At 44.6% G+C, this 58,752-nt stretch overlaps 2 protein-coding genes across 3 annotated transcripts; one reads left to right on the top strand and one right to left on the bottom strand.

The window, feature by feature from the left end:
• The first annotated feature begins 2,160 nt into the window (after positions 1 to 2,160).
• Positions 2,161 to 41,232, top strand: LOC121008415 (cytoplasmic phosphatidylinositol transfer protein 1-like). Its single transcript, XM_040440950.1, has 10 exons — positions 2,161 to 2,282; positions 6,802 to 6,886; positions 22,342 to 22,490; positions 27,022 to 27,110; positions 27,442 to 27,449; positions 27,637 to 27,708; positions 27,791 to 27,886; positions 34,390 to 34,545; positions 37,977 to 38,040; positions 40,258 to 41,232. Exons 2-10 carry the CDS (start codon positions 6,839 to 6,841, stop codon positions 40,545 to 40,547), a joined length of 972 nt encoding a protein of 323 aa, XP_040296884.1. The 5' UTR covers positions 2,161 to 2,282; positions 6,802 to 6,838; the 3' UTR covers positions 40,548 to 41,232.
• A 7,788-nt stretch (positions 41,233 to 49,020) lies between these two features.
• MSS51 (MSS51 mitochondrial translational activator) lies at positions 49,021 to 58,254 on the bottom strand. 2 transcript variants are annotated; one of them, XM_040440120.1, is made up of 7 exons: positions 58,108 to 58,254; positions 55,948 to 56,148; positions 55,677 to 55,832; positions 54,837 to 54,961; positions 54,028 to 54,591; positions 49,590 to 49,683; positions 49,021 to 49,485 (listed from the first exon to the last, which is right to left on the bottom strand). In XM_040440120.1, the coding sequence occupies exons 2-7, from the start codon at positions 56,127 to 56,129 to the stop codon at positions 49,269 to 49,271; spliced, it is 1,338 nt and encodes a 445-aa protein (XP_040296054.1). In that variant the 5' UTR covers positions 56,130 to 56,148; positions 58,108 to 58,254; the 3' UTR covers positions 49,021 to 49,268. The 2 variants fall into 2 exon arrangements, with proteins under 2 accessions (XP_040296054.1, XP_040296055.1); XM_040440121.1 differs by lacking the exon at positions 58,108 to 58,254 and adding an exon at positions 58,076 to 58,085.
• Positions 58,255 to 58,752: the final 498 nt, after the last annotated feature.

Below are 58,752 nucleotides of genomic sequence, written 5' to 3'. Positions count from 1 at the left end.
GAATTGTGCAGCTCTGGGTGTGACTGGAGACATGAAACTGAACGCGTGGAGGTGACTGGAAAATAAGGATGTGCTCCTAAGCCTACTGTGTGTGATACTGTCTGCTGAGCTGCTGTATCTAAGCCTACTGTGTGTGATACTGTCTGCTGAGCTGCTGTATCTAAGCCTGTAATGTGTGTGATACTGTCTGCCGAGCTGCTGTATCTAAACCTACTGTGTTTGATACTGTCTGCTGAGCTGCTGTATCTAAGCCTGTAATGTGTGTGATCCTGTCTGCTGAGCTGCTGTATCTAAGCCTGTAATGTGTGATACTGTCTGCTGAGCTGCTGTATCTAAGCCTATAATGTGTGTGATACTGTCTGCTGAGCTGCTGTATCTAAGCCTGTAATGTGTGATACTGTCTGCTGAGCTGCTGTATCTAAGCCTATAATGTGTGTGATACTGTCTGCCGAGCTGCTGTATCTAAACCTACTGTGTGTGATCCTGTCTGCTGAGCTGCTGTATCTAAGCCTGTAATGTGTGATACTGTCTGCTGAGCTGCTGTATCTAAGCCTATAATGTGTGTGATACTGTCTGCTGAGCTGCTGTATCTAAGCCTGTAATGTGTGATACTGTCTGCTGAGCTGCTGTATCTAAGCCTGTAATGTGTGTGATCCTGTCTGCTGAGCTGCTGTATCTAAGCCTGTAATGTGTGATACTGTCTGCTGAGCTGCTGTATCTAAGCCTATAATGTGTGTGATACTGTCTGCTGAGCTGCTGTATCTAAGCCTGTAATGTGTGATACTGTCTGCTGAGCTGCTGTATCTAAGCCTATAATGTGTGTGATACTGTCTGCTGAGCTGCTGTATCTAAGCCTGTAATATGTGTGATACTGTCTGCTGAGCTGCTGTATCTAAGCCTGTAATGTGTGTGATACTGTCTGCTGAGCTGCTGTATCTAAGCCTGTAATGTGTGTGATACTGTCTGCTGAGCTGCTGTATCTAAGCCTATAATGTGTGTGATACTGTCTGCTGAGCTGCTGTATCTAAGCCTACTGTGTGTGATCCAGTCTGCTGAGCTGCTGTATCTAAGCCTGTAATGTGTGTGATACTGTCTGCTGAGCTGCTGTATCTAAGCCTGTAATGTGTGTGATACTGTCTGCTGAGCTGCTGTATCTAAGCCTGTAATGTGTGTGATACTGTCTGCTGAGCTGCTGTATCTAAGCCTGTAATGTGTGTGATAGTGTCTGCTGAGCTGCTGTATCTAAGCCTGTAATGTGTGTGATACTGTCTGCTGAGCTGCTGTATCTAAGCCTATAATGTGTGTGATACTGTCTGCTGAGCTGCTGTATCTAAACCTATAATGTGTGTGATCCAGTCTGCTGAGCTGCTGTATCTAATCCTAGCATGTGTGTGATACAGTCTGCTGAGCTGCTGTATCTAATCCTAGCATGTGTGTGATACAGTCTGCTGAGCTGCTGTATCTAAGGTGGACTGTATCTGGAATTTCTTGGCTGCCACAAACCATATGATGTCCAGATTATACCGCCATACTATGTCCCAATCATACTGCCATGTGGTGCGTGCATGAAACTGCCATTATGTGTCCCAATCCTACTGCCATAGAACCTACATAAAACTGCCATACAATGTCTAGATAGTACTGCCACAGCAGATGGAATATTGCAGTGCCGTTTTCAGATCATACTACCATGTAGTGCATACATAATACTGCTATACTCTGTCCAGATGATACTGCCATATAGTGCACCTAATACTGCCATACTGTATCCAAATCCCACTGCCATACATCATACATAAAACTGCCACATGCCCAGATCATACTGCTACATGTCATACAGAATACTGTAATATGCCATATAACATACATAATACTGCATACGGTGTACAGATCACACTGCCATATAACATACATAATACTGCATACGGTGTACAGATCACACTGCCATATAGCATACATAGCAGTATCCTTGTCCATGAGGCTGCGAGTCCCCGGCGCACGCAGGGTTAACCCTCGCCGCCTTCATTAACGCTCCTGAGCAGCAACTAAGGAGAAAGTGTGAGAAATGGTGATGAGCTGCTGCTGGACACACCCTGCCGGGGAGCGGAGGAAGGACTACGACTCCCAGCATCACACGGGGGTACGGAGAGTGTCACAGCCGAATCAGCAGCCGCAGCAGCATCACCTCCTCCTCCTACAAAGAGCGGGCGGAGGACCGTGCGACACCAGGGAGACGGGGGAAAAGTCGCACATGTAAGGAGAGGAGGCAGCAGGAGCAGCAGGTAAGTGCTCCGCATCCTGAAGACGCCCCGGTATAATGCCGCAGGGTGTAGCCTGATACCGCCGGCAAACTTTATGTAGGAGAGGGGCACATACCAGAAGTCTTCACCCCCCGAGGCCACAGACACCGGGCAAGATGCCTCCATACCATCCAATTCACTTAACTGCCTTATTAGGTAGGAATCTTCCATTCCGCTCATCCTGCTATTCCCAGTTCATGAATACAATTCTAGAACTGCAGTGAAGACTGACACATGGAGCATGCAGTAGAAAAGGGGTATCCATATTCTTGTACATAGGAGCAGTATTATAGCAGTTATATTCTTGTACATAGGAGCAGTATTATAGCAGTTATATTCTTGTACATAGGAGCAGTATTATAGCAGTTATATTCTTGTACATAGGAGCAGTATTATAGTAGTTATATTCTTGTACATAGGAGGCAGTATTATAGTAGTTATAGCCTTGTACATAGGAGCAGTATTATAGCAGTTATATTCTTGTACATAGGAGGCAGTATTATAGCAGTTATATTCTTGTACATAGGAGGCAGTATTATAGTAGTTATATTCTTGTACGTAGGAGCAGTATTATAGTAGTTATATTCTTGTACATAGGAGCAGTATTATAGTAGTTATATTCTTGTACATAGGAGCAGTATTATAGTAGTTATATTCTTGTACATAGGAAGCAGTATTATAGTAGTTATATTCTTGTACATAGGAGGCAGTATTATAGTAGTTATATTCTTGTACATAGGAGGCCGTATTATAGTAGTTATATTCTTGTACATAGGAGGCAGTATTATAGTAGTTATATTCTTGTACACAGGAGCAGTAATATAGTAGTTATATTCTTGTACATAGGAGGCAGTATTATAGTAGTTATATTCTTGTACACAGGAGGCAGTATTATAGTAGTTATATTCTTGTACACAGGAGGCAGTATTATAGTAGTTATATTCTTGTACACAGGAGGCAGTATTATAGTAGTTATATTCTTGTACACAGGAGGCAGTATTATAGTAGTTATATTCTTGTACATAGGAGGCAGTATTATAGTAGTTATATTCCTGTACATAGGAATAGTATTATAGTAGTTATATTATTGTACATAGGAGCAGTATTATAGTAGTTATATTCTTGTACATAGTAGCAGTATGATAGTAGTTATATTCTTGTACATAGGAGCAGTATTATAGTAGTTATATTCCTGTACATAGGAGCAGTATTATAGTAGTTATATTCTTGTACATAGGAGCAGTATTATAGTAGTTATATTCTAGTACATAGGAGGTAGTATTATAGTAGTTATATTCTTGTACATAGGAGCAGTATTATAGTAGTTATATTCTTGTACATAGGAGGCAGTATTATAGTAGTTATATTCTTGTACATAGGAGCAGTATTATAGTAGTTATATTCTTGTACATAGGAGGCAGTATTATAGTAGTTATATTCTTGTACATAGGAGGCAGTATTATAGTGGTTATATTCTTGTACATAGGAGCAGTATTATAGTAGTTATATTCTTATACATAGGAGCAGTATTATAGTAGTTATATTCTTGTACATAGGAGGCAGTATTATAGTAGTTATATTCTTGTACATAGGAGCAGTATTATAGTAGTTATATTCTTGTACATAGGAGCAGTATTATAGTAGTTATATTCTTGTACATAGGAGCAGTATTATAGTAGTTATATTCTTGTACATAGGAGCAGTATTATAGTAGTTATATTCTTGTACATAGGAGCAGTATTATAGTAGTTATATTCTTGTACATAGGAGGCAGTATTATAGTAGTTATATTCTTGTACAAAGGAGGCAGTATTATAGTGGTTATATTCTTGTACATAGGAGCAGTATTATAGTAGTTATATTCTTATACATAGGAGCAGTATTATAGTAGTTATATTCTTGTACATAGGAGGCAGTATTATAGTAGTTATATTCTTGTACATAGGAGCAGTATTATAGTAGTTATATTCTTGTACATAGGAGCAGTATTATAGTAGTTATATTCTTGTACATAGGAGCAGTATTATAGTAGTTATATTCTTGTACATAGGAGCAGTATTATAGTAGTTATATTCTTGTACATAGGAGGCAGTATTATAGTAGTTATATTTTTAGACATTTATGGCAGTTTTAGAGTAGGTCATGGTTACATTACATGGTTATTATACTATGTAACATGTTTATTACATGCTGCTGATCCCTGATCCTGTGCACTTATAACTCACACATCTCTGCTCCTCCTGGGTTGATATCCTGCAGGGATTTATATGGGGTCCTGTATTTGCTGAGTTTTTACATTATTATTCACCCTCTTACCTATGTGATGTAGGTCAGCATCTTTGGAATTTTGCAGTTTATTATAATCACTGCAGTCCAGCTTAGAGGTGAACTAATTGGCCATCAGATCAGATTGTGCCGGAGAAACTACAACTTCTCAGTTATCATCTGCATTTAATGAGCTGCTCCAAAGAATTAATACAGAGGATTTCTTTAATCCTATATTAACAGAGTCTGATTGATGACGGATTATTAAACTCATTTTAAGATGAAATAGATTTTGTTAAATATTACATGTCACAGAGAGCTCATAACACTGCCATACAGTGCCTACATAATAGTACCGTATAGTGACTACATAACACTGCCATACAGTGCCTACATAATAGTACCGTATAGTGACTACATAACACTGCCATACAGTGCCTACATAATAGTACCGTATAGTGACTACATAACACTGCCATACAGTGCCTACATAATAGTACCGTATAGTGACTACATAACACTGCCATACAGTTCCTAGGTAAATACTGAACAGTGAGCACATAAAACTAGGTATTGATATCTAATACATTTGCTTTGATCCTAATTATGAGATTTTTCGTGGGGGGTGAGACCTGATTGACTGGAGGGGGTCACATAGTAATCTGGTACACGGGATCATAATCACGTTCTTCCTACAGTGAGTCAACACATGAGTCACCCGCTGCTGGGACCTCGTTGTTCGGTCCTCTACTGACGTTACACCAGAGATCATGACATAGGGCGAGAGCAAATCCCTAAAGAAAGCCAGCAGGACCAGTCCCCAGTGACATCAGCGGTGTGGTGCCCCATGTGACAGTATTATACAAAGTGTACCGCCACAAACATCACTGCCTATGTGCGTAGCACATGATAGGCTTAGATACAGTGGTTCAGCAGACATTACCACACTTTTTGGGCTTAGATACACTTTTCAGCAGACAGTAGGGAACGTGATAGGCTTAGATGCAGCACCTCAGCAGACAGTATCAAACATCAAAGGCTTAGATACGGGGGCTCAGCAGAAAATATCACTCACAACCAGCTCACCAGGAGTTTGATACTTGATTGGCTTAGATTCACCACTCAGAAGACAGTATCACACATGATCGGCTCAGATACACCACTTAGCAGACGGTATCATACAGGGTAGGATTAGATACACCACTCAGCAGTCTGTATCACACATGAGAGGCTCAGATACACCACTCAGCAGGCTGTATCACACATGAGAGGCTCAGATACACCACTCAGCAGGCTGTATCACACATAAGAAGCTCAGATACACCACTCAGCAGGCTGTATCACACATAAGAGGCTCAGATACACCACTCAGCAGGCTGTATCACACATACAAGGCTCAGATACACCACTCAGCAGGCTGTATCACACATAAGAGGCTCAGATACACCACTCAGCAGGCTGTATCACACATAAGAGGCTCAGATACACCACTCAGCAGGCTGTATCACACATACAAGGCTCGGATACACCACTCAGCAGGCTGTATCACACATAAGAGGCTCAGATACACCACTCAGCAGGCTGTATCACACATACAAGGCTCGGATACACCGCTCAGCAGGCTGTATCACACATAAGAAGCTCAGATACACCACTTAGTGGCTGTATCACACATAACAGGCTCGGATACACCACTCAGCAGGCTGTATCACACATAACAGGCTCGGATACACCACTCAGCAGGCTGTATCACACATAACAGGCTCGGATACACCACTCAGCAGGCTGTATCACACATACAAGGCTCGGATACACCGCTCAGCAGGCTGTATCACACATAAGAAGCTCAGATACACCACTTAGTGGCTGTATCACACATAACAGGCTCGGATACACCACTCAGCAGGCTGTATCACACATAACAGGCTCGGATACACCACTCAGCAGGCTGTATCACACATAACAGGCTCGGATACACCACTCAGCAGGCTGTATCACACATAACAGGCTCGGATACACCACTCAGCAGGCTGTATCACACATACAAGGCTCGGATACACCGCTCAGCAGGCTGTATCACACATAAGAAGCTCAGATACACCACTCAGCGGCTGTATCACACATAACAGGCTCGGATACACCACTCAGCAGGCTGTATCACACATAACAGGCTCGGATACACTGGTCTCCTGTTTCTCGGTGCTTGTGGACATGTTGTCGTTCTTCTGTTTCTTAGGTTTCTCTCGGAGGTGACTCCAGGCGGTGACGTCAGTATGCTGGTGAAGGAGTACCGGATCTGCATGCCTCTCACCACAGAAGAGGTGAGCCCCAGTTTTATGTCCACATATCAGGAACACGTTCTGAGTAATGAGGTTCACGGTCTTGGTCTCATAATCTCCTCATGGTTCCGGATGATCCAAGAAGGACACTGGAGCTCCTCCAGCAAATCCCACATCTCCCAGACCGTGACTGTGCGGTAGTGGGATCAGTGGACGTGTGATATAGAAAACAAGAATGCATATGAACTATTTACTGAAGTGCTTATGGCAGAATACCGCCATACAATGCAAATAATACTGCCATACAGTACACAAACAATAATGTCATACAGCGCACATATAATATCAGCATATACTACACATATAATACCACCATACACTACACAAATAATACTGCCATACGGTACAAAAATAAAATGCCATACAGTATATAAATAATACCGCCATACAGTAGACATATATCTTTATACAGTTATAGGGCTCATGCACACGAACGTACTTTTTGTCCGATTTTTTTTTTATGGCCCATATGCGGAACCATTCATTTCAATGGGGCCGCAAAAAAAACTGAAATTACTCTGTGTACATTCTGTATCCATATGTCCGCAAAAAAAAAAAAAATCGAACATGTCCTATTCTTGACCGTTTTGCGGACAAGGACAGGCATTGTTACAATAGATCTGCAAAAGTACAGATGTAACACGGACGTCATCCGGTTATGTGCATGAGCCCATATATTGTATACTACCTTCATACAGTACACCAATAATAACGCCATACAGTATACATATAATACCTCCATCCAGTTATATATAATACCTTCATACAGTGCACAAATAATACGTCCATGCAGTACACAAATAGTACCACCATACAATATACATATAATACCTTCATACAGTGCACAAATAATACTGTCATAGAGTGCACATATTTTACCGCCATACAGTACTCAAATGATACTATCATATATTGCCTACATAATAATGCTTACAGTAGAATATTTTACCACTCCTCTCTCGGATTGATCCTGAGAGTCCAGTCCTTGGGATGACCGCCAAGTAAATGGAGGCCACTTACTGCACACTTAATACTGCCATATAGCCCCTTTATAGGAATCTCGTCTTCTGGTTCCTGATTTACAGTGGTCTTGTCAGCCCCAGTTTTTCCAGGAACATATATAATGTACATAGGAGAGAAGACGGTCTGGAGCCCGCTATACACATACCGCCATATCACACTACACCTACTCATAGGGCAGCAGTGCAGCCTGGGGTGAGTAGGCCCTGATTTCTCACACTTACATTCCCAGTTACTAATTCCAGCGCAGATGATACTAATAGGCAGGCGTCAGCCATTTTGCTAGGAGACAACACGTGCGCGGTTGCTGGCACTCTGCAAACGGAACGATTAGACCCCCAAATCCGAGGGCAGTTTATATAGCATGAAGTGCGAATGCCAAGATGGGGGCAAGCATGAAACGTAGGACCTATCGAAAAACGTAACTGAGATGTGTTTTAGGATATCCATAGTTGATCTGTTTCTGGGAAAGCTGGGGAGTTGCAGTGGCGGCCATATTATTTGCCTCTTCGGTTTCCCAGAGGCAGATACCAGACGCCTCCAGGACAAATATTTACAGCAGATTTCTTAGATTTTAAGGGGAAATACACATTTCAGTGTTCAAGTTAACCCTTCAGGAAACTTCTGCTCCCGCAGGGATGGCGTTAAATTATTTTCTTTTTTATGGGGGGAGGGGGGGGGGTTGAAAGACACGACTTTAGGTATGACTCTAAGGTTGGTGTCAACACAACATGACAGTTGCCGTGTGTTACCGTAGTAACACTGACAGGCCTTCATAGTCTAAGTGGGAATTACCATTAGCAGGTGAATTATTCCAGGATATAAGTGGATGGAATGGCGGTGGCGTGCGCAGGGGACGGAGAAGGGGCGGGGGACCTATTGCCTTACGTAAAAAGAATGCTAAAAGTTAATTTCATTCTGATATTACACCGCAAGCCCTCCGACTCAGAGTTATTTAATTTGAGCGGACAGGCAGCGGGCAGGTCAGACGAGGGGTGCGCCAAAGTTTGACATTCTCCAAATCTCAGACGGCTGAGTCTTTCCGAGAAGGTCAGACCTAGAAATTCAGGACGACTTTAAAAGGGTAGGATGTAACCGGCGCCGGCACCATAAAATGAGCCAATGCGAAGAATAGGACGCTGTCCCCTTTAAATTAGAGTTGTCTCCGGGCAGGTCTGCTATGAATAAGGACATTATCAATAAAGTTTATTGAAGAGCATAATGACTGTTGAGCCGTTGCCCATAGCAACCAAGTGTTGAAAGTGGAATGCTTGACTGGTTGCATAGTGGAGCTAGATTCCCATAGCAACCAATCAGATTCCACATTACATTTTCCCTGAGCCGATTTGAAAATGAAAGCAGGATTCTAATTGGTTGCTGAGATCCTGGCCACCATAAAGCTTTATTGCTCAGGCCACGACGACACAGTGACATTACAGTCCCTGGTGCGTCACGTGATTTGACTCGCCCGCCTACCGCCTGTCGTGTAAATTGGCCGTGACCGGCGTTATGGGCTCAGTTAGTGGCAATTTTTCGAGTACAGCTCCTTCAGATGTCACATATCGGCGCTTGTCGGAAGCTGCCATGTAACATCTACTCCTTTCTGTGGCTTCTAAAGGATGATGAGAGTTATTGTTTGGTGGCCATTCTTAAAGGGTTTGTCCAGTTTTATGTCAAAAGTTGTGCAACTTTTGAATTGACTTTGTACATCAGTTCTTCATCTCTGCTTGCTGTCAGTGAACAACAACATTCTTGACCAGGGATCAGCACATTCCAGCTGTGGTGAAACTACAACTCCCAGCATGCATACTTGCTTGGCTGTTCTCAGAACTTCTATAGTAGTAAATAGAGCATGCTGGGAGTTGTAGTTTGACAACAGCTGGAGTGCTGGAGGTTGCTGACCCCAGATCTAGATGCTGAAATAACCTGACCTGGTCATTTCCAGCCTGTACCGGCGCTATGATACACTGTAACGGGCTCTGCAGCTGTGCCACTCGGATATGATCAGAATAGCAGATGTAAGCACTGAGGGCTGCCATTCACTGACTGCAAGGAGAGATCTTATAATGAAAGCAAATGAGGAGTCACGTAGCACCAGAAAGTAACATAATGTAATGGCGGACGGCGGTTTCCGTCACAGGTGTCACAGACTTTCCATCCCTGTCTTATCATCACTTTGCAGCAAATCAATGCGTCCCCTCGCAGCGCTCAGCAAACATTTACCCAGCGCGGCCGCCTCCAGCTGGAATACATCACGGACTTGACCTGTTTATTATTTTCCCATCATTCACTACTGCACTCATCATCCAGGCGTAGAAACTGGGGCCGCGAGGGCATCGTGCCGCCCCCCCCCCCCCCCCCCCCATTAAAATGCTAAAATCCCAGCATATATTAAACTCTAAGCGGATTTTTGGTCAAATTTGCCTAGAAACTCTGAGTGACAACCCCCAGGGAAGGTGAAGTGGTGCCTCATGGAGGTAGTCACTCAGCTGCCTGCTCATCTGTTGCTAAGCAACCTTGCAAATTTCATTCCTTTTCAATGGAGTTACAGAAATCATGAAATATCCTTATAATAATTTGCCCTTTCGCCCCCGGGGAACCTATTTTTAGGCTGTCGGGCCTATAAATAATCCAGCATGTCCAATCAGGGCGATGCGATAATGGAGCTGACAGGAGAGAAGTGGCTGGTCTTTAGTCTTTGTATTGTACGCCCCTTTAAATGTAAGCTGGGGGAACCGGAAGCAGGCCATGGTCTAGGGGTCAGCAACCTCCGACACTCCAGCTGTTGTGAAACTACAACTCCCAGCATGCTCCATTAATTTCTATAAGGCCTATTGCACACAACCGTATGGCTTTTTCAGTGTTTTGCGGTCCGTTTTTCATGGATCCGTTGTTCCGTTTTTTGTTTCCGTTGTGTTTCTGTTTTTCCTTTCCGTTTTTCCGTATGCCATATACAGTATACAGTAATTACATAGATAAAATTGGGCTGGGCATAACATTTTCAATAGATGGTTCAGCAAAAAACGGAACGGAAACGGAAGACATACGGATGCATTTCCGTATGTGTTCCGTTTTTTTTGCAGACCCATTGACTTGAATGTAGCCACGGAACGTGATTTGTGGACAATAATAGGACATGTTCTATGTTAAAACGGAACGGAAATACGGAAACGGAATGCATACGGAGTACATTCTGTTTTTTTTGGGGAACCATTGAAATGAATGGTTCCGTATACGGAACGCAAAAAACGGCCAGTAAAACGGGAAGAAAAACGGCTGTGTGCAGGAGGCCTAAGGCTAAGTTCATACGAACGTGTGTGATCTGTGGCCGTATTGCGGCCCGCAAATCGCGGGCCGCAATACATGGCCACAGTTCCGTGTGAATTCCGCATCATGGATGCGGACCCATTCACTTCAATGGGTCCGCAAATCCGGAATCGCGGAACGGCCGCACGGGACGGGACCCCTCGGAAGCACTACGGAGTGCCTCCGTGGGGTTACGTCCCGTACTTCCGTTCCGCAAAAAGATAGAACAAGTCCTATCTTTTAGCGGAACGGCCGGATCGCGGACCCATTAAAGTGAATGGGTCCGCGATGCGATGCGGCTGACCTACGGCCGGCGATCGTGCATTGCGGCCCGCTATTTGCGGGCCGCAGCACAGGCACGGGTCACACACGTTCGTGTGAACTCGGCCTAAGAGTTCTGCGAACAGTAGAGGAAGTATGCATGCTGGGAGTTGTAGTTTCACAAAAGCTGGAGTGCCCAAGGTTGCCTACCCCTGTTCTAGGGGAACCACAAGTCCCAGCATGTTGAGCTAGTTGTCCACTCAATACGAAGCGTCATCCAGGAGTTTTAGTATAATCTTGTTGAATACGGTCACATCCAGAGCTGCATCGACCAGGTTCCTGCTCTTGGAGAAAAGTGCATTGTGGGAGCTCAGACTATAGTGATGCTGTACGTTGCCAGCCCGTCTATTTCACTGTTGCGTGCACTTTTGAAAGCAGCTTTGGATGTGATTAGAGTATAAGACATTAGAGTTCTGAAATGGCGACCCTTTTTAAGGCCTCATGCTCACAAACGTATTTTCTCTCCATGTCTGTTAGTTTATTTATTTTTTGCGGACCATATACGGAACCATTCATTTCAATGGGTCCGCAAAAAAAACGGAAGTTACTCCGTGTGCATTCCGTTTCCGTTCCGCAAAAAAATAGAACATGTCCTATTATTGACAAGGGTAGGACTGTTCTATTAGGGGCCAGCTGTTCTGTTCCGCAAAATATGTAATGCACGCGGACGTCATCCGTATTTTATGCGGACCGCAAAATACATACCGTCGTGTGCATGAGGCCTAAAGGTCTGACAAGATGGCAGCTTTTGTCACATGGCTGATATGGTGGCACTTTGTGCAGACAGGTGGCCCCCGGTCCGGCAGGCAGCAGATGGCCATTCATGGAGTAAATTAGTCACTTCTTCAGTTTTCTCCTGTCACCATTTTAATAGCTAATTAGCATTCTTTGCCTAATTGAGATTTCAGAGGCGCACATTGTTCACAGCGGACGCCCAAAAGCCGCAGCATATTGACTGCCATCTGGCAGCAGCGCTGTCGCCTCAGCACTTCTCCTATTAACCCTCGTTATTCCTGCGGCCCCCTGTGAATGGCCCCCGCTCAGGTTGCACCTTGTATTGTGCAGGACCAGAGCAGCCGTCAGCTACAACCCCCCTCCTGCCAGCTGTCCATCCAGATCTACCTGATACCGAGCACTGGGAGGGGGATATACATTATTAGTATTATAGACATTTATATAGCACCAGCATATTCCGCAGCGATGTACAGAGACTGACGTCATCAATGGGGAGCGCAGTCTGACTCCCACAGTAATCCTCAATACTCCAGGAAGGTGATGGACCTCAACCCGCAAGAAACGGGGCTAACATGCACACACATATACATCCACATATAACACATACCATACATACATAATACATACACAATCATACCACAGATACACACATACCATACATGCACAAATAACACACACGTAAAGCCCATTAAAGAAAACCGTCAAACAGTAAATAGACCCTAATGGAACATTCATAAAAACTTATCCAGTACATTTATATGGTGCATAAATACACACACAATATATGCACTCACACCGTACACACACAATACATGCACACTCATACCGTACATGCGCACACACAGTACATGCACACTCTCACACACACAATACCTGCATACTCATACTTTCATACACGCACAATACATGCGCACTCATACCGTACATGCGCACACACAGTACATGCACACTCATACCGTACATACACAATACATGCACACTCATACCGTACATACACAATACATGCACACTCATACCGTACACACACAATACATGCACACTCATACCGTACATACACACACAATACATGAACACTCACACCGTACACACACAATACATGCAGACTCATACTTTCATACACGCACAATACATGCGCACTCATACCGTACATGCGCACACACAGTACATGCACACTCATACCGTACATACACAATACATGCACACTCATACCGTACATGCACACTACATGCACACTCATACCGTACATGCACACTACATGCGCACTCATACCGTACGTACATACATACATACACACACACACACACACACACCAGTGCCTTATCTTGACAACAGGTTAGGGAAACAGCAGCAATAAACGTTAATTCACTTTTTCGGTTACATACACTGATGCGTGCACACAACCTCCTAGAGAACCATCCATACAAACATACCTTCATACATCTACATACAGCTCACATTACATAAATACATACATATGCAATGGCCGGCTTTGGGGTGGCCCCAACGTTACAGTGGGTCCCCAGGACACCATGGGGGTGTCACCACGTGTTGCTGTTCTCCGGAAGGGATGGTAAGGTGTGGTGCACCCCAATGGGAAATAAGTCCAGAGAGTCAGGGTCTGCAGTAAACAAGGGAGCTTCTTTACTCTATTTTTTCTCTCCCCCTCTCTCTCTATCTCTCTCTCTATCTCTCTCTCTCTCTATCTCTCTCTATCTCTCTCTATCTCTCTCTCTATCTCTCTCTCTCTATCTCTATCTCTCTCTCTCTATCTCTCTCTCTCTCTCTATCTCTCTCTCTATCTCTCTCTCTCTATCTCTCTCTCTCTATCTCTCTCTCTCTATCTCTCTCTCTATCTCTCTCTATCTCTCTCTCTATCTCTCTCTCTATCTCTCTCTCTATCTCTATATCTCTATCTCTCTATCTCTCTATCTCTCTCTATCTCTCTCTATCTCTCTCTCTCTCTCTCTCTCTCTCTCTCTCTCTCTCTCTCTCTCTATCTCTCTATCTCTCTATCTCTCTCTATCTCTCTCTATCTCTCTCTATCTCTCTCTATCTCTCTCTCTCTCTCTATCTCTCTCTATCTCTCTCTATCTCTCTCTATCTCTCTCTATCTCTCTCTATCTCTCTCTATCTCTCTCTATCTCTCTCTCTATCTCTCTCTCTCTATCTCTCTCTATCTCTCTCTATCTCTCTCTATCTCTCTCTATCTCTCTCTATCTCTCTCTATCTCTCTCTATCTCTCTCTCTCTCTCTCTCTATCTCTCTATCTCTCTATCTCTCTATCTCTCTATCTCTCTCTCTCTCTCTCTATCTCTCTATCTCTCTCTATCTCTCTCTATCTCTCTCTATCTCTCTCTATCTCTCTCTATCTCTCTCTATCTCTCTCTATCTCTCTCTATCTCTCTCTATCTCTCTCTATCTCTCTCTATCTCTCTCTATCTCTCTCTATCTCTCTCTATCTCTCTCTATCTCTCTCTATCTCTCTCTATCTCTCTCTATCTCTCTCTATCTCTCTCTATCTCTCTCTATCTCTCTCTATCTCTCTCTATCTCTCTCTATCTCTCTCTATCTCTCTCTATCTCTCTCTCTATCTCTCTCTCTATCTCTCTCTCTATCTCTCTCTCTATCTCTCTCTCTATCTCTCTCTCTATCTCTATCTCTCTCTCTATCTCTCTCTCTATCTCTCTCTATCTCTCTCTATCTCTCTCTATCTCTCTCTATCTCTCTCTATCTCTCTCTATCTCTCTCTATCTCTCTCTATCTCTCTCTATCTCTCTCTATCTCTCTCTATCTCTCTCTATCTCTCTCTATCTCTCTCTATCTCTCTCTATCTCTCTCTATCTCTCTCCTCGGCCAAAGGTGATCCAGGGTCTGTGGCAGAGTATCCCAGACTCAGCGTTTTTTTTTCTGGTCACTCAATAATCTGTCAGAGTCTCATCTTCCAAGCACTGGTCCCTAACTGCATAATACTAGGGGCTGACTGCTCTCCTTATATACAGTTTCTGGCTGAACTAGAACCTTCTAGTGGGAGGAGTGGAGTGGAGAAACTCAGCCCAAACAGATACAATGTTACACTTTCCGTCTCTCATAGACTTGCATTAGATCTTCAATGATACTCAATAGCAATGACACAGCAGTTTTTTTCCAGACAAAAACAGGTTTTTTAGACATAATAACAGAGCTAAGGCTAGTTTCACACTCCGGCGGGTGAACAGCCTGTCGGATCCGTCCTGCCGCTAGTGCATGCGTTCCCCCGGACTACCGCTCCCCGCGCACTTTTATTCCGGTGGCCTCTTGGCGTACGCTGCCGCCGGAACTCCACCCCGCCCCTATTAGAGTCAATGGGGCCGAGCGGTAGTCCGGGGGCACGCGTGCACTAGCGGCAGGACGGATCCGACAGGCTGTTCACCCACCGGAACAGCCTGCCGGAGGTCCGTGCCACAAGTGTGAAAGTACCCTTAACCAGACATTCAAAAGGTCGGTCTGTCTGGTTTCGGTGGTAAACAAGTCTGCCTTTTTCCCTCCAAAACATGTTCTTCTTTAAACCCTATGGTAACGACGGAAAATGACCAGCTTCTCCTTATTGGCTAGAAAGTCCCAAAAGTCTCTGTGTTCATTAACCCTTTCCACAGTGCTGTGCAAACACAGCGCAAATGAACAGGATATATATCACACCATACATATAAAATACAGTTCCACAGTATTAAACAGTGTACGTTAACCCTTTCAAGTGAAATAAAGTAAGGCGTTGATGACTTTGCATAGGGAAAACGCGGGTCCACAAATGTCCAGACTTCACAGTACCCCTGCTCCAGGGCACTACACACACACACACAGTACCCTCAGACATGATGAGGACAAGACAGGACCTTATTTTGATCTTTACTCTATGGCCTCTTCTATATGTGACACGGCTGACATATTATACATACATGCATAGGCAATAATACTGCACACGCACCTACAGTACATACATGCACAGGTAGGTACACACATACTGACACTTCATAATGGGGCATGCTTATCATTCTGGCATCTGGGAAAGCTGTGGAAAATAAAACCCTGTAAGGTGTCATGGCAGCCATTATGGTTGTCACCCAGCTTTCCCAGGCCAAAATAAAGTAAGAAACGGCTATAAGGAGGTGACGTCCGGCGGGCTGCTGTGTGCTGCCGGTCCTCTAGGCCCCTGCCTGTCCATGGCATCGTCCACCAGGAGACCCCGAGGGCTTTCAGGCCTCCATTAGGATGCAAGTGACGTCAGCGAATCCGGGCAAGCTGATCTTTATGGTGGAGCAGATGCTGGAAGAGGGACAAAATGAGAGAGAAGAGACAGCGAGAAGAACACAGGAGACAGTCTGGACCAGAACACTGAAGACGATGGAACGCGTACAAGGTTTATGGCATTACCACGGCAACCGAGACGTTCCGGGCTGCGCAACAATCTGTCGAGATCTCTGCGTTGTCAATGACGACCTCTATTCAGATCCAAAGGAGCAGTCACAGAGAACAACATGGAGGTCTCTGAGGATGGGGGGTGTATCACATGAGAGGCTTAGATACACACCGTGGTTCATAAAGTATCAAACTATAAGCTTTAGATACACCGGCTTCTCAGACAGTTTCACACAGAGTAGGATTAGATACACAGCTCAGAAGACAGTATCACACATGATGGGCTTAGATACACAGCTCAGCAGACATTATCACGCATGATAGGATTAGATACACAGCTCAGCAGTCAGTATCACACATGATGGGCATAGATACACAGCTATTACACAGGATAGGATTAGATACACCACTCAGCAGTCAGTATCACACAGGATAGGATTAGATACACAGCTCAGCAGACAGTTTCACACATGATAGGATTAGATACACAGCTCAGCAGACAGTATCACACAGGATAGGATTAGATACACAGCTCAGCAGACAGTATCACACAGGAGAGGATTAGATACACAGCTCAGCAGACAGTATCACAGGATAGGATTAGATACACAGCTCAGCAGACAGTATCACACAGGATAGGATTAGATACACAGCTCAGCAGACAGTATCACACATGATAGGATTAGATACACAGCTCAGCAGACAGTATCACACAGGAGAGGATTAGATACACCACTCAGCAGTCAGTATTACACATGATAGGATTAGATACACAGCTCAGCAGACAGTATTACACATGATAGGATTAGATACACAGCTCAGCAGACAGTATCACACATGATAGAATTAGATACACAGCTCAGCAGACAGTATCACACAGGATAGGATTAGATACACAGCTCAGCAGACAGTTTCACACATGATAGGATTAGATACACAGCTCAGCAGACAGTATCACACAGGATAGGATTAGATACACAGCTCAGCAGACAGTATCACACAGGAGAGGATTAGATACACAGCTCAGCAGACAGTATCACAGGATAGGATTAGATACACAGCTCAGCAGACAGTATCACACAGGATAGGATTAGATACACAGCTCAGCAGACAGTATCACACATGATAGGATTAGATACACAGCTCAGCAGACAGTATCACACAGGAGAGGATTAGATACACCACTCAGCAGTCAGTATTACACATGATAGGATTAGATACACAGCTCAGCAGACAGTATTACACATGATAGGATTAGATACACAGCTCAGCAGACAGTATCACACATGATAGAATTAGATACACAGCTCAGCAGACAGTATCACACAGGATAGGATTAGATACACAGCTCAGCAGACAGTATCACACAGGATAGGATTAGGTTTATATTTGGTGCAGGACCCCATCTTCAGTGAAGGCTTTTATTGGCCTTATCTTTACAGCCACATAAACAGGGAAGAGGCCTCCATGCTGACTTCCTGTCCCTGCTGTTGCCATGGAAACTCCCAGCGTCATGGAATCTTCCATGTTGGGGATGGGGTTGTGACCATTTACCGCCCCGGGTCAGTCATCACAGAGCGGTGTATGGCTTCTCAAGGCTGTGTCTCACAGGACAGGCTTAGATACGTTCAGCAGGCAGTATCGCACGTAACAGGCTTGGATACACAGCTCAGCAGACAGTATTACACAGGACAGGCTTAGATATGTTCAGCAGGCAGTATCGCACATAACAGGCTTAGATACACAGCTCAGCAGACAGTATTACACAGGACAGGCTTAGATACGTTCAGCAGGCAGTATCGCACGTAACAGGCTTGGATACACAGCTCAGCAGACAGTATTACACAGGACAGGCTTAGATATGTTCAGCAGGCAGTATCGCACATAACAGGCTTAGATACACAGCTCAGCAGACAGTATTACACAGGACAGGCTTAGATATGTTCAGCAGGCAGTATCGCACATAACAGGCTTGGATACACAGCTCAGCAGACAGTATTACACAGGACAGGCTTAGATATGTTCAGCAGGCAGTATCGCACATAACAGGCTTAGATACACAGCTCAGCAGACAGTATTACACAGGACAGGCTTAGATAGGTTCAGCAGGCAGTATCGCACGTAACAGGCTTAGATGCTTTCTGTCAGCAGACGGTTTTGCACATAATAGGCTTAGATACGTTCTCTTAGCAGATAGTATTACACATAACAGGCTTAGATACATTCAGCAGACAACATCACACATAGGCTTAGATACATTCTCTCAGCAGGTAGTATCACACACACAGCAGGCTTAATTACATTCAGCAGGCAGTATCGCACACAGCAGGCTTAGGCCTCATGCACACAACCGTTTTTGTGGTCCGCATCTGAGCCACATTTTTTGGCGGCTCGGATGCGGTCCCATTCACCTCAATAGGGACGCAAAAGATGCGGACAGCACTCCGTGAGCTGTCCGCATCCGTTGCTCCGTTCCGAGGCCCCGTTTTGCGGACAAGAATAGGCATGTCTACAATGAGCCGCCCGTTCCGTAAATTGCAGAAGGCACACGGACTGCTTCCGTTTTTGGTGGATCCGCGGTTTGCGGACCGCAAAAAATGGAACGGTCGTGTGCATGAGGTCTTAGATACATTCAGCAGACATCATCACACATAACAGGCTTACATACATTCTCTCAGCAGGTAGTATCACACACAGCAGGCTTAGATACATTCAGCAGGCAGTATCACACATAGCAGGCTTAGGTACATTCAGCAGGCAGTATCACACACAGCAGGCTTAGATACATTCAGCAGGCAGTATCACACACAGCAGGCTTAGATACATTCAGCAGGCAGTATCACACACAGCAGGCTTAGATACATTCAGCAGGCAGTATCACACAGCAGGCTTAGATACATTCAGCAGGCAGTATCACACACAGCAGGCTTAGATACATTCAGCAGGCAGTATCACACACAGCAGGCTTAGATACATTCAGCAGGCAGTATCACACAGCAGGCTTAGATACATTCAGCAGGCAGTATCACACACAGCAGGCTTAGGTACATTCAGCAGGCAGTATCACACACAGCAGGCTTAGATACATTCAGCAGGCAGTATCACACACAGCAGGCTTAGATACATTCAGCAGGCAGTATCACACAGCAGGCTTAGATACATTCAGCAGGCAGTATCACACACAGCAGGCTTAGGTACATTCAGCAGGAAGTATCACACACAGCAGGCTTAGATACATTCAGCAGGCAGTATCACACAGCAGGCTTAGATACATTCAGCAGGCAGTATCACACACAGCAGGCTTAGGTACATTCAGCAGGAAGTATCACACACAGCAGGCTTAGGTACATTCAGCAGGCAGTATCACACACAGCAGGCTTAGGTACATTCAGCAGGCAGTATCACACAGCAGGCTTAGATACATTCAGCAGGCAGTATCACACACAGCAGGCTTAGGTACATTCAGCAGGCAGTATCACACAGCAGGCTTAGATACATTCAGCAGGCAGTATCACACACAGCAGACTCTTTTCCACTTGTGTGAAGTCCGTGTTTTCTCCGCCTGTTGCGTTTGTCCAGTCGTCATCCGTTTTTCACGTCCATCAAAAACAAAACTATTTTCACTTCTTTTCACCGTCTCCTAGCAACCATCCATGAAAAATGGACTACACACGGAATCCGTGTGCATTGTGCAGCCCCGCGGAGGCCGGAAGGAAGGACCGCTGTAGATTCTTCAACCCCCGTTCTTTCTTTTTTTCCGCCATCCTTCCCTCCGTGTCCGGCCTGAGATCACCGGATCCCGGCACACGTGTCATCGCATGTAGAGTTCGTCAGCAGCTGAGATAACAGCTTAGATACATTAGCTCAGAAACCGTAGCCCACAAAATAGGCTTACCGTAGATACGATCTCTCCGCAAACAATATAGGACATAACATGCTTAGATACATTCAGCAGGCAGTATCGCACGTAGCAGGCTTAGATACTTAGAGGTCACGATTCCGCCGAGGGAGGAGCGTCACACTGCGACCTTGTGACGATCCCTAGATAACACCTTCCTTCTTTTCATTGATCCTCGGAGGAATGAAGTGTGAGCAGCGTCGTTTTTCTAATAGTATTTGGTCCCGGAGCAGAAATGGCGGCACTTCAAGCTCCTCCTCTTGACCAAAATCGTGACACTCCCCCTTTAAGGATCGTAGTCGGCAAAAAGTGACACCCAGCACCTTTATAATAGATCTTCATTACAGCTTCTTTTTTTTTTTTACGCTTAGTTTTCAGTATGGTAAAGAGGAAACCTTCCTGGAAACCGTCAGCAAGTTGCTGTTGATGGATCCTATTCATAGGCAAAAGGCGTAACGATGAATCGGAAGCCGTTTCAAACAATTAAACTTAAGAAACCGCAACGTTTACTGTTTCAGTTCCATCGCGGTGGACCCCGCCGCCAGCAGAGAAGGTTTATGGTGGTCTTGGGAGGGGGGTAATGGGGGCTGTTTATTAGGCAATAGCTCCGGTTTTATATTCTAACATGGCCCTGGACACTGCGGGTTGCAGTCTACTGTCTCCTATCATACCGCTCACACAATGCGTCATCAGAGCAGCGAACACAGGAAGGCGGTAACCTCTCAGGAAGTCGTCTCCCCTCGAAGCAGGTCAAAGTCGCGCATCCTGTCGAGAACGTTCCGCTCGACACCACAGTGATGAGGAAGGCGTTGTTGAGACTGCAAAGAGATATGGGAATGGCGGCCTGCAGGAGATTATAGCGCTGTTTATGGCAGCCTGTATTGTGTCAAGGTGCTGCTGCGTAAAGGGGGTCGTCCGATCGAACCCCATCCTAAAGTAGCTCCTTGCTGGGACCCCCAGGGCTCATGAAAACTGTGGCGCATTGATTGGCGACCATGAAATACTTGGTCACCCTGAGTCCTTCAGAGCGAGTAATACTCTTTTTTTATGAACCTCCCCCATGATCCTATGGTATGATCCTGCTGTGACAGATTACAGCACTGGAATGGTCCATTCTGGTGCAGCCGATGGGGGGGGGGGTTTCTTTAGATAATGTTATAAATGAAGTGGGGCTCCTTTAAGCAATTCCAGAAGGTACAAAGTGAAGACTTTTTAAGGCACGGAGAAGGATGAAGCGTAAGATAGATATCAGGAGGGCGTGCTGGGTGCAGAGATGGTGTTGCCATAGCAACAGGGGGTGACGGACGCTTTCATACGCTGTCACTACCGACACATCAGGCGCTAATTGTGTGTGAGCCGCGGTTAACGACAGAACCTGCTGCTGCCGTCCCTCGTTAGCGAGCTGGAAGGAGGGTCGTTAGCGCGCGGGGTGAGCGGGTCACTATTAACGCAGGCATGATGGCATCATGGAATGACGTGGGCCTGGGCATCCTTAACCCTTTCTGGGGGGGGCTCCCAGCAAGGGTTAAATATTTTACTGTGAGGAAAGAGCCGCCAAGTCTTCGGGGTTCGCTGCCGTCCTGGTAACTAAAGGGTTAATCAGATCCTTGCAGAATAACCCATTAAGCATCCGGCCCCCGCAGCGCTCCATGTAGTGGAGATGTGCGGGTGATTTACTAAGTGCACCCCATGATAAGGGTGTCCGGAGCTGATAGATAGATATGAGATAGATCTGAGATTTTAACCCTCTCTTTTCTGTTCACAGTACAGGATCGGGCAGCTGTACACCATCAGTAAGCACAGCCACCAGGAGAGTGACAGAGGCGAGGGCGTGGAGGTGATGGAGAACCGGGCACACCATGACCCTGCCTATGGTGATGGGCAGTACACGGAGAAGCGGGTGCACCTGTCCAGGTGAGGGGGTCGTTATCTCTTCGGTCATTGCTCTTGTTATGGAGCCTCGGCTGCCGCTGGTTGGTTTGCACTGAGGTCCAGACAGGAGGAGAAGTTAGCTACTTCCTGTCTCCTCAGTGCAGTCGCTGCCATACCTCCCAGCATTCTTAGTTTATCCTCCTGTTACTGATGAGGGTGGTCAGACTCAGGTCTGAGAGCAGGAAGGGGCGGGGCTTCTAGGTGACAGAAACATCACCTCTATGACGGCTAATATGGCCGACAGGAAGTGGTTGTCAGGCAGCTGCTTCAGACGCTGGAGGATTCATATTTTTCAGGAGGGTGACTTTAAGGATTCATAAGCTGCTATTGCATAAATAATTGTATCAGCTGTAGGAGGGGATGACGAGCCCTTTAAGTCTTCCAGACGCTTTAATGCCGTCAGGAGACGATGGTCTGTAATTATCTCACTGGCGACGGAAGAGATGTAATTAAAGCCATTACTCCGATGCTTCAGGCGAAGGTCCTTGGCAGCCATTTTGTCCCAGCGAGGATCATATACAGGTGGCAGCTGCAGCTGAAAGTTCCAGCAATCTTCCAGAGGGATCAGGAATGAGTTATCAAACCGCTTGACAGAAAGAAAAATTGTCCTTGTTGCCCACGGCAACCAATCACAGCACAGCTTTCATCTTTGAAGAGCACAATAAGAAATGAAAGCTGCGCTGTGATTGGTTGCTATGGGTAACGAGGACAGTTTTCCTCTCAAGCTGTTTGATAAATCTCCGCTATGGAAATGAGATGATTCACGGCAAGTGCAGGGCCCGGGGCCAATAACCGCATCATCAGGCGGATTAAGAATACGCCAGTTATCAACCCCACAGGGGGGACGCTGTGATACTCTGTGCTGCTGTGGGCCTCCACCTGTCTCCATTGCACAGGTGCAGGCCTCTCCTCACTGACATCATCACCTGAGAGGTCACTGCCCTCCACCAGAGCAATACTCCTGAAATACTCTGTGCCGCTGTGAGCTCCTGCTTCTTCTAATATCAGTCCTTCTCCAATCCTCCCACCAGGACGCTGCTCCTGCCTCATGCAGAACTGTATAATGTGATCATCAGTGGAGTCACTGCCCCCACAGGGTCTAATGTGATCATCAGTGGAGTCACTGCCCCCACAGGGTCTGCACACTCCACTCCTTAAATACTGCTGTGCTGCTGTGAGCTCCTATTTCTTCTAACATCAGTCTATTCCACTTTTCACACCAGGACGCTGCTCCTGTCTCGTGCTGCTCTCTCCTCAATAACATGATCAATGGAGTCAGAGGGTCAAGCATTTCACTCCTGAAATACTCTGTGCTGCTGTGAGATCTTGTTCCTTCTAATATCAGTCTTTTTCCAGTCCTCCCACCAGTGCTCCTATTGTATGCATCATATCTCCTCCCTGTCATCATCACATAAGTGGGCAGGTCGCCGCTTCCACCAGATTCCCCTCCTGAAATACTCTGTGCTGCTGTGAGAGACTATTCCTTCTAACAGGTGTCTTTTCTATTCTCCCCCTCCCATCATGACTCTGCACCCCTGGTCTCACACACCCCTTGTCCATGATCATCAGTGGAGTCACAGCCAGATCACAGGGTCAGCACATCCCTGTCCTGAAATACTCTGTGCTGCTGTGAGAGCGTACTCCTTCTAACATCAGTCTCTTTTATTTCCCCCCTCATATAACTGCTCCCCAGTCTTTTGGAGTCATGTCCCTGATCATCATTGGAGTCACAGTCAGGTCACGGGGTCAGCATACCCCTTTCCTGAAATACTCTGTCCTGCTGTGAGAGCCTTTCTCTTCTAATATCAGTCTCTTTCATTCTCCACCTCACATACTGACACTGCCCCCACCTCCGTTCTCACACAGCCCTGTCCATGATCATGCCAGGTCACTGGGTAACCACCAAACCACTCTCCTGAAATACTCAGTGCTGCTGAGGAATCCTCTTTCTCATAGGAGTCCCTCCTCCACCCTCACACCAGGACGCTGCCCGTGTCACATACAACCTGTCCTCACTAGCATCATCACATTAAATGGTCAAAGATTCTGATTTGTTGCTGAAATACTCTGTGCTGCAGTGATCATGCGCATCATCCCAGTGACGATGAGGCAGGATAACTCCTGAGCATCTTCTCTGTGGGTTGGCATTGTGCTGCCATCTTCTCCGGAGGCACTGGCGGAGGAGCGTCATGCAACAACACATCCATCAGTCCCAGCTGCTCTCAGCAGGGCGGAGGAGGGTGGCTTAGTACTTAAAGGAGCACTCCGGACACAAAGTATCCAGTGTATTGCTCAGAGAGTCCTCAAATAACACAAAACACACTGTATCACTTTTTCCGGAGTGTCCCTTTAAGGGCTTTCCAATGTTATGTACATAAAACCGAATGACATTCTCAAGACCTCTACTTGCTTTCAGAGAATGGGAACATTACTGTTTACATCCAGAGGCTTAAAGGGGTTTTCCTGTCTTATAAAACAATGGCATGTCGCTTTATGATGTCTGGGGCCCCCACAGATCCTGAAAAAGAAGGGGCCACAGCACTGATTGCATCCCCTACGCTGTTTTTTGTTCTGTACCAGCGCTGTGGCCCTTTCATTCTCAGGATCGGTGGGGGCCCCAGAGGTCAGACGTCACTTTATAAGATGGAATATGGACCTAATACTTGTCACGGCTGGGGGTTTGTTACAGTAGACAATCCCCTGGCATCTCACTCCCTGTAACGATCACATCTGGCACCCAGCTTTCCCAGGCGCCTGCATGTGGCGTTCGGCCAGTTATAAGGACCTTCCTGATGGGTTCAGTACCTTGGACAGCGCCGCATCTGCGGGGACCTAAAGAAGTCCCCACAGTCAATGCCTACTATCACAGGGATGCCACTGCTGGGGGCCCAACCGCTGGGACCCCCACCGATCAGGGGGTCACCAAGCCCCCAGTATGAATGGAGTGGTAGTGCGCATGTGTGCCCACCACACATCCTTGCCCCCCATGATCCCTACTTTATATGCTGTATATCCAACCGCTCCCGCACTATTATAAGCTGACGATTTTAGGGTTAGTGGCCCTTTAAGGGACAGGCGGCGTTATACGCTGCCAAACTATACTGCAGCTTGCGTTGCCATAACAACGACACACGTTACGCAAGGGGTTAAACACGGTATGTCGCTGCCTCGTATATATATCTCTAACATATCAAGATTCCCCCCCCCCCCCTGTCACAAGGCGCTTGGCGCGGTTACGGAAAAGATTCACTCCTCCGGTGCCAAGCTGTGACCGAAATACGTAGCCCGAATGAGACAAAGGTGGCCGCCAGATCCCTGGCGCCAGGATTCAATGTGTGTATTTCTAACATGGGGGGTGATCTGCCTTGACCGTCCCTTTAATTGGCGTTTTTGAGTATAAAACGTCTGTTTTCTGACTATTTCAGAATTTTGATGGGGGACGTGGGGGCGTCGCCTGCGGTCTCTGTACTTTCTCAGACCCCGCAGGACTGTACTAGTGATATCCAGGTAGAAGTATCGCACACGGCGTACGCCTGGGGTCCGTCACTGGCAGGAGGTGAGGGGGGAGGGGAGCTGACAGCGTCGACGAGCTATTTATAGCATCCCCCATCTCTCGCGGATCCACAGCTTCTATTTATAGTAGCAGTAAGTGAGTCCCTGATGACAGGCGGCATCTTAATACCGACCCCCTCCTTCTGCCGCCTCATCCACAACCTTCCCCGGGGTCGGCTGCCATGTCATTGCTTCCTATAGATTTTCTATAGGGTGAGAACGGATGACGATCAGTTATCCGCCATTGACAGGGACCCGTGTGCGGGAGTTAATTGGGTTCCATGGGATCAATATATGGCGATAAGGGAGGACACGCGGTACGTGCGCGAGGTGTGCCCAGAGGGCTATGGGGATGAGGAAGGTGATGAAGGGGCTCGGGGAGATATCAAGAGAATGACCCCCCTGTCTGTGAGTTGTATCCAAGATGGCGGAGATGCTGGATTGTCAGACAGTCTGGATTATATATAGTCATTTCTCTGAAAGGTGATGGACCCTTCTAGAATTGGGACGCCCTATAGGAGTCACACACGGGTACTTGAGGGGCCCGAAGGCTCCTCTGCCACGCAAGAAGTAATAGGCCCTGGAGCGTTGTATTTTTACGCTTCTGTGCCCCCTTTAAATGACCCTCATGGCCCACAAGAGGCGCCACTGAGGCCGGTAATTACACTGTACTCATTTACTACTTGACTTCCTGCCCTTCCAAATTCTTTTGGTTGCTCCTTAGCAACAGACTCCATGCTGCCAGCCTGCGCTGCTAAGGAGCACCTGACAGAAAGAGCAAAACCAGGGGGTGGAGTGAGGGAACGTAGTAACCAATCAGATTTTAGCTTTCATTCCTCAGAAGCCCTTTGGCAAATGAAAGCAGCGACCTGATTGGTTGCTATGGACGACCTGTACAAGTTTGGACGGGTTTGGTGTCGGCAGAGCCGATATAGTCACACGCGTTTTGTTCTTTTCGCAGCAAATTACCCAGCTGGGCACGAGCCGTGGTTCCCCGGATATTCTACGTGTGTGAAAAAGCCTGGAACTACTACCCCTACACGGTGACAGGTAACTCCAACTTTCCACTGCATCACTGACCAATCAGAATCCAGCTTTCATTTTGGAAAATGAAAAGTGCTTTCTGATTGGTTGCTATGGGCGACATGCTCGCGACTTGCCTTGGCGGCAGCCATTTTCTATGTGCTGTGCCAATATTAGCGATTTGGCTAATGCCAATGGTTGTTGCCTAGCAACCAAAAGGAGCACAAGCTCTTGAGCAGTTGCTATGGGTAACGTGTGTATCTGTGCACATTATATAATACATTATAACATCCTAATAGATTTTTTTTGTGTTTTTTTTCTTTATTTCCGCGTTAACCCATGACCTCCCACCCAACAGAATATACGGTAAGCGCAATTCTCTGTGATACGTTATTACCTCATCCAATCAGATTATTTAGCTGTCGTCTGAGCTCCCAGTATGCATTGAGCCCCAGTAACAGGAAACCAGCTGAACAGTGAACGCAGCTTTGGATGGGACTAGAGCATATGACACGGCCTCAGGGGGTAACGCTTCTCTCTCTCTTTCCTCCAGTGCTCGTTCCTTCCAAAATTCTCCATTCACATCGAGACCAGGTATTCCGATGACTGTGGCGATAACGACAGTGTAAGTGGCGTTCACGAACAGCGGCGCCAGCAGCGAGATGGTTCCAAGGACGCTGATCTGGAATGTTCTTTGTGTTTTTCAGATATTTAATGCAGACTTAGCGGACGAGGCCCACGAGGTGACCCACCTGGACATAGCGTACGATGAAATCCCAGAGCGCTATTTCAAGAGCTCGGAGGTGAGGGGGCTGCACGGCCGGGATCGTCACACCACAGTCAGTCCAGGGAGCGATAGAACGGGCCGCAATGGGGGCATGATGCGCCTTAGATTTACTTTCCCTTTAAAAATGTAATTTATTTAGAATTGAGTGACTCCTGGTGGCCATCGGTGGTATTACAGAATTATAATATTTTTTTTGTTGGGTTGGGGAATGCTTGGCCATTTGGGTCAGGCTGATATATTCTCCCCGCTATATGACTACCCCTCCATATACCCCCCGCTATATGACTCCCATTCATCTGTACATACCCCATGCTATATAACTTACCCTATACATTTTCCCTGCTATATTACTTTCTTTCTTTATACCCCCTGCTATATAACTCCCTTCCCTCTGTATATACCCCTGCTATATGACTGCTCCCTCTATATGACTCCCATCCCTCTGTATATACCCCTGCCCCTGCTATATGACTGCTCCCTCTATATGACTCCCATCCCTCTGTATATAGCCCTGCTATATGACTCCCCATCTACATATCACCCACTATATGTCCCCCTCTATATGACTCCACCCTCTATATATCCCCGCTATATCTCCCCCTCTATATGACTCCACCCTCTATATATCCCCGCTATATCTCCCCCTCTATATGACTCCACCCTCTATATATCCCCGCTATATCTCCCCCTCTATATGACTCCACCCTCTAAATATCCCCGCTATATCTCCCCCTCTATATACCCCCCACTATATGACTCCACCCTCTATATATCCCCGCTATATCTCCCTCTCTATATACCCCCCACTATGACTACACCCTCTATATATCCCCGCTATATGACTCCACCCTCTATATATCCCCACTATATCTCCCCCTCTATATGACTCCACCCTCTATATATCCCCGCTATATCTCCCCCTCTATATGACTCCACCCTCTATATATCCCCGCTATATCTCCCCCGCTATATGACTCCACCCTCTATATATCCCCGCTATATCTCCCATTCTATATACCCCCCGCTATATGACTCCACCCTCTATCTATCCTCCCCGCTATATCTCCCCCTCTATATACCACGCACTATATGACTCCACCCTCTATATATCACTGCTATATCTGCCCCTCTATATACCCCCCGCTATATGACTCCACCCTCTATCTATCCCCGCTATATCTCCCCCTCTATATACCACGCACTACATGACTCCACCCTCTATATATCACTGCTATATCTGCCCCTCTATATGACTCCACCCTCTATATATCCCCGCTATATCTCCCCCTCTATATGACTCCACCCTCTATATATCCCCGCTATATCTCCCCCGCTATATGACTCCACCCTCTATATATCCCCGCTATATCTCCCATTCTATATACCCCCCGCTATATGACTCCACCCTCTATCTATCCCCGCTATATCTCCCCCTCTATATACCACGCACTATATGACTCCACCCTCTATATATCACTGCTATATCTGCCCCTCTATATGACTCCACCCTCTATATATCCCCGCTATATCTCCCCCTCTATATGACTCCACCCTCTATATATCCCCGCTATATCTCCCCCGCTATATGACTCCACCCTCTATATATCCCCGCTATATCTCCCATTCTATATACCCCCCGCTATATGACTCCACCCTCTATCTATCCCCGCTATATCTCCCCCTCTATATACCACGCACTATATGACTCCACCCTCTATATATCACTGCTATATCTGCCCCTCTATATACCCCCCGCTATATGACTCCACCCTCTATCTATCCCCGCTATATCTCCCCCTCTATATACCACGCACTATATGACTCCACCCTCTATATATCACTGCTATATCTGCCCCTCGATATACCCCCCATTATATGACTCCACCCTCTTTATATCACTGCTATATCTGCCCCTCTATATACCCCCCGCTATATGACTCCACCCTCTATCTATCCCCGCTATATCTCCCCCTCTATATACCACGCACTATATGACTCCACCCTCTATATATCACTGCTATATCTGCCCCTCTATATACCCCCCGCTATATGACTCCACCCTCTATCTATCCCTGCTATATCTCCCCCTCTATATACCACGCACTATATGACTCCACCCTCTATATATCACTGCTATATCTGCCCCTCTATATATCCCCGCTATATGACTCCACCCTCTATATATCCCCGCTATATCTCCCATTCTATATACCCCCCGCTATATGACTCCACCCTCTATCTATCCCCGCTATATCTCCCCCTCTATATACCACGCACTATATGACTCCACCCTCTATATATCACTGCTATATCTGCCTCTCTATATGACTCCACCCTCTATATATCACTGCTATATCTGCCCCTCGATATACCCCCCATTATATGACTCCACACTTCATATACCGGCTGTTAAATCACTCTCTCTCTATGTTCCCCTGCTATATGACCCCCTTCTATGACCCTCACCCTATGAATCTCCCTCCATATACCTGCCCCTATATGACTTAACTCACTATATATCCCCTGTTATATGACTCCCCCTCTATATACCTCTGCTATATGACTCTCCCTTTATATGCACCCCGCTATATCATTCCCCCTCCATACACCCCTCTATATATAATGCTATATAACTCTTCACTTTGTATAATCCCCTTTCTCAGAAGTTCCGCTACACCAGCACAAAATCTGTAAGAGGGTGCCCCCATGACACGTCAGTGATGGTGTCCTCTTATGGGGTCATTGGGCTATTTATGACACCTCCTGTATACTACCCTCTGTATGACAGCACCGACATCGACATATCACCCTCCCTCCCAGTATAATACCACCAGGGCCGGCCTTTGGGGTGTGCGGGCTGTGCGGCCGCACAGGGCGCCATAGCAACAGGGGCGCTGGGCAGCCGACAGCTCGCAATGTAATATGCGGCAGGCGAGGCTGCACTCAGGGCCGGCCTTAGGTGTTAGGCGCCCTGTGCGAGCTAACCTTGTGGCGCCCCCCCCCCCCCCAAAAAACAAAACAAAACACTGCTTGTTGCTGGCATCATGGCATAGGCTGGCTGACTATCCAACCAAGTAGTTACCAGCCCGCACACCCCAAAGGCCGGTGTAATGTTATACTTCCCTACTTCGTGAGATTTCCCTACCCTCGTCACTTCCGGTCGCACCGGACATGACGTGAGGAGGTGTGCAGCGCCGCGCAGGCGCACAACGACAGGTTAGGGAAATTTCACAGCAGAGGGCGCATGCGCCAGGAGCCTCGCCGGCGGTTAGGGTAGGGAAAAACTATTGGCCAGTGCGCAGGCGCAGTGATCGGATGGATGTTCTCAGCTGAACACCGGCCGACACTGCGCATGCACCGGGAGCCTCACCAGCGGTTAGGGAAGGGAAAAATTACGTACGGGCCAGTGCTTTTTCCCTACCCTAACCGCTGGTGAGGCTCCCAGCGCATGCGCAGTGTCGGCCGGTGTCCAGCTGAGAACATCCATCCGATCACCGCACCTGTGCACTGGCCCATAGTTTTTCCCTACCCTAACCGCCGGCGAGGCTCCCAGCGCATGCGCACTCTGCTGTGAAATTTCCCTAACCCGTCGTTGTGCGCAGTGCGCCCCCCCAATATAATAAACATTGGTGGCGCAGTGCGCCCCTCCCAACACCCCAGTATGATAAACATTGATGGCGCAGTGCGCCCCCCCAACACCCCAGTATAATAAACATTGGTGGCGCAGTGGGCCCCCCCAATATAATAAACATTGGCGCAGTGCGCCCCCCCAATATAATAAACATGAGCGCAGTGCGACCCCCCCAATATAATAAACATTGGTGGTGCAGTGCGCCCCCCCTAATATAATAAACATTGGTGGCGCAGTGCGCCCCCCCAACACCCCAGTATAATAAACATTGGTGGTGCAGTGCGCCCCCCTCAATATAATAAACATTGGTGGCGCAGTGGGCAGTGCCAATGAGGGTTAAAAAATAAAAAAATAATTAACTCACCTCCAATTGATCGTCTCCTGTTCTTTCTTCAGGACCTGTGGTGACATCACTGTGCTCATCACATGATACATCACATGATCCATCACCATGGTAATGGACCATGTGATGAGCTCAGTGACGTCACCACAGGTCCTGAAGAAACAGGAGACCGGCAGCTACGCGATCAACTGGAGGAGGTGAGTTAATTTTTTTTATTATTTTTTAACCCTCATTGGCACTTCCCACTGAGCCACCAATGTTTCTTATACTGGGGGGGGGGGCGCACTGTGCCACCAACGTTTCTTATACAAATACAGGAGGCTGGTGCCGGAATCAAATAGCCGGCACCCGACCTTTGTGACAGGGAGCTGCGATCAGCGGCAGTTAACCCCTCAGGTACCGCACCTGAAGGGTTAACTCAACTGCAGCTGATCGCAGCTCCCTGTCACAGAGGTCGGGTGCCGGCTATTTGATTCCGGCACCCGCCTCCTGTATTTGTATTACAGGTCAGTTATCTTCATTGGTGGCGCAGTGGCCACAGCCCCTCCCCTCCTCCTCCTCCCGTCTCTCTTCTTATTGGCAGCAGGCAGGTCAGACAGGGGAGGAGGAACGAATCAGGTCAGACAGGGGAGGGGGAGATGGAGGGGGCGCCCCGAGGGAGAACACAAGTGCAGCCTCGCCTGCCGCATATTACATTGCGAGCTGTCGGCCGCACAGCCCGCACACCCCAAAGGCCGGCCCTGGCTGCACTTGTGTTCTCCCTCGGGGCGCCCCCTCCATCTCCCCCTCCCCTGTCTGACCTGATTCGTTCCTCCTCCCCTGTCTGACCTGCCTGCTGCCAATAAGAAGAGAGACAGGAGGAGGAGGAGGGGAGGGGCTGTGGCCACTGCGCCACCAATGAAGATCACTGACCTGTAATACAAATACAGGAGGCGGGTGCCGGAATCAAATAGCCGGCACCCGACCTCTGTGACAGGGAGCTGCGATCCGCTGCAGTTGAGTTAACCCTTCAGGTGCGGTACCTGAGGGGTTAACTGCCGCTGATCGCAGCTCCCTGTCACAAAGGTCGGGTGCCGGCTATTTGATTCCGGCACCAGCCTCCTGTATTTGTATAAGAAACGTTGGTGGCACAGTGCGCCCCCCCCTCAACACCCCAGTATAAGAAACATTGGTGGCTCAGTGGGAAGTGCCAATGAGGGTTAAAAAATAATAAAAAAAATTAACTCACCTCCTCCAGTTGATCGCGTAGCTGCCGGTCTCCTGTTTCTTCAGGACCTGTGGTGACGTCACTGAGCTCATCACATGGTCCATTACCATTGTGATGGATCATGTGATGTATCATGTGATGAGCACAGTGATGTCACCTCAGGTCCTGAAGAAAGAACAGGAGACGATCAATTGGAGGAGGTGAGTTAATTATTTTTTTATTTTTTAACCCTCATTGGCACTGCCCACTGCGCCACCAATGTTTATTATATTGAGGGGGGGCGCACTGCACCACCAATGTTTATTATACTGGGGTGTTGGGGGGGCGCACTGCGCCACCAATGTTTATTATATTGGGGGGGCGCACTGCGCCACCAATGTTTATTATATTGGGGGGGGGCGCACTGCGCCACCAATGTTTATTATATTGGGGGGGGGCGCACTGCGCTCATGTTTATTATATTGGGGGGGCCCACTGCGCCACCAATGTTTATTATACTGGGGTGTTGGGGGGGCGCACTGCGCCATCAATGTTTATCATACTGGGGTGTTGGGAGGGGCGCACTGCGCCACCAATGTTTATTATATTGGGGGGGGCGCACTGCGCACAACGACGGGTTAGGGAAATTTCACAGCAGAGTGCGCATGCGCTGGGAGCCTCGCCGGCGGTTAGGGTAGGGAAAAACTATGGGCCAGTGCACAGGTGCGGTGATCGGATGGATGTTCTCAGCTGGACACCGGCCGACACTGCGCATGCGCTGGGAGCCTCACCAGCGGTTAGGGTAGGGAAAAAGCACTGGCCCGTACGTAATTTTTCCCTTCCCTAACCGCTGGTGAGGCTCCCGGTGCATGCGCAGTGTCGGCCGGTGTTCAGCTGAGAACATCCATCCGATCACTGCGCCTGCGCACTGGCCCATAGTTTTTCCCTACCCTAACCGCCGGCGAGGCTCCTGGCGCATGCGCACTCTGCTGTGAAACTTCCCTAACCTGTCATTGTGCGCCTGCGCGGCGCTGCACACCTCCTCACGTCATGTCCGGTGCGACCGGAAGTAACGAGGGTAGGGAAATCTCACGAAGTAGGGAAGTATAACATTACATCGGCCTTTGGGGTGTGCGGGCTGGTAACTACTTGGTTGGATAGTCAGCCAGCCTATGCCATGATGCCAGCAACAAGCAGTGTTTTGTTTTGTTTTTTGGAGGGGGGGGGGGGGGGCGCCACAAGGTTAGCTCGCACAGGGTGCCTGAACACCTAAGGCCGGCCCTGAATACCACTGCCATATTACTCCCCTCTGTCTCCTCCAATGTAATGTCCGTACGGATGTCACCTCCTCTATTGTAGGATCTCAGGCATTTTATGTCCAGTAAGACGGGGCGTGGACCTCTGAAGGAGGGGTGGAGGAGCCACATGCAGCCCATCATGTGCTCCTACAAACTGGTGAACGTCAAGTTCGAGGTGTGGGGGCTCCAGACACGGGTGGAGCAGTTTGTTCACAAGGTGAGAGTGCGAAGAAACAGGAACGAGGAGCCAGAAGTGTGAACACGGGTGTATATACAACTGCAGACACATCCAGACTTATATCTATACATAAGAGCAGTATTATAGTAGTTATATTCTTGTACATAGGAGGCAGTATTATAGTAGTTATATTCTTGTACATAGGAGCAGTATTATAGTAGTTATATTCTTGTACATAGGAGCAGTATTATAGTAGTTATATTCTTGTACATAGGAGGCAGTATTATAGTAGTTATATTCTTGTACATAGGAGCAGTATTATAGTAGTTATATTCTTGTACATAGGAGCAGTATTATAGTAGTTATATTCTTGTACATAGGAGCAGTATTATAGTAGTTATATTCTTGTACATAGGAGCAGTATTATAGTAGTTATATTCTTGTACATAGGAGCAGTATTATAGTAGTTATATTCTTGTACATAGGTGGCAGTATTATAGTAGTTATATTCTTGTATATAGGGGCAGTATTATAGTAGTTATATTCATGTACATAAGAGGCAGTATTATAGTAGTTATATTCTTGTATATAGGAGCAGTATTATAGTAGTTATATTCTTGTACATAGGAGGCAGTATTATAGTAGTTATATTCTTGTACATAGGAGAAGTATTATAGTAGTTATATTCTTGTACATAGGAGCAGTATTATAGTAGTTATATTCTTGTACATAGGAGGCAGTATTATAGTAGTTATACTCTTGTACATAGGAGCAGTATTATAGTAGTTATATTCTTGTACATAGGAGCAGTATTATAGTAGTTATATTCTTGTACATAGGGGCAGTATCATAGTAGTTATATTCTTGTACATAGGGGCAGTATCATAGTAGTTATATTCTTGTACATAGGTGGCAGTATTATAGTAGTCATATTCTTGTACATAGGAGGTAGTATTATAGTAGATATATTCTTGTACATAGGAGGCAGTAATTTAGTAGTTATATTCTTGTACATAGGCGGCAGTATTATAGTAGATATATTCTTGTACATAGGAGGCAGTATTATAGTAGTTATATTCCTGTACATAGGAGCAGTATTATAGTAGTTATATTCTTGTACATAGGAGCAGTATTATAGTAGTTATATTCTTGTACATAGGAGGCAGTATTATAGTAGTTATATTCCTGTACATAGGAGGCAGTATTATAGTAGTTATATTCTTGTACATAGGAGCAGTATTATAGTAGTTATATTCTTGTACATAGGAGCAGTATTATAGTAGTTATATTCTTGTACATAGGAGCAGTATTATAGTAGTTATATTCTTGTACATAGGAGGCAGTATTATAGTAGTAATATTCTTGTACATAGGAGGCAGTATTATAGTAGTTATATTCTTGTACATAGGAGCAGTATTATAGTAGTTATATTCTTGTACATAGGAGCAGTATTATAGTAGTTCTATTCTTGTACATAGGAGCAGTATTATAGTAGTTCTATTCTTGTACGTAGGAGCAGTATTATAGTAGTTATATTCTTGTACATAGGAGGTAGTATTATAGTAGTTATATTCTTGTACGTAGGAGCAGTATTATAGTAGTTATATGCTTGTACGTAGGAGCAGTATTATAGTAGTTATATTCTTGTACGTAGGAGCAGTATTATAGTAGTTATATTCTTGTATATAGAAGGCAGTATTATAGTAGTTATATTCTTGTACATAGGGGGCAGTATTATAGTAGTTATATTCTTGTACATAGGAGCAGTATTATAGTAGTTATATTCTTGTACATAGGAGCAGTATTATAGTAGTTATATTCTTGTACATAGGAGGCAGTATTATAGTAGTTATATTCTTGTATATAGAAGGCAGTATTATAGTAGTTATATTCTTGTACATAGGAGCAGTATTATAGTAGTTATATTCTTGTACATAGGAGCAGTATTATAGTAATTATATTCTTGTACATAGGTGGCAGTATTATAGTAGTTATATTCTTGTACATAGGAGGTAGTATTATAGTAGTTATATTCTTGTACACAGGGGGCAGTATTATAGTAGTTATATTCTTGTACATAGGAGGCAGTATTATAGTAGTTATATTCTTGTACATAGGAGCAGTATTATAGTAGTTATATTCTTGTACATAGGAGAAGTATTATAGTAGTTATATTCTTGTACAAAGGAGCAGTATTATAGTAGTTATATTCTTGTACATAGGAGCAGTATTATAGTAGTTATATTCTTGTACATAGGAGCAGTATTATAGTAGTTATAATATTGTACATAGGAGCAGTATTACAGTAGTTATATTCTTGTACATAGGAGCAGTATTACAGTAGTTATATTCTTGTACATAGGAGCAGTATTATAGTAGTTATATTCTTGTACGTAGGAGGCAGTATTATAGTAGTTATATTCTTGTACATAGGAGCAGTATTATAGTAGTTATATTCTTGTACATAGGAGCAGTATTATAGTAGTTATATTCTTGTACATAGGAGGCAGTATTATAGTAGTTATATTCTTGTACATAGGAGCAGTATTATAGTAGTTATATTCTTGTACATAGGAGCAGTATTATAGTAGTTATATTCTTGTACATAGGAGCAGTATTATAGTAGTTATATTCTTGTACATAGGAGAAGTATTATAGTAGTTATATTCTTGTACATAGGAGGCAGTATTATAGTAGTTATATTCTTGTACATAGGAGCAGTATTATAGTAGTTATATTCTTGTACATAGGAGCAGTATTATAGTAGTTATATTCTTGTACATAGGAGGCAGTATTATAGTAGTTATATTCTTGTACATAGGAGGCAGTATTATAGTAGTTATATTCTTGTACATAGGAGAAGTATTATAGTAGTTATATTCTTGTACATAGGAGCAGTATTATAGTAGTTATATTCTTGTACATAGGAGCAGTATTATAGTAGTTATATTCTTGTACATAGGAGGTAGTATTATAGTAGTTATATTCTTGTACATATGAGCAGTATTATAGTAGTTATATTCTTGTACATAGGAGCAGTATTATAGTAGTTATATTCTTGTACATAGGAGCAGTATTATAGTAGTTATATTCTTGTACATAGGAGCAGTATTATAGTAGTTATATTCTTATACATAGGAGCAGTATTATAGTAGTTATATTCTTGTACATAGGAGGCAGTATTATAGTAGTTATATTATTGTACATAGGAGCAGTATTATAGTAGTTATATTCTTGTACATAGGGGCAGTATTATAGTAGTTATATTCTTGTACATAGGAGCAGTATTATAGTAGTTATATTCTTGTACATAGGAGGCAGTATTATAGTAGTTATATTCTTATACGTAGGAGCAGTATTATAGTAGTTATATTCCTGCACATAGGAGGCAGTATTATAGTAGTTATTTCAGCATTATTATGTGATCTTTTTCTTCCTGCTAATTGTGATCAGCTCTTCTCTCGTGTCAGGTAATTCGGGATCTGCTGATTGTGGGGCATCGACAGGCCTTTGCATGGGTGGATGAGTGGTATGGTAAGTTATATTTCTCGTTTATCAGTAACTTCCATTGTTTTACGGTCTTTTGCTATTGAGTGCTCTCCAAAATGTCCTGCATTATAGAAGACAGCAGCCATTTTGGGGTGGACCATTGCTTCTGTATGGCTCCTGTTTATTCAGGGGGCGCTGTTACTTTGATGTTGTATATAGATTGAGGAGGACTTCGCTGCAGGGGAGTAGCAATGGCAGCCAATCAGAAGCTTACTTTCCTACACTTCTAGTGCAAGAAGGATTCTGATTGGTGCTTAGTCTCACTATTTTATATGTTCTGATTTTCGCACGTCCATATCTTATTGTCAGATCAGGTAATTGTCACAGACATTGAGCTTTTGACCGACGGCGAAACCTTCAGCTCTGAGCTCATCCAGTTACTGATATCTGTAATATATTTCTGAGCAAACAGAACCGACTGTAAGCTCATGGGACCAGTCTCTCACTATCCGGATGGTGGTTATTTTCTAGTCAACACAATTCCCGCGTTCTCTGAGAAATTCCTACTAAAATCTATACGAGCACGAGACGTCAGGGGCACGAAGGAAAAAAATATCACATGTGCGCAATCATAAAAACACAATACAACGCCAGACGAGACCCCGATGACTACACCAGACCCCAGAATGGACCTTACCCAGAATCCTCTGCGAAAGCAGAAATTGACGAATCTTGATACAGTTTTGTGATAAAAAAAAATAAATTTTCTCAAACCGCAAAATTTACGACGTAAACTATTTTGTGGACATGGAATTTCTAGATCTGTCTTGTAGATAGTACTGTCGGACCCATGGGGCTGAAGGTGGAGGAACTTACCCAGAACCCTGTGCGATCATAGAGCGGACATAGCGGTCGTAGCGATCTACGCTCTACACATCTGGCACCAGCAGTTACAGGAATATATATTTTTTGTCTTTTAAGACCATTTTTGTGATCACAAAATCCAGTTTTGTAACTGTTAACGCATTTTGTCTATCGTAGTTCTCTTCCATGTCTACAAAATACCCTTTTCCTGTTTTCAAACCACAAAATAAGTTTTGTCTTAAAGGAGATCATTTTGTGAACTCATCTTTCCCATCACTAAATTGTACTTTTATGCTTAAACGGGTTTTTCAGGTCTTCTATATTGATGGCCTATCCTCAGGACAGGTCACCATATGGCCTCCTGCACACGAACGTCTGCAATGCACGAACACCGTCCGCGGGGCAGCCGCAGCGGATCGCCGACCCATTCACTGTAATGGGTCCGCGATCTGACTGTTCCGCAAAAAGATAAGACATGTTCTATCTTTTTGCGGAACGGAAGTACGGGACGAAACCCCACGGCAGCACTTCCGTAGGGTACCGTTCCGTGCTTCCGTTCCGCACCATTCCGCATCTCCGGATTTGTGGTACCATTGAAGAGAATGGGTCCGCATCCGTGATGCGGAATGCACGCGGAACGGTACCCGTGTATTGTGGATCCGCAATACGGCAACGGGAGACCTACAGTCGTGTGCAGGAGGCCTATATCTGATTGGTGGGGGTCTGTCGATCAGATGTTTGAGGAGACCGCGGTGCTCTGGTGAGCGCTGCAGCCTTCTCGCAGCTCACCAACCATTGTATAGTGGCCGTGCTTGGTATTGCAGCTCAGCCATGGGACAAAAGGTCTAAAGTTGATAAAAAAAATTGACAATCTCAACCAAAACGAACGTTCGTCAGGTTATCGTTTTAGAGAACCAATGACCATTGTTTGATAAGAAGTCAGGCGCTCACAGCAGCACCACGACCTCTTCAAACAGCTGATCAGTGGGGGTGCCGGGAGTCGGACCCCCACCGATCGGATATTGACGACCTGTCCTGAGGATAGGCCATCAGTACAGGCTCTTAATAATGATGACCCGATCTCAGGATAGTCTCTTCAGCTGTATGAAGAGAAGGCACACGCTGTCTCCTGTCTCTCTTCCTGCTCGCAGCGGTTATGTAGACAGACATGAGACGGCACGCGTGCATAGCATGTCTCTTCTCTTCATACAGCTGATCGGTGGGGGGACCCCCGCCGATCGGATAATGATGACCTGAGGATAGGTCATCAATATTAAAAGCCTGTAAAACTATCAATTACGAGAGCATTCACAGATGTATGAAATGACGTGGACTCTTGGGTTCTTCTTAATTTCTGATACCCTAAAAAAACTTGTTTTTCTCCTCGCTTCCCAATAGGAATGACCATGGAAGAAGTACGGGAGTACGAGAAGGAGACGCAGGCGGCCACAAACAAGAAAATAGGCCCAGTCGCCCCAACCATTACCATCACGCCGGAGAGCCAGTTCCCAGCCATCCGCAGCGCCCCCGCCACCCCCATCACTGGCGAACCTCCAGAGTTCCTCACCCTCCCCAAGGACAGACCACGCAAGACCTCAGCACCAGATACTCTCACCCTGCCAGAACTTAGAGAGCGAGCCAACGGCCCGTCCAACAGTCACTTGTCCCCTACAAATACCGACAGCTGAAACCAAGGCACCATCTCCGTTGCTGCTCCCCCGTCATAAGGATCACCCGTTCCCTACATGTGGAAAAATCCAGAAGTGATAATCCCGGATACTTTGCCTGAAGAAGTAAACCCCGTAAGACAGAGAGGACTTCATCTTCGGTGACTTCTTCACCCTTCAGCGATGGGCGCTTTATAACAAAATGAAGTATTTAGTCTGACTCTCTAGACTGACGAGCGCCATGTTGCCTCTCCAGTCATTCCAAACTTGTACAGTTTATAAGAGCGGCGCAGGGACCAGAGCGCATGACGGCAGACTCCCCGCTCCTCGTAGGTCTCTTCCCGCTCTTTGGTGGGATTCTCGCTGGACTGGTGTGATTTCTATTTCTTCCTTATCATAGAATGTATTGGCCCCTGCGCAGAACCACCGTGTCAACGGGTCTACCCGTAGCTTTCATCGGCTCTGCCATAGATCACCTACTGACAGACAATCACTCGTCGGCTTGTGGATTTCATTTGTCATTATTTCTGTGCTGTGGTAATAGAAGCTTTTTATGTTGACTTTTTTAATTTCGTGCCAGAAATTAGTCCGAAGAACGAGACAGTAGTAGCTCATCAGTAACTAGCTGCTGTCATTCACTTTTATTTTTTTGGGGAATTAATTATGTTGAATGACTCTATTTAATGACCCATAAAATGAGCTGTAGGCTGCGGCGCCCTCTGGTGACAATAAGCTGTAGGCTGCGCCGCCCTCTGGTGACAATAAGCTGTAGGCTGCGGCGCCCTCTGGTGACAATAAGCTGTAGGCTGCGGCGCCCTCTGGTGACAATAAGCTGTAGGCTGCGGCGCCCTCTGGTGACAGGTCGCAGCCGCTGCGCCTTCTTGAAATCTGTTTTCCAGTCTCATGTAAATAAAGTTGAATTATTGTGTCATGAAAAGATGTATCACAATCGAATGTTGTGTTGTGTGTTTCGTTTCCTAACTGTAATCAAGATCTCTGCTTGGTGTCAGTGAAAGTGAACAACTTTACTTACACCCAGACCCTGTCCAGACCTAACACGACAATCTTTTAGTAATTATCCCCGAGGTGTCCGAGACTCAGATATCATCAGGGGAAGACCGACCATTCAGTGAAATAGAGGTCGACAGCTAAACTGCATGATAAAGCTTCACAGAGGTCAGAGGTTTGTTTTTTTAATTGCATGCAGCTCTGAAGCCTGTTAAAAGGGTATTCTGAGATTTCTACTCTGTTGGACCCCCACTGACCAGATAAACTATCCAGTGCATAGGTCATCCCCTTTACATTATATAATTGTGTGAGTTTACTGTCACCACTAGGGGGAGCTCAATCATACAGAGTTCAATGGCAGTTGTATATATCCATAGGCTTCCCCTAGTGGTGGCTGCAGAATTTTAACCTCTATGGCCGTGAGTAGAAAAGCAGAGGAACTGGAGCTCTGTCTCAGAATAAGGCCTCGGTCTCCCATCAGCCGCAGACCTGCTGCTTAGCTTCGGGAGCGAGGATCTGTGTTTGGCCTCGTTCCCAGGGCGGCTTTGCTAGCTGGGAGGCTCCCTGCTCCTAGTTCTGCCTTGAGTGCCGAGCTGATCACTCGGTGCTCGACTTGTTTGTCTGTCGGTCATGTGACGCTGGCCACGTCACATGACCCTCACTCCCCACTATAAATACAGGTGGCCTGCTGGCCACAGGTTGCCTGTGATTTTCGTCCTATAGGCTGTGTACTTTATTGTTATTTAGCTACCTCTGGAATTGAACCTCGATCCGCCTCTTGACACCTCTTCTGCCTGCTCCCTGAACCTTGACGCTACCTCTCGGATTTTGACCTCGGCTTGTTTACGGATTTGTCTTTGCCTCTTCCCTTGTTCTGACGTGACCTCCTGGACTGACCTCGGCTAGTTGAGCCGCCTCGCCTTCCGTTTTTGTTCTACCTCTTGTCCGCTTATTGTAACTTCTCAGTGGCTGTCCTCTTCTCTGCTGTCTCTTTCTCTCTGCTTGCACTTAGTAGGTTAGGGACTGTCGCCCAGTTGCGCTCCGTCACCTAGGGCGGGTGGTGCAAGTAGGCAGAGACAGGGGACCGGGTCGCAGCTCAGGGGGTGCACCTCCGCTCTATCTTGATTCCCGTGACTCTACCTGTGACACAAACGTTGTTCATCCGTTCCGTGCATTGGGGACCGCAATTTGCGGTCCCCAATGCACGGGTGGCAGCCGGGACGGATCGAGACCCATTCAACTTGAATGGGTCCGTGATCCGTCCGCAGTTCTATTTTTTTGCGGTGCGGACGGATCACAGACAGAAACACCAAGGAAGCACCGTAGTGCTTCTGTGGGGTTCCGATCCGTGCTTCCGCAATACGGCCACGGGCACACAACGTTCGTGTGCAAGAGTTGTGCCCTGAATTAAGATCTATCATGCGACCTACAAAACCTGATAAATGAAGAAATAAGGACTTTTTTGAAGGGGAAGCGCTCTTGAATTATAGCTTTTTCACACGGTCTATAGGAAACACATGGTCGGAGCTCGTCGCCCCCGCGCTGCGGTGTCATAAAGCCACAGTTGATGTAAATTTCCTTCGCTGACAAGAGCTGATCCTAATCTGCATTATGGTGGTTAATGTCTCATATGATTATAATCACATAGAAGGGAAAACTTATAGATTGTCAAACGCCAAGGACAACATATACGTAAAAAAATGTGGAGGTATCAGCTGACATGGGCCTCATGCATGGAGAAGACTCTCATCTCACATGGAAGATTCTACCACTACAAATTCCAAGCCCCAGAAATAGGGAGGCCCCCTGCTGGCCGCAAACAGTTGGCTGAAAACCCAGGGGGGTCCCTCCCAGCTGTAGGGGCTGCAATGCTGGACTGAAGGGGCGGAGTTTCCAGTGCGGCCAAAGGGCCCCCACAAATAACTTTTTTCTTGGGCCCCGGAAAAGTCAAATCCACCCCTGCCAATCAGAATACAGTTTAGGGAAACTTCTGTAGTTTTTATTCACTGACAGCGAGGAGAGATCTTGAAAATAGTAAATAACAATTTGTCCGCACTAGAAACTAACCTTGCTGTCCATAACAACCAATCACAGAGCAGCTTTCATTTATCCACAGCGGTTTATGATCGTTCACCTGGATCCGTCTGCGGACGTCAGTCATCGGCAGCTAAAGGAGGAAGCAAGGAGCCTTCCAAGAGAAGACGTTCAGGTGTCACTGAAATAGCACAGCGGGGTGAATGGCTGCCGGCCATGCTCATGTCAGACATTTCCTGAGAAACACACGACCTGATGTCATCAAACAAGGCATTTAGGCTCAGAGGACACCTGAAGGGAAATTCTTCACACTTAAAATTCAGATTATTCTTCCATTATGTTTCAACCCAAATAATGCTGGAAGATGTTTATCTATAAATACAATTGTTACATAACATCCCCTATGTGTGGGAAAAAAACACTATAATACCGCCTGCTATGTACAAGAATATAACTACTATAATACTGCTCCTATGTACAAGAATATAACTACTATAATACTGCTCCTATGTACAAGAATATAACTACTATAATACTGCTCCTATGTACAAGAATATAACTACTATAATACTGCTCCTATGTACAAGAATATAACTACTATAATACTGCTCCTATGTACAAGAATATAACTACTATAATACTGCTCCTATGTACAAGAATATAACTACTATAATACCGCCTCCTATGTACAAGAATATAACTACTATAATACTGCTCCTATGTACAAGAATATAACTACTATAATACTGCTCCTATGTACAAGAATATAACTACTATAATACTGCTCCTATGTACAAGAATATAACTACTATAATACTGCTCCTATGTACAAGAATATAACTACTATAATACTTCTCCTATGTACAAGAATATAACTACTATAATACTGCCTCCTATGTACAAGAATATAACTACTATAATACTGCCTCCTATGTAGAAGAATATAACTACTATAATACTGCCTCCTATGTAGAAGAATATAACTACTATAATACTGCCTCCTATGTATAAGAATATAACTACTATAATACTGCCTCCTATGTACAAGGATATAACTACTATAATACTGATCCTATGTACAAGGATATAACTACTATAATACTGCTCCTATGTACAAGAATATAACTACTATAATACTGCCTCTATGTACAGGAATATAACTACTATAATACTGCTCCTATGTACAAGAATATAACTACTATAATACTGCCTCCTATGTACAAGAATATAACTACTATAATACTGCTCCTATGTACAAGAATATAACTACTATAATACTGATCCTATGTACAAGGATATAACTACTATAATACTGCCTCCTATGTACAAGAATATAACTACTATAATACTGATCCTATGTACAAGGATATAACTACTATAATACTGCTCCTAGGTACAAGAATATAACTACTATAATACTGCTCCTATGTACAAGAATATAACTACTATAATACTGCTCCTATGTACAAGACTATAACTACTATAATACTGCTCCTATGTACAAGAATATAACTACTATAATACTGCCTCCTATGTACAAGAATATAACTACTATAATACTGCTCCTATGTACAAGAATATAACTACTATAATACTGCTCCTATGTACAAGAATATAACTACTATAATACCGCCTCCTATGTACAAGAATATAACTACTATAATACTGCTCCTATGTACAAGAATATAACTACTATAATACTGATCCTATGTACAAGGATATAACTACTATAATACTGCTCCTATGTACAAGAATATAACTACTATAATACTGCCTCTATGTACAGGAATATAACTACTATAATACTGCTCCTATGTACAAGAATATAACTACTATAATACTGCCTCCTATGTACAAGAATATAACTACTATAATACTGCTCCTATGTACAAGAATATAACTACTATAATACTGATCCTATGTACAAGGATATAACTACTATAATACTGCCTCCTATGTACAAGAATATAACTACTATAATACTGATCCTATGTACAAGGATATAACTACTATAATACTGCTCCTAGGTACAAGAATATAACTACTATAATACTGCTCCTATGTACAAGAATATAACTACTATAATACTGCTCCTATGTACAAGACTATAACTACTATAATACTGCTCCTATGTACAAGAATATAACTACTATAATACTGCCTCCTATGTACAAGAATATAACTACTATAATACTGCTCCTATGTACAAGAATATAACTACTATAATACTGCTCCTATGTACAAGAATATAACTACTATAATACCGCCTCCTATGTACAAGAATATAACTACTATAATACTGCTCCTATGTACAAGAATATAACTACTATAATACTGCTCCTATGTACAAGAATATAACTACTATAATACTGCTCCTATGTACAAGAATATAACTACTATAATACTGCTCCTATGTACAAGAATATAACTACTATAATACTTCTCCTATGTACAAGAATATAACTACTATAATACTGCCTCCTATGTACAAGAATATAACTACTATAATACTGCCTCCTATGTAGAAGAATATAACTACTATAATACTGCCTCCTATGTAGAAGAATATAACTACTATAATACTGCCTCCTATGTATAAGAATATAACTACTATAATACTGCCTCCTATGTACAAGGATATAACTACTATAATACTGATCCTATGTACAAGGATATAACTACTATAATACTGCTCCTATGTACAAGAATATAACTACTATAATACTGCCTCTATGTACAGGAATATAACTACTATAATACTGCTCCTATGTACAAGAATATAACTACTATAATACTGCCTCCTATGTACAAGAATATAACTACTATAATACTGCTCCTATGTACAAGAATATAACTACTATAATACTGCTCCTATGTACAAGAATATAACTACTATAATACTGCTCCTATGTAGAGGAATATAACTACTATAATACTGCCTCCTATGTACAAGAATATAACTACTATAATACTGCTCCTATGTACAAGAATATAACTACTATAATACTGCTCCTATGTACAAGAAATTAACTACTATAATACTGCTCCTATGTACAAGAATATAACTACTATAATACTGCTCCTATGTACAAGAATATAACTACTATAATACTGCTCCTATGTACAAGAATATAACTACTATAATACTGATCCTATGTACAAGGATATAACTACTATAATACTGCCTCCTATGTACAAGAATATAACTACTATAATACTGATCCTATGTACAAGGATATAACTACTATAATACTGCTCCTAGGTACAAGAATATAACTACTATAATACTGCTCCTATGTACAAGAATATAACTACTATAATACTGCTCCTATGTACAAGACTATAACTACTATAATACTGCTCCTATGTACAAGAATATAACTACTATAATACTGCCTCCTATGTACAAGAATATAACTACTATAATACTGCTCCTATGTACAAGAATATAACTACTATAATACTGCTCCTATGTACAAGAATATAACTACTATAATACTGCTCCTATGTACAAGAATATAACTACTATAATACTGCTCCTATGTACAAGAATATAACTACTATAATACTGCTCCTATGTACAAGGATATAACTACTATAATACTGCTCCTATGTACAGGAATATAACTACTATAATACTGCTCCTATGTACAAGAATATAACTACTATAATACTGCTCCTATGTACAAGAATATAACTACTATAATACTGCTCCTATGTACAAGAATATAACTACTATAATACTGATCCTATGTACAAGGATATAACTACTATAATACTGCTCCTATGTACAAGAATATAACTACTATAATACTGCCTCCTATGTACAAGAATATAACTACTATAATACTGATCCTATGTACAAGGATATAACTACTATAATACTGCTCCTAGGTACAAGAATATAACTACTATAATACTGCTCCTATGTACAAGAATATAACTACTATAATACTGCTCCTATGTACAAGACTATAACTACTATAATACTGCTCCTATGTACAAGAATATAACTACTATAATACTGCTCCTATGTACAAGAATATAACTACTATAATACTGCTCCTATGTACAAGAATATAACTACTATAATACTGCTCCTATGTACAAGAATATAACTACTATAATACTGCTCCTATGTACAAGGATATAACTACTATAATACTGCTCCTATGTACAGGAATATAACTACTATAATACTGCTCCTATGTACAAGAATATAACTACTATAATACTGCTCCTATGTACAAGAATATAGCTACTATAATACTGCCTCCTATGTACAAGGATATAACTACTATAATACTGCTCCTATGTACAGGAATATAACTACTATAATACTGCTCCTATGTACAAGAATATAACTACTATAATACTGCTCCTATGTACAAGAATATAACTACTATAATACTGCCCCTATGTACAAGAATATAACTACTATAATACTGCCTCCTATGTATAAGAATATAACTACTATAATACTGCCTCCTATGTACAAGAATATAACTACTATAATACTGCCTCCTATGTACAAGGATATAACTACTATAATACTGCTCCTATATACAAGAATATAACTGCTATAATACTGCTCCTATGTACAAGAATATAACTACTATAATACTGCTCCTATGTACAGGAATATAACTACTATAATACTGCCTCCTATGTACAAGAATATAACTACTATAATACTGTTCCTATGTACAAGAATATAACTACTATAATACTGCCCCTATGTACAAGAATATAACTACTATAATACTGCTCCTATGTACTAGAATATAACTACTATAATACTGCTCCTATGTACAAGAATATAACTACTATAACACTGCCTCCTATGTACAAGAATATACCTACTATAATACTGCCTCCTATGTACAAGAATATAACTACTATAATACTGCTCCTATGTACAGGAATATAACTACTATAATACTGCTCCTATGTACAAGAATATAACTACTATAATACTGCCTCCTATGTACATGAATATAACTACTATAATACTGCTCCTATGTACAAGAATATAACTACTATAATACTGCTATGTACAAGAATATAACTACTATAATACTGCCTTCTATATACAAGAATATAACTACTATAATACTGCCTCCTATGTACAAGAAAATAACTACTATAATACTGCCTCCTATGTACAAGAATATAACTACTATAATACTGCCTCATATGTACAAGAAAAATAATATGGCATAGCTTCTACATGAAGGGCTATGAGGCGGTGTGAGTTTCCACTACTGGCAGTAACGTTTTATAACACATTAGTGATCTGTTACTGTCAGGAACACTCAAGCACTGATTACCGCCTCATCCTGTGATACACCATACACTGAATCCTAATATATATCTCCATCTAGTGGTCATTTCTGGTACTTCACAAAATCTGACTAGTAAATATTGTGGACTGGAGTTTACGGTATATTTCTACGATATTACGGTATATTGCTATAATATTACACAATGCTTCGGTATTTATTATAATAATCTCCAACAGGAATTGTGTGAATATCAGTTATCTATGATCATCATCCCTGCAGGTAATGTAGGCAGCGAGCGGACCCCACCTTCCCCTTTAAGAACAGTATTAAGTCTCCTTCAAGCTGTTTGCCGTCTGCCCGTGATGCCGCTCTCGTCCTAGTGTCTCACTGACACCTGATAATCTGAGGCTCAGTCCTAGTCCTCCTTCTCCAGCTCCCCCATGTTGGTCTCGGAACCAAACCACGTTGTGCCCCTGAAGAGTAGGTAACAGGTGTTGCTGCTCACGGGGGGCTTGTTGGGGTCCGACTGAACCTGTTCTGGCTTCAGGGAACAGAATGGAAAGGGTCCGGCGCCCAGGACCCGAGCGTCCAGCTCGGCGAGGATCTGCAGGGAATACTTCAGCTCTTGCTCGCTGCGAAAGGGACCACAAGGCAGAGGTTATGGACCAGCGCTCCCCAACTTCAAGCTTTTGTAAAACTACAACTCCCAGCATGCCCTGATAGCCGCAGCACTTACCTGTACATGGTGAATAGCGTAGGGATGTTGTAGTCTCGCAGGAGCAGCAGAGTTGGGAGCCAGCCCTCGGCGAGACCCTGCGAGGCGTGAAATCCTGGCAACGGAGGAGAGAGATGGAAGCGTTGGGTCTAAAGTCACCGTCCACATCTAGGTCTCCATCCTGACGGGGGCGGGCAGTGCCCATTTTACTGGACTACGGACATTTGTGGATATTTGCCCTCATTGCTACTACGCACTACTTTATTGCACTTTGAAGGGTTAACTTGCACTGTGATTTGTGCCGTTGTGCGCACTTATACGGTTTTATATTCTTGTTCTGCATTTATATGTTTATTATAATATGTCCTGTTCATTTGCGCTGTTATTACACTACAGCTGCACTGTGGAAAGGGTTAATGCACAGCCCGCTAAGGCCTCTTTCACGCGACCGTATGGCTTTTTCAGTGCTTTCCACGGATCCGTTGTTCCGTTTCCGTTTCTATTCCGTTTTTCCATATGCCATGTACAGTATACAGTAATTACATAGTAAAAATTGGGCTGGGCATAACATTTTCAATAGATGGTTCCGCAAAAACGGAAAAGATACGGAAGACATACGGATGCATGAATGGTTCCGTTTACGAACCGTATACGAAACGCAAAAAACGGCCCGTAAACTGAAAAAAAAAAAACGGTCACGTGAAAGGGGCCTAAGGCAACTTTTTGTGCTGATAGCGAATGACGGGAGGAGGATTTATGAAGCGCTTCACACCACTGAGGGACCATTCACACGTCCGCAAAACACGGACACCTGCAATGTGTGATCCGCAATTTGCGGACCGCACATCACAGACACTATAATAGAAAATGCCTTTTCTGGTCCGCAATTGCGGACAAGAATAGGACATGTTCTATTTTTTCCAGGAATAGGATTGCGGATCCCGAAAAAAACGGATGCGGATCCCGAAATTGAAGATGTGGATCCCGGAAATGCGGATTCGCATCCGTTCCAGCCCCATTGAAAGTAAACGGGTCCGCAAATTGCGGAACGAATGCGGACCCAAATTACGGACGTGTGAATGGACCCTAAGGGTCCATTCACACGTCCGCAAAATGGGTCCGCATCCGTTCTGCAATTTTGCGGAATGGGTGCAGACCCATTCATTTTCAATGGGGCCGGAATGTGCTGTCCGCATCCGCATTTAGGGATCCGCACTTCCGCATCTGTGCTTCCGATTCCGCCAAAAAATAGAACATGTCCTGTTCTAGTCCGCAATTGCGGACAAGATTAGGCATTTTCTATTGTAGTGCCGGCGATGTGCGGTCCGCAAATTTGCGGAAGGCACATGGCCAGTGTCCGTGTTTTGCGGATCCGCAGAACACTTACGGACGTGTGAATGGACCCTAAGAGTACGAAACACGTCTGGTGATCAGAAATATACCTGTATATAATCCATGGATATATGAACAAATGGCTTACACATTGGATGGTGTGAGGCCCTTCATAAATCCTCCTCCAGGAATTCGCTATCGGCACAAGAGATTGCCTGAACCCGAGACTGACGAAATAGGCCACGTGGGACGCCAAGTGTTAGTAGAACAAACCACGTGAGACGTGGGAGTCCGGGAATTACAAACAACAAGTACCCGGAGTAGAGGCTGTGCCGGCCGTGCCAGCTACGGGAGAGATACAAGTCAGTATACTGACCACCACGTGGGACGCCACGAGCGGTGGATGCCAGTAGCCGACATAAACATATATTATCAAGTGCTGCGAGATAGGGCTGTGTAAACGATTGCTACTTATAAGGTCTCATTCACACGAACGTGTGCTGCCCGTTGCCGTATTGCGGATCCCCAATACACGGGCACTGTTCCGTGTGCATTCACTTCAATGGGTCCGCAAATCCCGAGATGCGGAACGGAAGCACGGAACACTACGGGTTCCGTTCCGTGCCTCTGCAACGCAAAAAGATAGAACTTGCTCTATCTTTTTGCAGAACGTATTTATCTGTAGTTTTTTGCTTTTATGTTATTTTTCTGTTGATAAGGATTAAAACATTTTGGGACATATTTTGTGACTCGTTCTCCGAGTGATTCCATAAGTAGAGTGCCTGCCTTATTCTCTACTATATTTATCTCCCTATTTTGACGGGGTGAGTCAAATTGGCAAGAGAACCATATCCGTGAGAACAACTGGGTGAGCCCCTATACAGGTTTTTCCTTTATGTCTGAAGATTTGTTTATGTCTGGAAAGACTGCTTATTCGTTCCCATAGACTTGCACTGAAGCTCTATACAAGACACACAGAAATTGTAACATTGGATCTGTTTAGGTTGTGCTTCTCCACTCCACCCCTCCCATTAGAAGGTTCTGTATATAAGGAGAGCAGTTAGGCTTCGTTCACATCACCGTTCAGCTGCTCCATTTAGGAGCAGGAGAACGGAAAGGACGGCACATAACTGAGCTGAACGGATCCTAAGGACCCCATAGACTATAATGAGGTCCGTTAGGTTTCCGCTCAGAAGATGATTTTGGAGCGGAGACAAAAGTAGCGCATGCAGGACTTTTGTCTCGCTTCAAAAATCTTTCTCTGAGCGGTCGCTGTGTCACGAATATCGCGAATATCGCCACTTTGAGAATTCGCAAATATTTAGAATATAGCACTATATATTCGCAAATTTTTATCACGAATATATTACATGGCCGATTTTCGCAATCAAGTAAATAATTAATGACTGGAGATCATGAATTCTCAAATTTATGGCGAATATTTCAATATTGCCTATGTTGCTCATCACTACTCCTAACAACCCATCTGAAATTTTTTTTTTTCCTACCAAGCCACATCATAATGACAGAGCACGGCCGTCGTGACATCACATGGGTCAAGAAGTCGCATGAGGACGGCTGTGAAAATGTATGATTCTGGGTCGTGAATCACTGTAAGGCCTCATGCACACGACCGTTGTTCGGGTCCGCATCCGAGCCGCAGTTTTTTGTGGCTCGGATGCGGACCCATTCACTTCAAATGGGGCCGCAAAAGATGCGGACATCCGTTGCACCGTTCCGTGGCCCCGCAAAAAAAATATAGCATGTCCTATTCTTGTCCGTTTTGCAGACAGGAATAGGCGTTTTTTGCGGATCCGCGGTTTGCAAAAAAATGGATCCGTTGTGTGCATGAAGCCTAATGCAGACATCTTCCACAATGAAATAACCTCCTAAAATCCAGTGAGGCAATATGGCCTCTACATTGACTGACCTCGATGGAGGTTGTTGAGCACACTACACAGCAAAGGTTTGGGGTCCCAGGTCTGTATTTTTAAAGGGGTTTTCCATCCTGACAAAGGGCCAAGAGGGAATTCTGATACTCTGTGACCGGGTAGGCGCCTGTGTTAGTGACGTCTCTGATCGGCAAGGATTATGGGGTCATCAGAGATCTTGATAATGGTGAGGAATGATGATACGAGATGGGGGCTATCAATACCTTTGTGGCTGCTTCTTGGCCTTAAAATTGCACAAAAATTCTAAAAAAAATAAAAAAAAATTGTGCAAAATAAAGAAATTTTAAAAAAATTTGGGCATGGCCAAAAAAATTATGAAAATTTGGAACAAGTCCTGTTCCTGTGGTATTTATGTGGCCCCTACTTCCACAGGATCTGCGTTCCCTTTAGTCACCGTTACAGTATAGTTTCTACATTGCAGCAATTCATGATTATTTTCCTTCACCAATGAATAGTTGTCAGGCTCCACCTCCTCGCTCAGGTCCAGATCTAAGCTCCTCCCTGGGTGGAGAAGTGATGCATTATGGGACATAAAAATAACCCAAAAAATACTATACTACAATTTACAGTCCTGTTTTCCATACTTTTTTCACCTGTCACAATGTTCAAGACTCCCTGTCGGAGAGAGAACACCACCCGCCCAGTATGACCTGCTGGTATCAGGGTGGTGCGTCCACAGTCTGGTCTCCTTTTGCCCCACCTTGCTCCCTGCGATCGACAGGTCTCTCCTCTACAATGACAGGCCCTGTGCTTTACTGCACCTGTCTATTCTTGTGCTCTCCTCAGCTGTCCCTGGATTTCTGTAGCTCATGGAAAGTATGAATTTTTCCAGTCTTTTTGTCGCTACTGCCTGCAGTGAGACCACCATTCTTGGCAGCTGAAGGTCAGATTAAAAAGCTTTACAAGAGATTCACAGCTCCAAGACTACAAGGACTGTAAATACATAGGATTCTTTAAACTCTGGGCTGTGAGGTAACCTGGCACCTCATCTGACTAGAGAAGGTCAGTCCTGTCAGGTTCTCGATAAGTCATGTCTGAGCTAACTATGGATTACATCTATACCGGATCACACTTTAGGGTCTTCACAATTCCAAGTATGGCGAAAGAAGAAAATAGGTCTTGGTTATGAACTATCGAGTAACGGGACAGGTTGTTAAGCTTGACGTGACATATACCTGGATGGAATCCCACCACGAGGTCAGGTCTGGCCGCTCGTTCGTTCTCCACCAGTGTCTCCCAGAAGACATGATATAGGCCCTTGTAACTGCTCACGTACACTTTACCACGTGGTCCATACGCCATCAGTGGAGGGATCATCACAGGACCGTCCACCACTTCAGGTCCGATCATGACGACTTCCAGGCCCTGGTTTCCTGGAAACATCTTGGCAAGCTCATCGTAGTCGGTGGCTCTGGTATTTAAGGTTTCTATGTGAGAAGCCCCAACAACATGGACAGTGACCGGTCCATTGTAAGGGTCAACACGGAAGGTATCAATACCAAAACCAATGGTCATTGGCCTGGTGAAGAAATCAGTGGTCAATCGTTTGACAGACTCTCGGATTTCACTGTTTTCTGGTTTCGGTTTTCCGGCATTGGACCAAAGGATTCCCATATAGCGGCTGGCGATGATGGCGTCTAGTTTTTCTTCCACATTTTCCTGCATAGTAAACCAATCTTCCCATGTCTTTACATCTGCTGTTGACTTGGTCCATGGAGATGTGGGAAAAGGGATGTCACCTATGGGAAAGGTATAGCATGGTCAATCAATGGTCTACAACAGAGGTCACCAACCTTCCAGCTGGTGGGAAGCTACAACTCCCAGGCTGTCATGGCATGCTGGAAGCTGTACTTTCCTATTCCCAACTTTTACGAAACCACAGGTTAGAGACCATCAGTCTACGGTGTCCACATGTCAATATATATGATCAGCAATGTATAATCAAAAGGCACCAGAAATAGGGTGAGCTTCGAGTTATGGCTACCTGTGAATACCAGCCACTCAACAAGCCTGTCGATCGCAGCCACCTTCAGTTTCCTGCAGAACTTTTTATGGACTGGCCAGTTCTCCCTCTGACATTCTGAAGAACAATAGTAAATATTATGACACCTAGGAGGAAGAAACAGATGGAATGAAGGATGAGATCTTTTTGGAAAATTATGTCTACTGACCTTTTAAGAAGGAAAATGTATTCAAAATTATGGCCAAGATATGGAGTGTGAAGCCCAGTCCTTCACTGGAGTTTTATGATAAGATGTCACCATCTACCTCATTATCTACATCCTTAAGATGTTCTAACCATAAGTGCCAACAGACCTATTTTTTGCTGGACTGACCCGTAAACAAGGCCCTCATAAGGTGTGTTGTCATTCATAGAAATCCATCAGAATGTAGTCTGTTCTTTTTCCAGGGCCGAGCTGTAGTGATATTCTAAATCCTAAGATGGTGACTGTAGAAGATGTCACTATGGGGGGAATTATTATGGAGACCTCGAGTGTGAGATTCCTGATTATTTATATATAGTGTGGACAGTTCACTGGTAATCTCTAGGAGATTAGAGGAGATTTGGGACCACTTACTAAGCTGCCCCACAATACCAGGACATCCCTGCAACATGGGGTGAAGAGGACACATGAGGACGGGTGCGAAAACTGAAGGAACGTGGGTAATAAACTATTGTAAACCTCTTAGATTTCAACCATGGACCCATGACACTTTGTGTTTGTTCCTAAAGTGGCTGTCTCTACTATGTCTCTGGTAAAAAGCTTATCTCTACACGCCTGAAGACAGGCAGGTGACGAGGAGACATCTTCCTGGAAGTTACCTCTTACAGCGTCTCATGGCACGGGGATCGGGAAGTCGAGACGGCAGCTTTTTGCACTGGGCACAGAACTTGTAGGTATCTTCCATCTTCTGAAACATCTCAGCATATGTCCGAATGCCAAAGTTTGCAGCTAGATCACTGCCTTCAACTGCAGACCTGGCCAGAGAAGAAAGGTGAGTTGACCACTAAAGGCCAGAAGGAGGACAGGAGAGAAATACAATAACTTGGCATGAAAGGTAGCAGAAATCGTAGAAGAAGGAAATGGGAGCACCTGTATTCCTCGAAGCTCTTCATGTTCAGCTTCTGGAGGATGACATTGGACAGGCCCGGGACATTGCTGTCCATGGCCATGAAGCCAAGGGAGTCGGTGTAGTAACCTCTGGCTGCCACAGAGGGCTCCACGCTCTTCTTCTTGGAAGCCTTCTTGTTGGAGGAGACTTTCTTGTGAGACATTATGACCAGCTGTGGATCACTGGAGGAAAGAAGGTGAAGGTGAGGACATCATCTTCATAGTAGATATAATGACAACACCTACCTCTTCTTAAAGAGAGACCATAACAATACCTACCTCTCTTCTTATATACAGAAACCATAAGAACACCTACCTCTTCTTATATGAAGACCACACGTTCACCTCATCTTGTCTTATATGGAGAGTAGACCGTAATAACACCTACTTCTACTTGTACAGAGACCATAAAAACATCTACCACTTCCTATATACAAAGACTATTAAAATACCTACCTCTTCTTATATGCAGAAACCATAAGAACACCTACCTGTTTTTATATACAGATTACATAAAAACACCTACCTCTTCTTTTTCTTATACAGAGACCTTTTCTTACACTGAGACCACAAGAACACCTACCTCTTTTTATATACAAAGACAATAAAAACACCTTATATACATGGACTATTAGAATACCTACTTCTTCTAAGGCCTCATACACACGACCGTATGCGTTTTGCGGTCCACAAATTGCAGAGCCGCAAAAAAAACAAAACGGATGACATTCGTATGTCATCCGTTTTTTTGGCAGATCCATTGTAATAATACCTATCCTTGTCCGCAAACTAGAAAAGAATAGGACATGCACTATTTTTTTGCGGGGCTACGGAACGGACATACTGATGCGGACAGCACATAGTGTGCTGTCCGCATTTTTTGCGGATCCATTGAAATGAATGGGTCCGCATCCTATCAGCATTGATGTTGCCTGTACATTGGGGACCGCAAATTGCGGTCCCCAATTCACGGAACGGCCGCACAACGGCCGTGTGCATGAGGCCTTATACAGAGGCTACTACTTATCTGATACAGAGACCATAAGAACACCTACCTCTTCTTAGACAGAGCGAGACCATAATACACCTACTCTTTCTTAGACAGAGACCATACCTCTTCTTATATGTAGAAAATACAAGAACACCTACCGTACCCCTTCTTAGACAAAGACCATAAGAACACCTACCTCTTCTTAGACAGAGACCATAGAACACCTACAGTACCTCTTTTTTTCAGGGATCATAAGAACACCTACCTCTTTGTATACAGAGCCATAAAGACTACTACTTTATCTGATACAGAGACCATAAGACCACCTACCTCTTCTTATAAAGAAACACAACACTCATCTCTTCTTATATAAAGAGACTATTAGAACATCTACCTCTTCTTATACACAGAGACCATAATACACCTACCTCTTTTTATACAGAGATCATAACACCTACCTTTTCTTAAACAGAGACTATAAAGACCACTACCTTATCTGATATACAGACCATAAGAACACCTATTTATTATACATGGACCATAAAAACACCTACCTCTTTGTATGAAGAGACCATAAGAGCACCTACCTCTTCTTAGACAGACCATAAGAACATCTACCTCTTCTTAGACAAACACCTACCTCTCTTTAGACAGAAACCATAGAACACATACCTCTTCTTACAGAGATCATAAGAACACCTACCTCTATTTAGACAGAGACCATAGAACATCTACCTCTTCTTAGACAGAAACCATATAACACTTACCTCTTCTGAGACAGAGACCATATAACACTTACCTCTTCTTAGACAGAGATCATAGAACACTTACCTCTTCTTAGACAGAGACCATAGAACACTTACCTCTTCTTAGACAGAGACCATAGAACACTTACCTCTTCTTAGACAGAGACCATAGAACACCTACCTCTTCTTAGACAGAGACCATAAAACACCTACCTCTTCTTAGACAGAGACCATAGAACACCTACCTCTTCTTAGACAGAGACCATAGAACACCTACCTCTTCTTAGACAGAGACCATAGAACACCTACCTCTTCTTAGACAGAGACCATAGAACACCTACCTCTTCTTAGACAGAGACCATAGAACACCTACCTCTTCTTAGACAGAGACCATAGAACACCTACCTCTTCTCATAGGGAGAATGTTTTTATTGACATCCCACTGATGAATTCTCCTTAAGTCATGGGCGGTGACCCCGGGCGTACACGGACATCACTGATCAGCGGGCACTCATCGCCCGTCGCTCATGATTACAGCTGGCCACCAGGACATGTCTGCCCTATAATTAGACGCTTCCTGCATGGTCCAGGAATCTCCAAAGCAGGTGACAGACGTGACACCAGGAGCCTGCAAAATGGGGGTCAATCCCAGGGTGACTTTTATGGACCTTTCTCGTTGTCACTTTATGGTAACATATTACACTAATCCTAAAATATACAGAGCACCCCCGACTGCAAATGTACAAGCATCAGTGACAGGACGGTCTCTATACTGCACAGGAGCAGGGGCGTAGCTATAGGGGTGCAGAGGTAGCAGTCGCTACCGGGCCCAGGAGCCTGAGGGGCCCAAAGACCCTTGTGGTGCATAAGAAGACACCGGTATTATAGAAAGTGCATGCAGGTCCAGTTACACCTCTGGCTGGAGGGAAGGGGTTAGGTCAAGAATTTGGTATGGGGGCGGGGGGGCTGTTTCAATTTCTGCCTCGGGCAACCACGAAGGCTATGTGCTTCCTGCCCCTGGCCACAAAGCCCTGGGGGACGGGGGGCCCC

This window comes from Bufo bufo, chromosome 7 (genome assembly GCF_905171765.1).
Source record: "Bufo bufo chromosome 7, aBufBuf1.1, whole genome shotgun sequence".
Classification (NCBI taxonomy): Eukaryota; Metazoa; Chordata; class Amphibia; order Anura; family Bufonidae; genus Bufo; species Bufo bufo.
The sequence above is the reverse complement of the archived record's forward strand: the minus strand, read 5'-3'. Positions and strand labels throughout refer to the sequence as shown.

Bases quoted from the DNA above. Each gene is read 5' to 3' on its own strand.
- MSS51 (XM_040440120.1), bottom strand. From the start codon at position 56,129: ATGTCTCACAAGAAAGTCTCCTCCAACAAGAAGGCTTCCAAGAAGAAG. The intron at 54,962-55,676 runs GTAACTTCCAGG...TCTTCCTCCTAG, and splicing joins GCCATGAGACGCTGTAAGAG to GTGTCATAATATTTACTATT. The intron at 49,684-54,027 runs GTATATGTCACG...CTCCGTTGCCAG, and splicing joins CGTGGTGGGATTCCATCCAG to GATTTCACGCCTCGCAGGGT.
- LOC121008415 (XM_040440950.1), top strand. From the start codon at position 6,839: ATGCTGGTGAAGGAGTACCGGATCTGCATGCCTCTCACCACAGAAGAG. The intron at 27,887-34,389 runs GTGAGGGGGCTG...CCTCTATTGTAG, and splicing joins GCTATTTCAAGAGCTCGGAG to GATCTCAGGCATTTTATGTC. The intron at 34,546-37,976 runs GTGAGAGTGCGA...CTCTCGTGTCAG, and splicing joins TGGAGCAGTTTGTTCACAAG to GTAATTCGGGATCTGCTGAT.